Source organism: Scaptodrosophila lebanonensis, unplaced genomic scaffold, assembly GCF_003285725.1.
Source record: "Scaptodrosophila lebanonensis strain 11010-0011.00,11010-0021.00 unplaced genomic scaffold, SlebRS2 tig00000098-arrow-pilon, whole genome shotgun sequence".
NCBI classification, from domain to species: Eukaryota; Metazoa; Arthropoda; class Insecta; order Diptera; family Drosophilidae; genus Scaptodrosophila; species Scaptodrosophila lebanonensis.
Genome location: NW_022060568.1, coordinates 1,910,436 through 1,982,524, shown reverse-complemented (window position 1 = coordinate 1,982,524; position 72,089 = coordinate 1,910,436). Strand labels below are relative to the sequence as shown.

At 37.9% G+C, this 72,089-nt stretch overlaps 1 protein-coding gene across 1 annotated transcript; it reads right to left on the bottom strand.

The window, feature by feature from the left end:
* Positions 1–38,119: 38,119 nt before the first annotated feature.
* LOC115627814 (obg-like ATPase 1) lies at positions 38,120–41,743 on the bottom strand. Its single transcript, XM_030523645.1, has 6 exons — positions 41,661–41,743; positions 41,556–41,593; positions 41,206–41,415; positions 40,215–40,275; positions 39,014–39,395; positions 38,120–38,946 (listed from the first exon to the last, which is right to left on the bottom strand). Exons 3-6 carry the CDS (start codon positions 41,384–41,386, stop codon positions 38,377–38,379), a joined length of 1,194 nt encoding a protein of 397 aa, XP_030379505.1. The 5' UTR covers positions 41,387–41,415; positions 41,556–41,593; positions 41,661–41,743; the 3' UTR covers positions 38,120–38,376.
* Between the last annotated feature and the right edge of the window lie 30,346 nt (positions 41,744–72,089).

Here is a 72,089-nt window from a genome sequence, read left to right as displayed (position 1 = left end):
AAGACAGACAGACCATAAACAATGTAAGCATCTGGTATCGATTAGTGCGATATCATATGCAGGTCACAGATTGAAACTACCAATAGGAAATACAGTCCACATACACATAAGAGAAGGAATTATAAAACCAATGTAAATCAAAGGGAACTGCAGAAAGAGAGAGTAGATGTAGAATATAGAAAATAAGTGTAGATCTTAAGTAACAATTGTGTATAAAATAAGCAATATTTTCAATAATAAAACAGTTCAAATTTTGAATTCAAACAATGAAGGTGTTTCCTTTGGATTCCCATTCATTTTGGTCCTTCGAGCCTTTGTGGCAATCTGTTGTTTTCCCCCACCAGTGGTAAGAGACACAGAAATAAAACCAGCGCCCTAAAGCATGATTTTACAGCTAAGGGTTAGCTAAAAATAAAAAACTCTGTTCTCCCCCACCAGTGGTAAGAGACAAAGTATAAAAATAATACAAAAAATAAATAAATATATATATATATATATTGATATAAAAACAAGTGCGGCTCCAGAACATCGGGATAGTGAAAAATATATAAATTTTGTTTGAAAAATTGTTGTTTGAAAACAAAAAGAAAAAGGGCGTTTCCCGAGGCCCAAAAAACCGCTAGAAAAAAGTAAAGTGTGTGTGCTGATTAAAGCCAGGCGATCGACGACGCACGTGAAGGTGCATAAAAAAAGTAGCGGCGGAGCAGACAGAGAATCAAGTGATCGACGACGTGTACGTGTACGTGTAGCGTGCACAAAGAAGCAGCGACGGAGCAAGTAGCAAGGACCCAGGTGATCGACAACGTGTACGTGTAGCGTGCACAAAGAAGCAGCGACGGAGCAAGTAGCAAGGACCCAGGCGATCGGCGACGTGTACGTGCAGCGTGCATAAAGAGGAGGCGACGACACGGAATCGGCAGCGGAGGCAGATTTAAAGCTAAGTGCATATTCTTAAATATAAATATATATATATAAGTTAAGCATGTTGTCCGATAAAACCATCTCGCTCCTGGAAAGACAGGCCGAGTTAGTAGGCAAGGTCAGGGAGATAGAGCAGATTGAAGCTAGTAAATATACTAGCGAAGTAATCGTGCAATTAGACGAATTAAAGACAAACATAACGGCGAATCACGCGACATTGTTAAAAAAAGGTATAATAGACCACGCATATTTTAATGAGAAGATATATGACCAGATATTGGTGGCTATTGCCAAAATTAAAGAAAAATTTTTTGCCTTGAAAGGTAAAGAAGAAGAAGAGAAAATTCATAAGGATGCTGACAATAAAGACATAAATGTTCAGCAATTAAAAAAAGTAGTTAAAGAAAATATGGACCAAACCAAGCAAGACGCAAATTATCAGCAGCTAAAAAAAGATTTTAAAGAAAATGTCGATCAGCTAAGGAGATATTTGGACGAGGTTAAGAATGACCTCAGAGAAGGAAATACGGAAATATTAGACATTAGAAAAAACAAGGTGGAGTTTTTGTGGCAAAGGACTCACAAGAAAATATGTGAGCTTAGAAAATTCGACACTAATGCATACTTTGAAGAAGGAGTATGTGAATTAGAGTTTGATGTTAGGAATATTGTAAGCGCAGTAGAGAAAAAAATTAAAGTAAATTTGGTGGACCAAGGGAAGATTGAAGGAGCAGGTATCAAGGAGAAATTTGATGACCTCCCGATACTTCCAAAAATACAGGTACCTATCTTTTATGGTGACCCAAAAGAGTGGGACCTATTTTCGGAGTTATTTATAGAACTCATTTATGGAAGAGAGGACCTCAGTCGCTCTCTGAAGTTTAATTATTTAAAAACCGCATTAAAAGGAGAAGCAAGGAGCATGGTTGCTCATTTATTATCAGGTTCGGGTGAGAACTATGAAGCCGCTTGGGACCTACTAACCAAGCGGTATGAAAATAAAAGAAAAATATTTTCCGATCAGCTTAATCGTTTGATGGACCTTCCCATCCTAAACAACGATTCAGCTAAACACGTAAAAATTTTTATCGATACGTTAAATGAATCAATACATTTAATTAAAATTAAATCACAGTTATCAGAAGAAGTTGATGTGATCTTTGCCCACATGGTGTTGAGAAAATTTAATAGAGAGACACTGCAGTCCTACGAAAACCATGTAAAACGAACCAAAGAAATTCAGTTATTGGGCGATGTAATAGGATATTTAGAGCAACGATTTAATGCATTAAGCTCGGTGAACGACGAGGAGAAGAAAACAGTCAAAAAGACATTTATGAATGTAAAGGAGAATTGTCCGGTTTGCAAAATGCCGGGACATAGCATAGTACAGTGCTATAAATTTAAGGGAATGACTCCATTTGAAAGAGCTGAGATGGCTAAAAAAGAACAATTATGCTCAAGGTGCCTTAAGCACTCTAGTAGTATAAGGTGCAAAAACGATAGTGTATGTTCTCTGTGCAATAGAGCTCACCACACAATGCTTCATTTTAAATTAAATACATGTGTGACAAAAGAACACACACTGTTAGCCACAGCACTCATAAGAGTCAAATCAGTAAGTGGGGGGTATGAAACTCTAAGAGCCTTAATTGATACTGGCTCTCAGAGTACACTTATTTCAGAGGAAGCAGCCCAAATTTTAAAACTGCCCAGAATAAAAACTCAAACAGAAATAAGTGGAGTATCCTCCACGGAAACAATTGTATCTAAAAACAAAGTAGCGCTATGCATAAGAACTCGAGACTACTATAAGCAGCCTTTAAAAGTTGAAGCAATTGTCCTGCCAAAACTCATGAAGGCTCTTCCGTCTAAATCGATGAATGTCGATAAAACAAAGTGGCACAGTTATGTATTAGCTGATCCTAATTTTGATAAACCAAGTAGAGTAGATGTTATATTAGGTGCCGACTTGTATACTCATATTCTAAAGAATGGGGTTGTGAAAATGGATGAGCTTCTTGGGCAAAACACAGATTTTGGCTGGATTATATCCGGATGCACCAAATCAAAAGGCGAAAATACCATAATGTCAGCAACTATTGAGGTTAAGGACCTCGAAAGGTTTTGGGAATTAGAAAGTGAGGATAATGAGGAAACAGAAGCAGATCTTTGTGAGAATAATTTTATTGAAACCACAAAAAGAGATGTCAGCGGAAGGTATATTGTTACAATTCCGTTTAAAGAAGACAAGAACTTGGGAGATTCCAAAGCACAAGCGATGGCACGTTTTTTTAACCTCGAGAAGAAATTTCAAAAAACAACAATAAACTTAAAGAAGATTATTTAAAGTTCATGAAAGAATATATGGAATTAGGACACATGGTTGAATCGAATAGGGAAGGGGCTTATTATTTACCCCATCAGGCAGTGATCAGAGACTCAAGCCTTACAACTAAATTAAGAGTGGTTTTTGATGCATCAGCCAAAACCACAAACAATAAAAGTCTAAATGACATCATGTGGATCGGTCCAAGAATCCAAAGAGATATATTTGATATATTAACCAAATGGCGAAAATGGCAGTTTGTAGTATCTGCGGACATTGAGAAAATGTACCGTCAAGTAAATATACATAAAGACGACCAGCAATACCTACATATTTTGTGGAGAGATTCACCAAGTAAAAAATTAAAAAGTTTCAAATTAACAACGGTCACTTACGGTACAGCTTCGGCACCATATTTGGCCACCAGAGTCCTTAAGGATATTGCTGATAAATGCAAAAATAGGGAAATTGGAGAAATAATTTTAAATGATTTTTATATGGACGATCTTCTGACAGGAGCGAACTCAGTAGCAGATGCAAAATTCAAAGCTAAAAATGTCTTTGAAGAGTTGCAAAGGTTCGGACTCACCTTAAGAAAGTGGATAGCAAATGTACCAGATATTTTAGAAACCGTTGACAACACAAGGGAAAATCAAGTATTGAGTATTCAAGAAAATGAGTCTATAAAAACACTAGGACTTCAGTGGGAACCTATAAAAGATGAATTCAAGTTTCACGTCAATTGTAATAGCTCCAAAAAAGTAAATAAGAGGCTTGTCTTGTCTACACTAGCCAAAATTTACGATCCTTTAGGTTGGTTGTCTCCAGTGACAATTGTGGGAAAACTATTTATGCAAAAACTATGGATTGACGAACAAAGCTGGGATCAAGAGTTATCTAATGATGTTGCTAACGAATGGAAATTATACCAAGATAATTTAAAAATGCTGGAAAGAATTAGAATACCAAGATGGATTAAGACTCACGTCAATCTCAAGTTGGAGATACATGGGTTTGCGGATGCATCTGAAAAAGCATACGCTGCTGTAGTATACGCTAAAGTAGGTACCTCAGTTATGATAATAGCGAGCAAAACTAAAGTCAATCCAAAAAAGAATAGAAAAACCATCCCTAAGTTAGAATTATGTGCCGCCCATCTATTAGCGAAACTAATTGAAAGGATCAAAGAATCCATAACAGGGGCAGCAGAAACATATGCTTGGAGTGACTCGACTATAACGTTAGCTTGGATACAAAATGGAACTAACAAAGACAAATTTATTAGAAAACGAACAGATGAAATACGAAAGATACCAGAAATTAACTGGAGACATGTGGCATCTGAAGACAATCCTGCTGATATAGCCTCAAGAGGCATTTGTTCTGTTAAGTTAAAAAATTGCGAAAATTGGTGGACAGGTCCTAAATGGCTAAGCAAACCTAAAAAAGATTGGCCTCAGCAGAAAACATATGAAGACAAAGTTACAGTCAGTTTAATATTAAAAAATACAGAAAATGGTATTATAACGGAACTTTTAGAAAAATATTCTTGTATACAAAAATTACAAAAAGTAGTAGCTTACATATTGAGATTTATTGACATTGTAGTCAAAAAAATGACTTACCCTTCATATTTGACTTTGAAGGAGTTTAAGAAAGCCAGAGTCCAAATAATAAAACAACAGCAAGCACTTCAATTTGGCTCAGAAATAAACTCTTTAATTCAAAAAAGGGAAATTGAAACAAAAAATAAAATATTGAGCTTGAACCCTTTCTTGGACGAAAATGGGTTACTTCGAGTAGGTGGTAGGCTGCAGAACGCCAATGCAAGATTCGAGGTTAAACATCCACTTATTTTGAATAAGAGCCATTTATCGTTACTAATAATTAAAAATGCGCACACGGAAACGTTACATGGTGGAATTAACCTAATGAAGAATTATATCCAAAGGAAATATTGGATATTTGGGTTAAAAAATTCCTTGAAAAAGTATTTGAAAGGATGTGTTACTTGTTCAAGGTATCAGCAAAATACCGCAGAGCAAATAATGGGAAATCTTCCAAAGCATAGGGTTACAGTTGCATATCCATTTTTGAATACAGGAGTCGATTATGCAGGACCTTATTATATAAAATGTTCCAGAAATCGTGGACAAAAATCATTTAAAGGATATATAGCAGTGTTTGTATGTATGGCTACAAAAGCTATACACTTAGAAGTGGTCAGTGACCTGACTTCAGATGCTTTCTTAGCAGCATTGAGAAGATTTATAGCAAGAAGAGGGAAATGTGCCAATATATATTCGGATAATGGAACGAATTTTGTCGGAGCCTCACGAAAATTAGACCAAGAATATCTTAGAGCAATTCAAGACAATTCTAAGATCGTTCCAATATCTGGTCACATTTCTTTAATAATAGGAATAGCACTTGTATTAATAATAATTATATATATAATAAGAAAATCGAAGGTACAACGAAAACTACAGACCATAACCTTTGCCGGTCCCTTGCAGAATGTTTAAAATTAATTACACCCTATGCCAATGTATTGATAAGATAAATATAATTTGTAAGACTACAGGCCATAACCTTTGCCGGCCCTTTGCAGAATGTTTAAATATAAACATGCATAATACCAAGGTATTGTTTTTATGTGAAAATGTAAAATTTAAGTTGTTAAGAGAATGTAGTTTCCTTTTTGAAACCAGACACAAATCTATAAATATGTCACTTGCGCACATATAAGCAGGTCATAAAAGTCAGTACACGCACAAGTGAGTGCAAGGAAAAAGGGTCGCTGAAACCCAAGACAGACAGACCATAAACAATGTAAGCATCTGGTATCGATTAGTGCGATATCATATGCAGGTCACAGATTGAAACTACCAATAGGAAATACAGTCCACATACACATAAGAGAAGGAATTATAAAACCAATGTAAATCAAAGGGAACTGCAGAAAGAGAGAGTAGATGTAGAATATAGAAAATAAGTGTAGATCTTAAGTAACAATTGTGTATAAAATAAGCAATATTTTCAATAATAAAACAGTTCAAATTTTGAATTCAAACAATGAAGGTGTTTCCTTTGGATTCCCATTCAATCAGTGATAAACAAAACAACATGAGGAAGCTAAAGTAAAAGGAAAAAGAATTCTGACGCATTTTTCTGATATTTCCAAATACCTCACTCCCCCCATCCGAAAGGCAACAACGATTCCAGAGTGTAGGCAAACAATTTTTATATCAGACTAATATGCTTAAAATACCGTACTGCATAAATTATAATTTACGGGCAAATATTTTATTTGCCGAAAACCATAGCCATGCGAACTTACATACATTTTTAATTGTGCTTTGCAGCAATAATAATCATTTTCAAAATTGCTAAATTGCACAAATAATGGTTTAGAATGATGCCATTTATTGCGCTTAAGTATGAAAGTATATAGTATAACAAATATTTATTGACATAGGAACATACATATTTTGTAAATGTTGTTTAATTAACAAATGATTTGAACAATGACCTCACATCTATTGCCAATTGTTTTGAAAATGTTATGCATTTTAAAGCATTAGAAATGCTGTACGACGTGCACACTGCATGTTGGCTTTATATTTTCAATTATTTTCAAACCCATTGCTAGTGAATAGAGCTGGGTTTGAATACCAGGGAAAAAAGAAACAAATAAATAAAATCTGAATGCAAAATAATTGTGTGGCATATGCAAAAAGTTGACGTGACAAACCGATTTTAATCAAATTAAGGAGACAAACAACGTCTGACGACTGCGTCGTGACTTTAATCAGGAAGCCAAGTTGTCTGGAGCTGTTGTTGCTCCTTCAGATTTAGCTTCAGCTTCAGCTCCCGTTCAGCTCCAGCTCATCCGTCCTGTTGTCGATCAATGGCAGACCGCTTGGACACACTATCCAATCTTTGCCACTCCTAGAGTCCCCGACCCCCACTCTCCCACCCCGAAGTTGTGCAATTTAGTGGCCATTTTGCTAAATTAAATTTAGGATGCTTTGGCTGGTTGGTTGGCTGGTTGGCTGGCTGACTTGTTGGTTGGTTGGTTGGTTGGTTGGGGCACATGGCGTATGCGTCATGTGTTTGCATTGCACTTGTATGTATGATGCCATAGCGTTCACGATAGCCACTGCATGATGGGCATGGGAGTAGTGGCTTTGCATGCGGCTGCAATGATTTTGAAGGACATAACAGTTTCTGCTTTTGTGCCACGGTGTGAGTGTGGGCGAGTGTGTGAGTGTGAGTGTGTTTGTGACGCCATTCAACAATTTTAATTAAATTGTTGGCCTGGCTCTCGGCAAGTTTTTGTTGCTAACAAAGCGATGCATTAAATTTAAACAAATTAAAATAAAAACATAGTCAGTGAATGGAGCAGGTAGCACGCCAATATCTATTTCAGATGCGACTCATTTGCTGCAGCTCAAGTAATTTTAATTAATTTGCGCTTTGTTAAACACACACTGAGCCAAATAGAGGATAGGGTATGGGCAATGGGCAATGGGCAATGGGCAACGGACAGTGGGGGACGAGAGAAAGGCAAACCAAATTGAAAATGCAATCAAATCAAAACGAAACGAAACGCCAGTTAATGTGCCAAGCCACATACAGCTGCATACACGTACATATGTAAGTATGTGCTACGTATTCGTAACTCAAAATCAAACGTAACTAGCTTCCGTCGCACACACACACACACACACATGGGGAAGGAGGGGCCGGGACAGAGAGCAGCAGGTGTTGAACTTGGCTGAAAAGTCTCACATGCAGGTGTCAAACGCTAACAAGCAGTTACGGCTACAGTCGCCACACAGCCCGAGTGACATATACTTGTACAAGCAGACGTACACGCACTCATACGAGTATGTGTGTATATATATATATATATATGTGTGTGTGTGTGTGCATGTCTAGGTGTAGGTGCACAATGTGCACGCCTGATGCCACATGTCCAAAGTTCTTTATTACTTTCGTATCTGGATTATTAAAATTTCATCGAATTACGTGCGAATAATACCAAATTGCTTTTAGCCCGCTAACTACTAAAAGCCCAGACTATGCCTCCCTCTCTCTCTCTCTGTGTGTGTGTGTGTGTGTAAATATGTGTGCTACTATTGGCACATAGACCTCTGTGTCAGTGCGTGCGTCAAAAGTCAAAATTAAGTTCGGTTCCCCGTATTCTTCGCAAAAGTAAAAATCCATAACAATAGTTTCAATTTTTTTTTTTTGCCAACTTCACAAACGGAAAACGAGAAAAGTTCAATTCAGCTTTTCAAACTTTATGTACCCAACCGAATTGTAGCTTCTGGGCATATTGCTTAATTGTTTAGATGCTGCACAGTTTTGTTATTCGCGTATGCAATATTTCACGTTTTTCGTATCCCCTTTTCGGTCCCATTACACAGCATCAAAGAGGTAGGTTATATGGCTGATAATTTTGTTTAAGTCTTATTCATTTGTCAGAAGCGTTTAACAAGCGTTTAGAGGCTTTGTTGGATAGTGGAACGATATTTACCCTTAGAAAAACATCGCAAATATTTAACCTTAGAGTCTATTCACACGTATTTCGTATGTTTTCGGATCTTCCCATAACTTTTCTCATAGCCCGCATTGCATTACCAATTGTTATACTTACTAGGAGTTTCGTTTGCTGATCCTTTTACTTTTTATATTGGTGCCATCACAGGGCTCCACTCAAGCTATTTTCATTGCCACTGCGATGAAGGGCAACAGCTTTTAGCTACTCGTATGCACATTTATAGAGCTTCAAGACTGCTTTGACCACCCACGCCGAGGGCGAATGTGGACCGTGTGGACGGTGGTACATGGCCGGACGCCACTGATGACTTTTACCACAATAAAGCAAAACTTTTTTGATTACTTTATGTTAACTGCAGCTGTGCGCGGTCCAAGCAGCAGCAACAGCAGCAGCAACCAGTCAGTCATTCAGTCAGTCAGTCAGTCAGTCAGTCAGTCAGTCAGTCAGTCGGCCACGAGCCACATTTAGTTTTTAGAGACGCCTCAATGCCGGCCAGTTGCGCGTTTTGGCGTATCAACCGGACTATGTACGTACATTTGGGCCCGGCAAGCCGCAAAGTAATTGCAGCCGGCCAACACAGCCAAAAAAAAAATGAGCGAGTGGGCCAGCAATGTAATTAAACGAATACGTTAGTAGAAGACGTTTAAAATGCGCGAGTTGAACGCTAAAGCCAACGCCATCGTTGGCCAACGAGCCATAAAACTTTGACAGAGCAAGCACCACGTTTTACACCCTATGCCCAGACCAGTATATAAGGCTGGGCCAAAAGGATATAACTGGCATAGACATCAAATCATATGCACCTGCACTTCTCTAATGGGTCGTAATTGTTCGTACCGTAGACGGGTCGAGACGTTTCGGAACAAAACACTTTATTTTTAATTTTGTTTTTTTTGTAACATATACCTGTTTCCTATAAACTACTAATACAAGTATAAATCGAAATGGGTCCCAATAGCAAAAAACTGCAATATCTAATCGATTTCTTTAATTATGTTTAACAAGTATTTTTTTTTGGTATATGAGTTAGAAAGGTGCGATCCAAGAAAGGTGAAGTAATGAATATTTCTGCAAGTTTTTCGTTTTCCTACCACAAAGCTGTCCAAGTAATGGCAAGTCATTAGCCAACCAAGTGCTGGGTATTTCATGGTCTACGAGGCCCAAGTCTACTGTTCTTATTTGTTCTCTTCTATTTTTTATTTATTTTTATTTTTTTCTGGGACTTGCCTTATATGACAGCGCAAACATTTTGAATATGCTGCGGCCATGTACGTGTATATAGGGGGCGGGTATCACAAAGGGAACAATGCCTAAAATTGCATGCATTACTCATACGACATGTTGTCGCTGCAGACGAGTGAGCAAAAATTGTCTAGAAATTAAATTTTGTACTTAAACATGTTTTCTGCCAAATGGCAGCTAAAGTGCAGCCACAGCAGCGCCTCCACAGAGGGGGGGAGGTGGATGTGTAACGACCCCATCCTAGATTAATATTTCAGAACCAAGTTTGCTGGGAACCGTCAGTCCGCTCGTATGTCATCGCAACGGCAGCAACAACGACAACGACACCGACAACGAGACGACTAAGAGCCACACCAAGAACCTGCACACTTGATTGGTTAGCACTAAGCGAACAATTTTCGGCATACGAGTATAAATGTGCGATGGTTCGTTGCCCATCCGGACGGTCGACTGCAAATTTGCATGCTTTTAAATTTTCAGCTTCATTTTATATGTCCAAGAAATGGGGCTATAAATTATACATACACATATACTATAACTTTAGTAGATTCCAGATATAATTGGGGCAGCTTTGATCAGCAAAGAATGATTTGAAGAAATAGGCAAACAAAACTTAACATTACCGTTTCTGTTATGTTCCATTGATTAATCGTTACACTTATTACGCAACTCCCATTAAAAACTTAGCTAAAAACAGTACGAGGCATTGACAAGTTATTCCGTTGGTTTTGTACTCAGATAGGCAATTCAAATAAATGCTTTTTTGAACATGCTCGAACAGAACAATCAAACATACTTGTACAATCAGGGATGGAAAATATTTGGTTTACTTTTAAACAATGAAACAAGTATTAACAATACAAATATAATATAGGATATAGCTCAAAATATCTACAATATCAATTTGAAATTTATGTTTACAAAAGCAAAACGTAGAACTATCTTCCTTAAGCCATCAGAATTCAGAACAACATTTCAGCCCACAATCGGCACATTTCTTACTCAGGTAAGAACCGCTCAGAAACAGATTAAATGGGCCGTTCAATTATTGTCATAATTTTGAAAACTTTACTTTGTTATAAGTACAAAGCAATACAAATATAGTATCTTACAATGACAGTACAAGTATATTGACTATATTGGGAACGAGCCATGATTTAGCGCCTTTTATTAAAAACAGAGTTAATGTGTAAATTCTAAAACAGAAACATAAATAAATATACATGAAACAAATTAAAATTTTGATTAAATAATGCAAGATGCGTTTAAATAATAATGTATGCATATGATCAATAAAACAAACTCCAACAGTTACAGCCCTGCGTACGTCCTTGCATATATATATGATATGTACGATATGTATGATATATTTTTTATATTTATATATTATATTTAAGTCGTCAGGGCTTAAAACTATAATTGTAAGCTTGCTACACATTTCTGATTCCAAGCCAGTTTTCCATCCCTGCATATGTGAGACGTTAACTTGATGCCGGCCAAATTTGTTGCCCACTAAAGTTCGGCGCACACACACACACACACACACACACACACACACACACACACACACAAAAACTGATGCAAACATGCACAGAGATATGTCTATGTATACATATGTGCCGGTTAAGTGGTTTTTGCGGCTAAAAAGCAGAAAACTCATTAAAGTTTATTTCAAACGCCACCACCAACAACAACAGAAAACACCAACAACAACAGAAGTAGCAAGCACCAAAACAACAACAACAACAGCTACAACAAGAGCTACATTCTAGGCAACTGGCAACTGCGCGCTGCAAAGTTCGGTCAAAAATTAAGACATATGCACGCTGACTTTGGCCTACGTCTCTACTAGGGGTACACGCAAGTGGTCGCAGATGTGGATGTGGAAGTGGACGTGAGCGTGGGCAGGGGGAGTGGGCTGAGGCTGAGGCGGAGGCGGAGGCAATGGTATAAACTATATGCGTGCTCAATGCTCCAGCGTCAGCCTCGTCCTTGTCCATTGACATGCACTTCGATGCTGCGAACTGCCACTTTTGCTGCGGCCAGAGTTTCAAAGTTCTATGCGGCAAGGGGCCTGCGGTCTATCAAGTGGTAGACCATTTGTTAAAGTCGTACTGGAAGGTACTCGCACAGCATATCTACATACTTGTATATATACGAGTATAAAACAGTTTGTCCTGGCCAATTAGTAAGCGATCAACGCACAGCCCAAACGGCAAGAGCAACGATGCTGAGATTTTGGCACAAGTTTCCTTTCTAGGTGTAGGTGAGCATTTAGAAGAAGTTTTGCAGGCTTTGGAAAATTTGGAATATCCCAACTCCGATTGGGAGAAAACGGGACTTCAAGACTATTTAAAAAATACAAGTATGCATTTTAAATTCGATCAACTTCAATATTGGTTTGTATTAGGAATTTCGTCCTATCGACTTCAAACTGATGTTACTCTATCAACATCTACAACATACATTCATCATTTATAGGTGTGCAAATTACACAGCGTTAAATTCCAGAAATTACTTGCAAGAATATCATTGTAAGAATCTTATGAATAAGTATTTGAATTTAACCGTCTTATTATTTACCATTATTAATTTGTTGAATTGAAGTAAAAATATGACCGCCTAGAATTTAAGTTTGTCATTGTCTTTGTAATTGCTGAAACGAACAGACGCGAAAGAAATACAAAATTGAAACGAATTTATAATTGGAAATGAGAAGTATTTTTATTGCCGCCGCCGAAACCTTATCATTATCATGCATACATATTTGTACATAAGTATGTGCGTACGAACATATGTACAAGTACATAACAAAAATAAAAGAAACTTACATAACGTCGCTTATCATCGACAGTCTTATGTACACAAAATCAAACATATTCATATACATACTTCGTATATGCCAAGTATAAGTATTTAGTCTGTGTTTTTAGTAATTGAAATGATTTTTCGAAACAATAATTTAAATATTTCACTGTTCACCTATTTTGTGAATATAAGCACATTGATGAATTGTCATTAGTTTGTTGAAGCCGAAACAGTAATGTAACTACAAATTTAAATAAAATATATATATATGCATGCATATTATTTTTATATATGAGGTAGCTCTTAAAAAAAAAACATTAAACATATACAGAAGCTCGTCCCATCTATAAAATTAAATACAAGTATATTTTCCAAAAGTAATAATTTCTGAGCTTTTTTTCAGCCATCAAACTAACTAACTCAACTTTAAGTTTGTTCTTGCGGCCTATGGTCGAATGATATCCTTGCTCAAGCGACAATCACCATTTTATTTATGAATCTTAATAAGTAATCAAAGCTCTAATTGGCCCACTTATGCCTAATTCGTGTAGAGTTGCGTGCTGAAGCGGCAACGACAACGGCAAACACAAATACTTACTCGTATGTCGTAAGCAATGTGGTTGATGTGTAATTAAATTTATCAAATAACCATTTTAAACACCAAACGATTATATTAATTTCAAATAATTTAGCAACAAACACCACACATGGGCCGAAAAGGAGCGAAGAGGCGGCCAGAGTGGACAGGCGGCAGAAGATAGACAAGGCAGGGAATGTACAGGCGGCATTAAGAAAACAATTAGTGCACGAAAACGACAATGTAGCAACTGTACTTGCACACATACACACACACATATATATATATATTTAGTATATATATATATATATATAAATATGTATATAGACAGGCAGGCAGGCAGGACGCACAAGTGGCTTGTCGCAGCCAGTTGCTTTAGTTTGTCGGCCTATGGCAGAGTAAGCACGAACGGATGAGGACGACCATGCACAAATTCCTATGGCAGACAAAAAGGCAATTAACAAAGATTTTGTGGGCAATAGTTGTCAGCAGATTGTTTAATTTGTACAACGTATCGTCATTGTCGACGTCATCATCGTGTCATCATCGTCTTATTGGACGGCAACAGCAGCAGCAGCGACAGCAACAGAGCAACACAACAACACAATTGCCGGACTATTCCAAAAATGCTCACTAAACATGAGACCAGAGTTGTTACTTCCATTATCCGTGCACAAGTCCAGCCATAAAATGCCACGTCTACTTGTGCTTTGTCTATATAAGTACAAGTAACTACAACAGCAGAGAATGTTGAGCATACTACTCCTATACTATACTATATGTTGTGTGCCAGCCTCATTTGCACAATTACTGATAAACATATAGACACTGTTATTTAAATATATGTACATACAACGTTAACAAAGAAAACATAATTTTATATATTCATATTAGCATATGCTTAGAATGTATCTGAATACGGGACAAATGTGCAGCATCGATTCAATTTTCTTTTGTTTTTTTGCATATTCCGTTTCCAACCCCAAGGTATTGCAGTATTGCTATTGCAGTATTTCCAGTATTTGGAAGAATGCTTTAAAAAGTAAAATTCAAATAGAAAAAATCACTTACTGAAGACATTTAAATTTTTCAACTGATAGCTGCCTACTTATCCTATTCATCCTGCGTATAATTCAGTTTTAATTAAGTTCTCATTCCGCTTCATATCAAACCACAAATTTGTTTGGTACAAACTAGAGGACCTCTTTTTTTTTTACAAGTAAGTCCATTTAAAAGCTCCTTCAGTGATCACATTTCGTATTGAGGCAACTACTAATGACTATTTCCGGCCGATGTTTGCAGCCTCTTGAACTCTATTCAAGTGGCAAGCATTGGTATTAATTGAGCTTTAACACTGAAATGTATACTAAGTAATTGTGTAATTTGCTTAAATGTCTTGTTCGTCCAGTAAGAATTACCAAATTAAAGTTGTGGAAATAGTGTATTACTATTACTACTATTACTATTACTTGTTGTATAACAAGAAGATGTTCTATAATAAACAATTAAGTAATTTTAATGGTGCAAAACTTTATCTTTTTATTCTACTATGTACTTGCTGCCACCACTTCTACAGCTATTTATAGGGTATACATTCCATGTTGAAAGACTGATATTCTTGAAACACATAATTCGAGTTCAGATCAATTCCGCGCCATCGACATGACCTGATTCGGACTGAAGACGGCTTTCTCGCCAGAGGGTCCTTTCGAACTTCCTCGGGCAGCAATACCAGACCTAAATAGTCACAGCTCGAGCAGATAATCTTCCTCGGGGCTGTATTGAGCTAATAGGGCACTCAGTGCATACTATAGGGATGTAGATCTCTTCTTTTTAAAATATCGATGCGTCGAAAACCTAGTGAAATACCAAACACATTGGCCACCACAATGGTAATTAAATATTATATACTTTGTTTCCACATTATACATTTACTCGTTAATCGATAGGGACAACTATTCGAATTGCATTTTCAATAAAACTGATTTCCCTACCCAGTTAGAAGTTGAATGTCTGAAATGAGACCGTTTCTGGAAATACAAGTACCAGAGCGATCGAACGACCTCTAAAACGCTCCACCAGCCGATCTAATTTAAAGTTTAGCAGTTACAAGTAACGAGCGAGTCGAAGAGCGACAACAAATGCACAGAGGCAGAGGAAGCGACAAGCAACGTGCAATTTGTTATCTCTCAAGTATGCAAAATTATGAAAGTTTATTTAAAAGTTGTGCCTCGGCATTTTGTCTAGGCAGGCTAGCAGCTGGCGGCCGCGGCCACGGACGTTCTTGGATAATAATAGCGCGAGTCTCGCGGCAAATGCGAAAGCCTTTGCCCACACACACATACACACACACACACACAACTTACCGCTGGCAGTGACAATTTATTACTTTTGCAATAAAACTCGACAAATTGGTTTATGAAACATTCACTGGTGCACAATATTACAAACTATTTCCTCGTATTATGGTATTCAAATGCAAAGGCATTTCATAAACATTTCTCGCTCACATAATCGAACCGAAACCGACAATATTGAGACACATATCAAAACTTTAACTTTATTTATCTTAATTACCAAATATTCTTAGGATATCTTGACATAAAAGCTTTCCTACTCACACCGATTTTTGCACCGATCAGCCATATACTTACTCTTGCTCTGTGTATGGATAAGACAAATCTACACACCAAGTTTGGGGTCTCTAGCTATCATGGATGAAGAGTTCGGCTCCTGTACCACATCTGTATGGAAATACTTTTCCATCGAGGTCAACATGGAATCACTGTAGCTGACAAATAAAAATAAAATACTCTTTTACAGCATACTTGTATTTTTCACACTACTATATAACAAATTTATTAAGCTTTGACGATATAAAGTTCACCAAAATTTAAAGAAGTTACGGACTTTGCCGAATATATCCTGTTCCTTCATAGGTTGTTTTGGTGGGCTGTGGCACTTTAATAACATATTGTGTTGGCAGGTGTGTCCCAACAATCTGTCGGATACATCATGATTTCTTGCGGATTCTTCCGCCGTCTCAATGCAACCGTCACAAACGTTGACTTTTGCTACGTTTCTTTCCTCATTTTCCCTACAGCATTCCTCATAATAGTAGTCCCTCAGCTCGTACCAGTATGGGACCGCAAGTTTGCAATGTTCGTAGCTTATATTTTGTGCTACACACTTCTTCATGAAGTCCCGCAAATCCCACGCAGAATTGGCGCCAATGAACAGCAGCAACAAGCACCCGCAGATCAACTTTCTGTCCATCCCGTTCGACTCACAAGTCGCAGACTACTAGCACTAACCATACAACATATAGATGCGTCATTTCATACAACGAAAACGTCCCATCAAAATTGTTAGCGACAGCTCCCATAGCTGTTCGGGTATTTGCCGAATGGGAGCTGTCGCACTTCGGCTAACCCGACTGGGAGCTGTGGCATTCGTGCTCTCTGTGAGCGAATTTCATTTCATTCGCAGAGGCAGTCAACAGAGATGGTCGGTTCACGCTGCTTAAGCTCTTTGTATGTGTGCGTGCACTAGAGCTGGGAAACTATCGATAGTTGAGACATTCGATATTCTCGATGTTTTTCAACAAAAAATTCGATACTATCGATAGTATCGTTTTTTTAAACATTTGAAATTCTGTTTATTATTTAAACTAAGGAACGGTTCATTTCACAGTCATTAGTCGCATTATTACTAATGTAAAAAAATTAATTTGTTTCAAATAAAAATACTTCCAATACTTTCTTTCAGAAGACGAATCGTAATTGTTCGTCAGAAATGGAACAATCGTCCTGGGGCCTTCTGGTAATTCGTCCAATGAAAGGCCTGGGTGCACTCTCTTAATGTGGTCGAATAAATTTGACGTATTTCCACTTGTTTTATAAACATTCGAACAGTGGATACATCTGGCCGTCTTACCATCTTTCGACCTTTCGAAATGACCCCAAACCTTAGATTTGCCAATTCGGGGCTTCTTAATTGATTCAGAATCTCCCTCATTGTTCATGCTGGGATCTGCTTGCGAACAAAACTATAATGAATATTTGCACATAGCGTTAAATAAATAATTGCACCTACCCTTGAAACTTGCATTTTGCACAAATTTGTCCATATTTACAAAATTAGAAGCCGCCAACACCAATTAATTTAAACGCTTGTTCCCAATGCGCCAAAAACAGTGATGTGAAAATGTAGAAAATGCGGGCCACTATCGTTTACTATCGGAACCGAAACATCGATAGTATAACGCTCACACAAAAAGTCGATATATCGCTAGTATCGTGAGTAGTCGACCCAGCTCTAGCGTGCACATATATACATGTATATGTTTATATGTATTTGTGCATTTGGTCTTTTGCTGTTTGCGAGCAGCAGCTTCAATTTCGTTTTCAGATTTTACCTGCTACATGGGCATGAGAATTTCATACACTGTTGCCATATTTCTGTCGCATTGTATTTTGGGATGCGTATGCATGTGAAGTTTGTCAATAGTGTATGGGTTTCTCATAATGCCTATAAAATCACACATATGTACATACAATTACATACATATGTATGTGTGCAAATGTTGTGTTCATATGCAGACACTTCATATATGCACGCGTGACAGTAGCCTTGACATTGTCATGACCTGCCTCAACTTATATTTATGCACAAGCAATTTTGTTGATAGACTATTTCTTATTTTTGTTTGACTTGCATATTAATTACAAAATATTTGGTAAAAATGTCAGTTGGCATTTAAATCAAATTAATTCAAAAATATTAGTTTAAAAATATTTTATTTTATTTATGTTCTTGGTAAAAATGTCGGTTGGCAAATTAGCCGATATTTATTATGAAAATAAGTACATTTAAAGGACGCAAAATGTGGTAAAATTTGTAAAACAAGTGTAATTTAATAAATAAAAATACATATATGTTTCTATGTATGTAGGTACATCTTTTGATAATTTAATATACAAGTATATTATATTATAATTATAAGCGATAGGTTCACAGTAGAGGTGGAGAACCATCGATGATACTATCGATGCATCGATGTTTTTAATTTGTTTTAAAACATCGATTGTTTCTGGCGACTATCGATGTTTCTCTATGAAAGTGATCGATCGATCTTCTCAAGCAAACGCCATTATCATCTTGAGACAACATCTAGAAAATTTAAATGAACCGGAGGAATGTGATCCTCTCTTATATTGGAAGGTAATTTCGATATTTTAAATAATATAATTATAATTATAAATCATATTTTTAGATGAATACAGAAGGCATGATGGCGTCTAAAAGTACAGCACAGAAATATTTAAGCGTTCCGGCAAATTCATGTGATGAAGCAGAGAGAGCTTTCAGCAAAGCTGGACAAATAATATCTGATCGTCGTACTCCGAAGCCGAACGTTGTGGACAAGTTGGTTCTTGAACAAAAACCAGGACTTGTTTTTAGACAAATGATCTTAATACTTTTTATTATTTTTAAATTTTAATCTCAGAAATGGAATAAAACTGTGCATTTTTTTTAGGACTTGTTTTTAGACAAATGATCTTAATACTTTTTATTATTTTTAAATTTTAATCTCAGAAATGGAATAAAACTGTGCATTTTTTTTATAATTTTAATCAGACGTTGGTTTGTCTTATTAATTTTTTTATTTTGAACTTTCGATGTTACATCGATGTTTTGCTTTAAAAACATCGATGACCACGAACATCGATGTTTCTCCACCTCTAGTTCACAGGCCGGCTTCGGTAGCTGATATCACTGCATATACAAATGTACATTTGTTCCACAGTACATTATTGAGGAACCTGTATATAACTAAACATACCATACTGCTCGTGCTATTCTTATCTACAACCTATGTATGCTCGTACGAGTTGTATATAAAGAATACCTTCGTCAGCTCTGCAACTTTTGAGCGAATTAAATACTCGCACAACAAAAAATATTGTTGATAAGCAGATTTGAAAATGGGAACTCTTAGCATTCGATCTGCAAGGCTTTTGGCAAAAAAAAGATGCGAAACTGTTTGCTAACTTTGCAAGCATGTCAATTTCTTAATTATGAAAAATAAGTACATGTTTATAATGGAAATGAGAGGCCTGGGTATATATCTAGAGAGTTTATACTTATATATATACAAAAATAATTTGTGCCAAAGTGCCCGTCTACTTTTGCAACTTTCTGCGAAAAGCTAATATTTCCTAAATAAAGTTGAATATTTATATTAACTAATGTTAAATATGATTTTTGCGGCTTTTTGTGGTTTTTCGGGCACGTTTATTATTAGCTGGATATTTGAGCAACTAAAGAAATATAGATTAAGCCAAGATGAAATATGAAATTAATATAAAAAAAACGCTTTGATATTTATATTTAAAGGAACCTATCTATGGGGCGATCACAAACCAAAACGGCAATATTTGAAGATTGGCATGAGTGTTGCAATGATTGGTTTTCATCCAATTTGTTGTATTATTTGTAAGTTAAAGCACAAATAATCATAAATATAAGTTGTGTTTAGAAAAATACTAATACACGAACACACATTAGTTGAAAAACAAGTGACAACATCTGTGTCTTATATGGGCAGTAGGAGTGGGCGTGGTCGGATCGGTCCAAAACTTAACACAGTTCTTAAATGTACATGTCATTACAAGTATCAGTACCAAATTGTAAGTCTCTAACTTCATGTTTCGAATTTAGTTAAATCAAAACAACGCCCAACTCATAGTGGCACGGCTTATTGACTGATTCAATTCAGTTTGTATGAACAAACGCAAGACATTTATTTATTTACGTTCGTCCTAAGCTAGGATTCTCTGTACATGTATGTATGTATGTCGGTAGATTTTATTGAAATACTCGAGGAGATTTCTATTTTAAAAATGCGCGCAGTTTGTTCCACAAAGCTAAGTCTATATCAACGGGTAGCACTGGTGCTGCCAGATTTTTGTTTGACTGATATCTGACACCATTGGCTCCATCTAAAGATAGACTTCTGTCCATTATTAGATCAATATCGTTGCTCAATTCCAATGCGTTCTTCTCTGCTCCTGCAAGGCACTCCTCGCAGTCAGGCATTTCATCTCGACGTACCCTTTCCTCGCAGCACACAAGAAAATAATAATCGACCGATTCGAAATAATATCGCAAGCCGCTATTACATTCGTCGTACATAATGCCTCCCTTCTGGCATTTTTCCATATACTCGAACAGATCTACGGCGGAGTGTACGTGAAGGACCAGCAACAGCAAACCCAATCCGAAGAGTTTTGCTCTCATGTCTGGCGAACAGTGAAATGCGCACTATGATCCCGTCATATAAATAACTTATACATACTCGCATATATGTACATACATACATATTTTTGTACATATGTACATATGACTGTGAGTGTCAGAGAGCAGCTGATAAGCTGATACTTGTCAAAAAGAAACCAATGGGACCCAATTCTAAGCAGCTGCGAAAACAAAACTAGGGATGTAAGTCTGAGGGAAAACAACGATTACAGTCTGTCCATCGATGTTTCTTAAAAGAAATTAATGCATGGTCGATGCATCGATATTTTAAGAAGTTAACTTTTCATAGAAAAAGAGGCTCATATCAGGAAGGAAACCAACAGTGCTGTTTCAAATCAAAAATGTCCATAGAACAAAAGGGGGTGTCATAGTATTTGACTTAATATTATTAACTAATTAAGCAATCGCAATCCTGAGTTTTAATGATGATTATAGTTTATTTAAAAATAAACTTATATACAGTGTAAAGAAGTTTTGTTTCCAGCTGGTGTATGGATCCCTCTTCCAAGAAATTTGTAAAGTTGGTGGGACCTTGTGACAAAAGGGACAAGATGCCAACTGTAAAGTTACGCTCGCTGGCTAATGCCCAGTGGATGCAAGCAAAAAAAACTCAGAAAACATCGATGCATCGTGTTAAAAACATCGTCGATGCTCGATACATCGGTGTTTTTTTAAAGCCCTTCACAGAACAAGTGATTCTATTACATTATTATTATTATTATTATTATTATTATTATTATTATTAACAGACGTTACTAAAATGCTAAAAAAAAAATTATAGTCTTTGTAATATTATTCAATGGCAAGCGTATCGCCTCTAAATCGTGCAATAATTGTTCAAGTACATGATTTGAAAAGAAACATTCAGCCAAACAAGATACATATATTCAGAAACTATTTATTTGAAGCCAAAAAATGGCCAATATACTTGTATTGAGCAAATGAATAAATCGCAAATTAATGTGATGACAAATTATTATTAATGTTATTGTTATATTGTCTTCTGCATGGAATGTTTTTTTTTCCTTCAATTATTCATGATTTAAAGTATTATATTTGAATTTGTTATCAGTAGAAAAAACATGCATCCTGAAAATAATTTTATATCCCTATACAAGTATATCCACTTAGAGTTCAGTTAGGCCAGAAACAGACAATCATCAGAGCTTCAGTGATCATTATAAAGCCACTCGATGTTTAGAAGGCAAAGTCCGATAATAAATATAGAAAGCTTTTGCTCAATAAAACAAAAATTAATAATCTATTTATTATTTAGTATATGAGTTATATCCGAACAAAAAAGCACACAAGAAGGTTTTAAAACGGAAGTGCAAGGACTTAATCTGTGTTTGGATTTTACAAGAACGAACTGGAATGACTTGCTTGTGCAATTGATTTCCGAATTGAGCTCACTCGCAGTAATGTAGTTGAGCTATTTAATATATGCTATATTTTTCGAATTGAATAAGCGAACGAAATGCTCCAAGAAACACAATACCTTCCTTTGCTCCTCAAGTCTGGAGGTCCTTTGAGGTGATCGGTCTCTTTTTATGGCAAAGCAGTTTGTATGCTCAAAGTGTAGTCGCCTGTAAATTGAGTCACGCACGGCAAAACTCGGCGCTTGTGTGTGTTCATGTATGCGCGTGTGTGTGTATGTGAGTGGGTATGTGTATGTGTGTCTCTCTTCCGCTTCCTGTCGCTGCCACGCGCGCCCACAGGTGCAGAGACACACGCTTCTGTTGTCCAAGTTGGAGCGTACTGCTACTGTTGCTGCTACTGCTGCTGCTGCTGCTGTTCGTTCAACAACAGCAACAACAACAACAGCAACTACAACTACAATCACAAGAGTGTTGTAATTTCTTCTTCTTATTTTTTACAACGGCACCACCCTAATGTGAGCGACAGACGGCGGCGCGGCAGCAGCTTGCGCTTTATGATTTAATAACGTTGCCAGTACATGTGTGGGCGTCATGTCTACACTGACAAAAACGAATAACTATTTGGACACTATTTGGAATGTGCCTCTAGCTTAGTTCAAAAATGCCAGCAATTTTCAAAATCTGCTCCTCACGTTGCCATAATATTATTTCTAAATAGAAAAAACCCCAATCAAATTCCAAAACATTCAAAATTTCTCAGCTTCGAATCTCCTCAATGTTTTTCTAATTATTTTTTACATTAAGCAGATTAGGATAAGCAGAAAGTTATCCTATTTGTAGTATCATGGAGTGAACGATTGGTTGAGAAGTGCAGTTGATAGTTATGATTTCTTTATGGCACTTGCAGCACACTAGAAGAACCAAGCCTTTTAAAAGTTAGGTTTTATTCGCATACTTGTATAACAAAGAAATTACCATTCAACACTGAGGTATATCTATCAACTTTCTTTCTTGTATACAAATTAATTAATTCCCTCATTTATATAGATATGTGCATATTTACTAAATGTATATTTTGTATCCCTATTTATTAAATGGCATGCTTCAGGATGAGTCAGAAGGATGGTTCCTCTGAGAAAGAAAAATTGCCAGAAAACATCGAGCCGATTGCAGATTCCGTGTTAAATTTGTAATCAAACACAGAGAAATTCTTATTTATTTATTTTAGTTCATCTTCAATCTCAAAATTTGATAGATATTCATAAAAGTATATGTATGGCTATATGGCTATAGAGCAACGAAAGTTTTCAGGCTGGTTTTTTTTAATCTATTAATTATATGTTTATGTGTAGTTTAGAAATGAGCTTTATGAAGCTATTAATATTTACATTATTTGTCTCTGCGAGTAGTTGATTTGGCGTGGGAATTTTCAAGGAAGTGCATTGGCTGAGGATAAATTGGCAGTAGTTGGTGAAATGTTCTATAATAAGAGTGCTTGCGTTGCAGTAAGGACATAGGGGCCGTGGTTATTTGGTGAGCAGGTTTTGTGTACAGAGAAATGCTGATGAAGAGTGTTATATTAAAATCGTTAATTTATTCACAATTGGGATGTAATGACAACAGAGCTGAGAACTTTAATAGTTATTTGAACTTCGAAAGTGACACTTGCACCACACGTGTACCACAGATATCTTAGGTATAGGATGCAAATTTCTAAAAATCAAATCACTGTTAACGTGACGATGAGAAGCTGCTTAAAAATGGAAAGTGTTTTTACACTTAGGAAGAAAATGCATGGCCGTATTCTTAGTTTTTCACGAACTGACTAACTTTTATTGTTGGTGTATGCATATGTGCGTGTATGTAGAAGTATGTGCCCCAGTCTACATTATCAACTGTGCCGTCGTCCTCGTCCTCGTCCTCATGTTCGTCGTTTTCATCAGCCCAGGCGCGCGTTTATATTATCTGCCGCATGTCATCGCACAGACATCCCAGACAGACTCCAAACTTGTCGTTGTCGTTGTCATTCGTGTTGCCTTTGCGTTTGCCTTTGCCTTTGCCATCATCATCATCGTCGTCGTCGTCGTCGTCGTCGTACTCGTCGTCATCGTTATCGTCATCGCCGTCGGTGGGCAATATTAAATTGTGTTAAAACACTTGCGCCATGCATGCCAGGAAAGGGGTGTGAGTATGTGTGTGTGTGTGTGGGGATGCTCACACCCCTTGCCTGACCTGCTGAACACAGCAGAGCACTGCTCTGCACAGCCTAGACCCCAGTCCCCGTCCCCAGCCCTTTCCCTTCCCTTCCCAGCTCGCCGTGCATATTTGTGCAATCGCGCAAGTTTTTCCATATACCCACTCGTATAGCTTGTTTTTGGTCGCCATTTATTTTTTTATTTTTGGCGTTGGCTTTTTCGCGCGTTCGCTTCATTTCCGGCAAATTAAAACGCGTGCACTTAGCCACATTTTCTGGCGACCGCTGACGCATTTAACTAATTTATAACGGTAAAGCTGCCGTTTGCTAGGCAGACCACCATGCGGTCTTGCTACCTGAGTGTTGTAAAAAAAACTCCCACTCCAGCTCCCTCTGCATGTACCTGCCCGCCTCCCTCAGGAGTACCATAAATTTCGCATCAATTATTTGTTTGCTAGTCAACGCCGTCATTTTTAAAGTTGCACATTTTCCTTTTAACGCAAACATTGCCCCACAACTTGTTGGCTTTTCCGACGCTTTTCAACGCCTGCCTTTGCTGCCATCCGTGTCCATGCAATGTAACAACAACGACAACAACAACAACAACCCACGACAATAACAACAACAACAAGACGCGAGCCCAGTTGGCCGCCGCATTGCACCTCGCTCATAATTAAAAGTTGCACTACGAATTTTTCAATAACAGCAATAAATCAGGCATATGGATGCCAAGGGACTATGCTATAAATTACTTCACATACCTCCCATACACACACACACACACACATATATACAGCAGACAGAGGCGCACTCATGCACAACATTTGGCGACAACGTCGGGCAAGTTGACGGGCTCGCCAGTCGACCAAAAAGGACTACGGAACGATCCTGTCATGCATGAAAGCGCCCCCTTTAAACGCAAAACGATTTAAGTCTTATGACATTAAAAGTAGTTAAGCGTATGGAAATTACGCTCAGGAAATATTGCGGGTGCTGAACTCTCGTTTCGGCCACTTTAAGCATTTAACTGCGTGTCCGTATGGAAAATGGGTGGAATTCCCAAAAAGTGATCTGCTCCTGAACCTACTTTAGATCGGGGGATATTTAGAAAAGCAGTTAAATTATTTTATGTTTCGATGATGGGCTTGGCACATATCTAGATAAGCTCCAAAGCAGTAAGTCAGTTGTCAAATAAAGAGATCTATTTTGAATGCCTCGATACACTAGAATTAAATAGTTTTATTGGAATAGGTGGTGTTTGTTTTTTTTTTTTACCTGCAGATCGAATATTTCTGAGCACTTTTCATAAATATTAAATGTGGTCGTTGAATTTCTTGACCAAGTCCATAAAAACGTTATTGATCGATTCATTTGCCTAGATGCCCCTTGTTGGCTCTTTACATAAATGGTGCCTAACATAATTTGCAACATAAGTGCAACATCCTTGTCTCACTCTCCTATTCTTCGCATGTCCTGCTTTTATTCATCGAGGACAAACAGAACTGCATTAGTTTGTGCACTTCCGTCATTTGATTATTGCCGCTATCAACAGTTGAGTGTTCGCGGCCCACACGCAAGCACACACACGCACACACACACACACACACACACACACACACACACATGCACATACAAATGTATAAAGTCAACTTCATTTTGTGAGGCAACATCGTCAAACAGAGGACAAAAACAGCAGAGACAACAAAATAGTACGAGTAGTTTGTTGTCCTCCTGCTTTCGGTTTGTTGTGTTTTTTCTTGCTGCCCCCGTTTTTCATGTTTTCCTCACACAAACATACATGCATATGTAGCTGTGTACGTAGTATATGGATAACAGGAAATTAAAAATACATACTGCATTTTGTTTTTACTTTTCGCTGGCAAGCAAACGCAATTGACTTGCCTACTTTTTCGGGCGCATTGTTGTCCGACTCTATATCAGAGGTGCCACGCAAATCTCTAGACATTTTGCCATCGATTGGATTGAAATCGGTGGAAATTTCCGTTTTGCAGCTTATGCTGTGTTGGAAATGCTTGTCATCTCGAAACAAAAATGCAGTTCAATAATAACTTCCAAATTACTTTGTATTTATGAGAAGCTAACCAAGCAGATTTAAAGCACATTTGAATTGCAAATGACAAACAAGATATGCCTATTGCCCGTTGAACGGATATGGGTTTCCACTCTCCAAATTCCGCATTTTCTTTAGCCATCAAACTTTCGAAACTACTTACATTCAATACTTAATTCAGAACTGATATGTCATTTATTGTAATTAGTAAAGCTTTAATAGGGATGTCCTTGCTTTAATAAATTGAAACGTTAAATGTCATTAAATAATCGAAAAAACACATAATTTTCAGTTTTCTGCAACTTGTATTAAATAAAAGCATTAAAAGATATTGAAAAAGAAAACATTTTCGATTGAAATTCAAAATGCAGTTCATAAAATACTGTTGCTTGGAAAATTAATAAAAGTTTGCTAATTAAAGCCGAGAATTGTGAAAACAAGTGCCTTCATGCTGATTATTTACGGAAATATGGACTAGTCTAAAGCTGAAAAGTTTCGACAAAAAACTGAATGATTTATTTATCTCAATCAGTTTTCGTTGACTTTAAGTGAACAGAAACCATTTGCTTTGACACCAACGAATTGGAAGTAATTCGGAATTCGGTTAAGAGAGATTTCTTTGACACCTCTGAACACTCACATATATGTACATATAAGTACTATGTGTATACAGATATATCTGTGTGTGTGTGTGAGGGGGTGTGGGTGTGTGTGCTCGGTTTTTGTCTGTTTGCTTTGTTTTTCACATGACCATATGGGGCACATTATTATTATGTCTTGTTGTTGCTGCCACTTCGCCACACACGTATATAAAGTGCATGCCACATACGACCCGTGGCCACCGCTTCGCGATTTTTCATCAAAGTCACGATGCTGCTGCCAACCAGAGCCGAGAGCTGAGAGCTGAGGGGCGTGAAGCGGGAAGGGGGAAGGGGGAGCTGCGAGGTGCACGTCGTCCATTGTTGGTTCAATGGCGAGCACATAGCGATGACACTGACACCGGAAATGAACACATTTTCCGGTGTACGTGTGTTTGCCAGCACAAATACACACACACACACACACGCGCGCACACACACAAACATGCACACATGTCCTTGTGTTTGGGGACGGATTCGCTGGCCACAGCAGTTTCGAATAATGTATTGTTTTCCACGTTGACTTCTGCTTTTCATCTTTTCCGCACTGCCACACTCTATGAAAAATTGCTCTTTTGCCAGTTGCAACAAAAAATGCATGAAAGCCTTGGAAGCTGAACACTTTCCAGCGGTCCTGCAATTACAATTGCCGCGATTTGCCGCTCTACCTTTTATAGCCATAACGCCTCCACCCGCTATAATATAACTTAATGCATGCACTTTTAATTAAACGAATTTTGCGGCTATTGTCCATTTGGCCAACCTCCACCTTCTGTGCATTTGACATCCTTCTGCTTAAGAAAAGGCCTGGGGGAGGGGGCTAAGAATTAGAGCGAAATGTGACCTCGCCTCTTTGACATCCTTATGGGACTTTGTGCACGAATTTAATTACTCAAAACATAGGCATTGCAATGCCATCTGCGCATTAGGCCCAGTCTCTGGCCACACAGGTGTTAATGAGATTGCCGAGCGACAAAAAGCAATGGGATCTTTGGGAGCTGAAGCTAAATACTGAGTAGAATCGTAGAACAGGCACTCTACCCTGACTGCCTTCATTTCCCCACATCCACAACACCAATGAATAGTTAAAAATTAAATAATTCGTTTTGGACATACCGTAAGAAACTGATTTCATTTTGATGCCTTGGTCAGTGTTTGCCTCAAAAGCGACTGTGAATGTCAGAAGGCAGCCATCGACTAGATCTTCAACACAGTCCAACCCGCGCGTACGTTGTTGGTTAACACGGTCCGTAAAAATCATAATCTGAAAGAGTGATTTTATAGATTTCTAAGCACTTCAATGATAATAAAAAATACTTATGATCGCGCATCGTACAAGCAAATCTACTTGTATTTGCGTTGTTACCTGTCATCTGGAATCACTAATCACTGATCAATCCCTGGCGAACGCAATGATCACAGTTTCGTTTGTTTTAAATGCATTTTTGGACAATGTAGTCGATAAAGAAATTAAAAATACTGTGCTCAGAAGATTCAAGTACATGTCTAAAATATTGGCCACAAAAAAAGCAAATTGAACAGCGATCGCGTTCAACCAATTTTTACGAAGCGATATTTAAAAGCTATCGATTTAAAAGCAATCGATTGTTGCCAAGCCATTCTTAAGGCTTTCAGCTCGGTGCTCTTCGTTTTGATTTTTGACTTTATTCTAGAAATAGTGCTTGTTATTTCTCTACTAGGCACCAAGGAGCTGCAGGACGCCCCATCACCATCAAATCTTAGTTTACAGTTGCATGTCCTCATGTTGTTGAATGCCACAGTTGTTTTAATACCGACGGTAGAGTTAGCGCCAAGTTGTTTGCTAAACAATTAAAAGTAATTAAAAATGATGCTTTAACTAATAAAATAAACTTGCCTTCCAAATTTATGCTTTCGCTTGCAACAGATGTAAAAAAAACAACAATGTATCGAGCATCGACGATATTTTCCGATGTTTTTTGCCTGCGATGCATCGTCCATCCATCAATGTTTTCCCTCCGAGTTATATCCCTACTTCCTGCCAATTTGACTGAATGAGATTCAGTGACAAATTTTCGTGGTCATATGAAGCGACTGCTGGAAAATGAAGCATCAAAAAAGTAAAATAAAACTTAAACGTGTCAAAAATCGAGCTTACATGTACATACATAGTTAAAGACATTTATTATACTACTCTCCTACCCAGGAATGTGGCTTCCTCACGCCGACTCAGTCGCCGGCCGATAGATAAGTTGCGCGAAAACATACACAAGAAGCTAATTTCGAAGCGTTTAGCATTGAACTGCTAACAAAACATCCTCAGGAGTGAAGGGCATGGCTGGGAAAAAGGAAATGGCGTTGAAGACTGAGTTGGAGAGCAACGTAGAACCCGAGCATAATGAGGATGCCAGTCTTCGCCGCATACAAGTCGTTTTGGCATGTAATTAATTATGGGCCTCGGATTGGAATACTTTCTGTCAAAGTTCTATTGATATGTACCCATAAAATTCTACGCAACTACACCATATTATCTCAACCTGTATCCAATATTTACAAAATGCACACGCATCCATAAACACACAACAAAAACAGAAGAAGCCTTTTACATATTTCCAGAGACAATTACTAAGGTGCATCGCCAAATGTCACGTATTGCGTTCAACCAGCCATTACGACACAGTTCGACATGCCCTGCCTAAGCAGTGCCCTGCAGTCCTGGTTGGGCCTAGAGATGGGAACAAAATGGTAAGCGAAAAAATTAAAATATTGATTAAATAATGCCCGATGCATTTAAAAAATAATTTATGCATATGATCGATGAAAAAACTTCAACAAATCCAACGCAGATCCATCTTAAGGCGAAATAGTGCGTCATAATAATGAACGTGTGGTCGACTTTATATAGACAAATTTTTTCTAGGGGGGCAACGCCCCCCCCCCCCCCCTGCCCCCCCTGCGTATCACAGTTTAATAACGAGGTAGAATTCAGGTACGTATTTTCAAGGGCTTCAGGTACTGCTAGTTGTACAAATTTGTTGTTTAGTTCATTCACTTCGACATCAATACATAAAGAAGGTCTATTTTTTCCGATCCCTAACTTATTAACTTCGGCCCAAACTTGTCTGGACGAGGTGACCGATAAAAATTTCAAAAAGAAGTGAGCACGCTTCGCATTCATAACTTTCAGCCCAACTCTACCACAGTTATCTTGCATTGAGTCCATAAAACAATCATACGCTCACGCATTATACAGCGATCAAGAGCACTAACAGATGATCTGCACACTATTAATACATTAACATTTACAAGAAAACAAATATTACAAAAACAATATATCCAAAAACTAAACCTAAAACTTATATTAATATTAAAAGCTAACATATGCTTACACCACAGAGTTAAAGGCAGTGGGAGAGCGAAATCCACTCTCATTTGGGTATAGCGACAAGCAATGATAAATACATATATGAGTAGTAACCGTTAACTTCTCTTGTTGCAACTAGTTGTTTTTGGTTACTCAATGTGAATAGACCGGCAAGCTGTGCGCAATTAAGAAATAATTAAAAGAAGTTTTAATTGAACAATTTAAAACATAAAATAAAGTCTTTTATTTGTGCGATCCTCAGTGTGTATTTTTAACAATAATAAACAAAGACACATAAAAAGGTAATCTAGTGACAAGAACAAATAAATCATACGATTACGATAAGATCATGTAATTACTTACGACTACTTGATTTTCAATAAATATCATTTCCAGTAGTATTGCATCGAGTTTCATTCGCAATAATGCTAAATAATATTTATTTATGAACAAACAGGACGGAAAATGTAAAAGTGACTATAAACGTATATAGCTCAAGAAAAAAAACAGTAAGTGCATATGTATGCTACAACATAGTAGTAGTAGTAGTGTACATACATATATATTACATACACATATACAAGTAGTACACTGATTCATACATGACGTCAGTGTAACGGCAAGTGTCTCGGGCGATGTCCAATAGATTGATTGGAAAATTTTCTGTCTGTTTTCAACAATCATACAAGTAGAAGGTCTCCTAGAGAGGCTGCTACTAGTCTCCAGTTGTCTTTGCTGTCGATCATCTTTCTTATTATGTTCCCCCTTTGTGATGTCACCAAGTTCTTGGGTTAGACGGCAAATTATTCACAGTGAAATATTGTGTGCTCCGCGCTATCGACAAAGCAAGCTTCTGGGCCTTTTCCCATCCTGTGTAGCTAAGCCCGAGGAAACCTCTGCAGCCAGGTTGTGATGTCATTTAACAAGCTGGCCATCTCTCTCTCCATCCTCTCTCTCTGCCATCGCTCCAGTGTTTCCAGTGATTCCAGCACTGGTAATTGGTTTGTCTTATTGTGTATACGAGTAGATATGCTTCCATTGTCTACCCAATTGTTCGATTGGTATTACCCCTGCCATGGCACGAGCTGCTGCTCCTAAACTTTTAAGGTATCTGACCATGCCTCGCAGCCATATGCATAGTAGTACTTAGTAATACGACATTGTTGACCTCCATCAGGAGTTTCCGCCATGATTGTAGGGGTCCCCCAGTGTTTGCCATAAGACGGCTTAGGAATTGTGTCATCTCCGCTGCACGAGCTTGACTATATTAGTTGATATACTTGTATAATTACTATGCATCGAACCACGAGACAATCACGCATTGAGGCTCGCCATCACGCGTCCATCGCTAGCAAAGCCCTAAACCTGCAGGTCTGTAAAATGTTTTACGCTGCGGCATTAAGTTAAATGGTATGAGAAGCAGTCGGACGGCAGACAAAATCTGCTGATTTATATTATTGTCACGTTTGCGCTGAGATTCGTGATAATCGTGGCACGACGAGGACGACAACGCGAACGTGAACGTGAGCGAGGAGGACGATGAGGATGACGTTGATGAGGTCGGTGCATTGTTTTTGCTTACGCTGCAACGCACAACACTCTACACTCTACATTTGGGGCAATTAAAGTGTTGACCCAGGTCAGCTTTCTGCGCCGAAGGAACGCAAAAGGGGAGTGGGGGTGGGTGAGAAAGCGAAAACGCAGCTGTAAATGAGTAATGATGCAATTCAGCGAAATTCAATTCAATTTCACAGAATCTGTGTGCGTGAGTTAGAAGACTGCGTCGTGCCGAGCCGCGCCGCGCCGCGCTGCTCACTTGAACAGTGACGCTCATTAATTTATGACAGTCATTTTTAACGCTTTGCTAGGCACGCGAACTAGGCAGGCACCCCCAGCACCGTAACCGCCCTCCACCATCACCAAATCATTCAACCAAGCACTGCAAGTGACAGTTGATGGCCCCACTCCACACCCCGTCCGCCCGTCCGCCCGTCTGCCCGACTGCCCGTTAGCCCACTCATATTCTTTTGCTTGCAGCAGGAGCAAGTGCCATGCGTCAAATATTCAACGCCATTTTTCAATTGAATTGAATGAATTTTTGAATTGACTGCCTGAATGCTTGACAAACGGCATGACAAACAAACGCCGCACTTTTCCCAATGATTTGTGTGAGTGTGCGTGTCGGTTCTTTGTTGAGGTTGCCGGCCATTTCCACGGCCTCTCCCTTGTGTGTGTATCGTTTAAGAGCGTAGGCAGCTTTTACCAAAGGGGGAGCCAAAATATTGAAATTTTGATTAAATAATGCACGATGCATTTAAAAAATACCTTATGCATATGATTAATGAAAAAACTTTAACAAATCCAACTCAGATCCATTTTAAGGCGAAATAGTGCGTCATAATAATGAACGTGCCCCCTGCCTACGCCCTTGGTATCATTTGTGTGTGTGCCTGTGTGTGTGTGTGTGTGTGTGTGTGTGTGTGTGTGTGTGTGTGTGTGTGTGTGAGCTTAGTGGCCATATTTCATGCGCATTTGATGGTCTTGTCAACGTTTTTCTTTCTGACCAAATGCAAAGTTGGCAAATATGCACACACACACACACACACACACACACACACGCACATATATATGTACACACACACAATGAACTGAAAACACACACACATTAGACTTTAATTAACTGCAGCCTGCAACTCGTTTTTCCAATTCTTTGCACGCTTCTCCAACATCTCCCTCCCCCCGTGTGTGCCTAGCCAATAAAACATTCAAAATATTTCTGCTTGTTTGCCAGCCTTGGTGCCTGCCTGTGTGTGTGTGTGTTGTTTTACTTTGGTTTTCACGATTGGGGCCTTGAGTTTGGGGCGCCTACTTCTTGCTATGCTCGGGACTGGCTCGCCAGGGTGTCCTCACCTCGACTGCGCCAACACACTATTACTAATAAGTCTGACAGAGAATCCACAAAACATCGGACGGAGCTTTCAAGTCGCGCGAGCCCGACTCTTCTAAGCCCTGTACCCAACATTTTTCTCCACAACTCAAATAAACTTTGAAAAATGTAACAGGCAGACGCCAAAAAGTATATATATACTTGATCAGCATGACAAGATAAATCGATCTAGCCCCCTCTGCCGGTCTGCCCATCTGTATGAACAAATCAAATTTCCGAATACTTGCAGTGGATGTTATATATTCGAATGCCAAGTTTCATGATGATATGTCAATTTAAATAGAAGTTAAAACCAAAAATGGAATCGGTGTCCAATATCTGCCCCCAGTTGTTGTTGTTGCTGCTTTGACATAACTCTATACTGCAGACACGTTCACAGAGTATTTCAAAGTCGGCACAACCGATCTTAGGTTTTCCACTTCTTTTTATTTTCAAGTATAAAAGAAAGTTTTCGTTTGAAAAAAAAAAAATTTCAATAAACATCGCCCCAAAAATTGTATATATAGTACGAGTATATAGATTATTAGAATTCTATAATTACTGAATTCAGTTTATTGTTGATTTTATAATTTACAAACTATATTTTCGTGTTTTATTTTAATATTTGCAGACAATGAAGTTATTCTTTCAATACCTGTTGTTGATGGTGGTGTTCAGTAAAATACCCCATTTTTATGACCATCAGCATAGGCCCCTTACTGGAGCTTCAAAAGATTTGGCCACTACTGGCGACCATGATGAGAAAGAAAAAGATCCCAATGGCGACCATTATGAAAAAGGAAAAGAAAAAAATCTCAACATAGTGCCTCAGCATACCACAACCAAACCGCATGATGGAGCTTCAAAAGATTTGGCCACTACTGGCGACCATTATGAAAAAGGAAAAGATCCCAACATTCAGCCTACCACAACAAATCCGCCTAATGGGGGCTCAACAAATTTCTCAAGAGCTGTTGAACATGAGGAAAAAGCAAACGCCACGACCAACGTATCGAATTTAGAAACGGCTTTTATACCGTTAATAGTTATTTTAGCACTCGCTGTCCGTTTTATCTGCCTGCGAAAACATCCCTCCTGTTGTCCGTATGCACCTCTAGCCCAAAGACCACAACACGAAGAAATCGCACTAAATATCGTTTAAAATACTTACAAATAAAATAAATAAAATACATCATATTTCTGATTTTAAATTATTTAACTAAATATCTCATACACATGCAAAATGAAAAAAGAAGAAGCTTTTTGTGAGATTTTAAAGGTACCAATCGACCAGCTACTTATGAAAAAGAAAATGGCGCCTATTATTTCCTTACTTTTGTGCGTGACAGTCGAATTATTTAAAACCAATTAATAAAAGTTAATAATGGAAAATAAAAGCCCAAAGTATGTAGTTTCTACTGTATATAGTACTTTTATGTGTAGTCCAAGGCTTTGACTTATGTGTAATGTCCAATATATATGGTTGTTCGTAGAAAATTAACATACGTCCCCTGTGTTTTTTTTTTTTTTGGGTATAAAAAACGAACTGACACCTGCTGACAAAAAGTAAGTTCGACAGCTTGTACTTATGAATGTTGTTCTTCATCTCAAAAAATTTCGAAAAAATCGTATTTATTGCCGCAAAACTCGTGTTTTGGCATGCAGAAATTGTTGGCATTCGGGGCAGCAACAGATCCTCAGAAGACGCATTTAAGCAGTATACAAGTATATTGCAGAAAATTTAAGTAAAAATCGTAAATGAACATAATATTATGTTGATATCGGAAAAAGTATACGCCTACGCCAGTTATATTAAAAATCACATGCCAAGTTGTAATCGAACTCTAGAGAAATTTAATAAAAACACTCGAATTGGCATGCTTCTAACATGATGGAAATTTTGAGTCTTGATTGAAAACGGTACTGTCGAGCAAGCCCGACAGTGAAATACCCTATACCCAGACAAACTCCTGGCATTGAGTTATATGCGCGCAAAGCAGAAGCAAAAAAAAGAAGGCGAGCGTAGCTGAAGCTGCAGTTTGAGGGCGTAGTACTGGATTGAAATTGTTTCGCTAATAACTTTTCTTAGAATTAACCGATTTGGGTGAAATTAAAGTAAAGTAAATAATTGTATATTGATTGCCCCCAGAAGTAGGACCACAAGTTATAAGTTATCCAAGTCGTTGTCTGCCACCATTTAAAAGAAAGAGATTTCTGCATCTTCTGGTCGGGATCAAAATGTTTTGCGCCACCAACTGTACAAGAATATAATACATAAAATCTTACCCACATAAAATATAATACTATACTATAGTAGTTAGAGCAGAAAGACCACTTCGTGTGAGTCTGGACCACGGCTGGTTTCAAAAATTGTTGAACGCCCATGCGACAAAAATGTTTCCACTCTGGCAGAGCAGTGTCTGTGTGTGTCTTTATACCATATATATAATTTTGCCCATTTCGTATATAAAGTTCTTTCGCTTCGGTCCTGTTTGTTTGCTTGCAAAAGTTTTGCCCGGCAATTGCAAATTTGTAAGGCAATGCAAAGAATGCAGCTTGCACAGTGGTCAACAATGCGTTGGCAATGCCTCCACAATGAATGGGGCTTTATAATTGTATCAGCTCCATGATTAATTGGCTCTTTGCCTGCAAACTCATAGAATTTCAACCAGCACTTTTGCTATACTAACAAACTTTCAATAATGAAAACAGTTTTAAACGTATCAAACTGTTTTAATACGACCTAATCTAAGTCAATTTATTAATATTATAAAATACAAAAAAAAAATAAGTACATAGGTTTTTTTTTTTAAGTGCGTCAATTGCTTTTTATAGTATGTACATGAAATGTATAAGATTATATTAAAAACCCCATAAAGTAATACGTGTATATTCTTAATCAGCATGATAAGAAAAGTCGGTCTAGCTTTCTGTTTGTCAATCAACTATATCTTGAAGACTATAAGAGCTAGATACACGAAATTTGATTCCAAGATGCATTATATGCCTACGCAGAAAATGTGTATTTCAGAGTTTTTCTCCTTCCCCCACTGTCCCGTTATGTGATTTTCCATAACTCACTCTTGGAATTTTTCTATCAATTTGACAAATACTTCCAGTTAGTGATTCTGTATCAGTATGTCAAGTTTCATCTCGATAGGTCATTTTTAAAGGAAGTTATAGCCTTAAGTGTAATCTCTGTCCGCAGTTGTTGTTGTTGCTGCTTTGCCTCAACTCTGTACTGCGGACATACTTACACACAGACAGATAAAATCGATCAACAATTTTTAAATTTTATTATTACTACAGAGAATTTTAGAGTCAAGAAACCCGACATTAGCGTTTTCACTTATTTCTAGCCACTGTCACGGGCCAAGTTTCCTGCTGAAAGATTAGCAGAGCGCAACTTGCTTCCCAGCTATATATGTATGTACACAATATATGTATGTAAAGTACACGTACATATATATGTGTGTGTGTTTTCGTCTCCATTTCCTCGTCCATGTGAGTTTGTGTGTGTCTTGATGTTGATGCGCATGTTTGGGAACGCGGTAAACCAAATTATGTGCTTAGAAGTTGCCGCTGCGGTCGCCAAACGGCCACCTACAGCCCGAGCCAGAAACTGATTCCAACTACCTGCCCACTCCAACCCATCCACAAAAGTGTATTTGAGTTTCTGTTGCTGCCATTCCACAGATTCCGTGCCAAATAGAACTGTGCGTGTTCAGTTCTTAATCATACATATGTATGTATCTTTCCGCTCCAATCTGACTAAGTAGTTCAAATAATTTGTGATGATCTAAAAAATGCAAGTAACAATTATCTTAATAAAATCGTGTTTGTAAGATTGTAACAATATGACTTCGGGACAAATGCTATTCCGTAGCTGATCACCAGAAGCTGATTTTGTTTATTTTGCGATATAAGCATTATACTGGTTCCTCAGTTGAGGGTTGAATTTTTCATACCATCATCAATGAATCAGGCTAAAGGAAATTTTCCCATTAGGAATACATTGTATAAATAAAAAAAAACCATTGCTGCTTTAAACATAAAACTAATGAACTAGTTTAAGCCAAGCCGGCACAACTTCGACGTAAAGGAATAAAACTGCCCCAACCTCCGCCCCATCACAAGTAGCACTTTTGTAAGTTTGGTTGCTGCATTTGTTCTTGTTCTTTAGACAGGTGCTTATGTGGAAGTTTCTGTGGCAAGGTGATTAAAAACTTTGCATCTGAAATTCGACAACGATTGTTCTTTGAAGGAGCAGCAGCAGCTGATATTCCTTTCAGTCTCAATATTTACAATAATCATTCTACAGCAATGGGTTTCAGTGATACTTCAGGTACGAGAACAATTTTTAAAACACACTCTCGCAGCCGCTCTGTAGATATTAATGGAGACATCTATAACGACATTATCCGCGAGCTGGACGATGAATTGGAGTATCTGAGGCTGGAGGAAACTGAAGCGTGCGAGCGCAAGAGGGAGGATGCAGAACGCAAGCGGGAAAGAGAAATGCAAAACAGAGTTTTCCAATATCAGAAGGCTGCGGCCAAACGTAGGTTCGAGGCCGTATTGAGTGAACCACAACGAGTGCCCACCCCAGTGGATCCAATAAATGGACGACAGGAACTTATGGTAGCCTATCCGAAGCGCTCTACATCAGCTGTGGAGCGTCTCTACAAGGACTGGAAACCAGAGGGACCGTGGAATTTCCAAGATTTGGCTGTCTACCTATAAACGTTCGAGTAACTCGATCTATTAAGTAGAGCGGAGGCAGCATACACAGATGTACACAATTTTGTTACATTCATTCGTTTATTCCCGTCAACACTATGTCATCAACAACATAAAGCGAATAGTAAAATTATATCTTGTTGGACGTTAGCAAAAATAGCAAAAAAAAATTATATCAAATGCATTTTCCATTTTCATTCTCATTCATTCAGCGGTAAGGGCAGACGGGCTTTTCTGGGCCAAGGCGAAAGATCTGAGAGTACAAAATCAAGTTAATATACAACACGGTGCAGATGGTGATGTATATGGCCGAAAGATATCATTTCTTCTTGGCATCCTTCAGGCCGGCGCCGGCATTGAATTTAAAGAAAATAATGTCGCCATCTTCGACGGTATAGTTGCGTCCCTGTTGTCTATATTTGCCGGCAGCCTTAGCAGCTGCCTCGGAGCCCTCAGCCTTGAAGTCGTCAAAATGCATGACCTCGGCCATAATGAAACCCTTTTCGAAATCGGTGTGAATGCGACCAGCGGCCTGTGGAGCTTTGGTGCCCTTCTGCACGGTCCAGGCTTTGACTTCGTCGGGACCGGCAGTGAAGAAATATTCCAGTTGGAGCGCCTTGTAGCCAGTAATAATGATCTTATCGAGTTGGCTCTTGCATTTGGTCTCCTCCTCGTAAGCTTTGCGCTCCAAGGGATCCTTTTCGGCCAGCTCGTGCTCAAAGGCGCCAGAAAAGGGTATGAGTAGAGCGCCAGGATCGTTCTTATCGATCCACTCCTTAATTTTTGGCAACCACTTGTTCTTTTTGCGTATGAAGTCCTTGTCAGACAAATTTACGAGATAGATTACCGGTTTCGAGGTGAGGAACAAGTATTTGTTCAGAGCCTCGATCTGTGCAAAAGAGAAAGGCAGAGTTAAAGCGAAATGCATAGACATTTGCCTATCGCCCATCACTCACATCATGTGCGCTCCAGTCTGCGAAACGCAAATGCTTCTTCTGATCGACCAAAATATTTTTGATCTTTACCATAGCATCGTATTCTGGCTTCAGCTTTTTATCGCCGCCGCGCGCCACTACCTTTTCAAGTTTGTCTAAATTCTGATGTAACTTCTCCTCGTCTTTGAGGCGCAACTCCTCCGAAATGATCTCCAAATCACGCACTGGATCAACCTCACCCTCGACATGTGTTACGTCGGGATCCTCGAAGGCGCGACACAAATGGAATATCGCATCGCATGCATTGATGTGCGAGAGGAAGGCGTTGCCCAGGCCCTGACCTTCGGCGGCGCCCTTAACCAGACCAGCAATGTCGACCACATTAAGGTAGGCAGGCACTGAACTATAATGAACGAATAAACTATTTTAATATTTATGCTGGGAATACGGGATGTATAATGATAATTATGAAAAGCGCACAAATTGGATATAAGGTAAATTTTTAGATAAAGGCAAATTTTAATCACCTTAGTAGAATACCAATTAAATTTCAGTTAGATTGGCCCTCAGGAATAGCATATTCCTACTCCTAAATACCATTTCAATGTGTTTTGAAATAGCATCTACTTACAGATTCAATAAGCCTACTAATTAGCCTTTTTTGGCCACTCTTTCGCTAAGCTACTTGCTTAAGAACTTTTAAGCAGATCTTGTGTGTAATAAAATAAGTCTTAGCTGGGAATTTCCAGTTTTGAAGGACCTAACGAATGTAAGGATAGTTTCTAGAAAATACAACAGCATACTCTTGTTTTCGTGTGACTTTGAATTTAATATACAAAACATAAATATTCTTTTAAAGGACAAATTTATTTGGAATGTCTAGCTTCAATTATTAATACTTTAACTATTAATACCAAACTGCATTTGAATAATCTCAACAAAGCAACAAATAATCAAAATACATACAACTTGGTTGAGAATTTGAGCATATTTGAGGAGAATACTTTATATATTAATCATTATCTTAAACTACAAATACTAATTCTACCCAAAGTGCAGGATAGTCTTTAGTACATTTTAAAAGTGTTATTGACTTTGTTTTAGCTTTTATGTAGACGGACAGACATGCTGTTTATATGTGAAATACAACGCTTTCGTTATAATATACACGACTGCGGACAAAAGATGAAATAAACTTTTACAAAAAATGTTTTGCTCTTACCTGGCTGGCTTGTGGAAATCGACTAGGAAATCGAAACGCTCATCAGGCACGGGAACGCGACGTGTAGGTAGGGCAATAGGTTTGAAACGAGAAAGATATATGTAAAGCATGTTAGTTGATATTGCATTTTAGATACTCTTAACTATTACTACTACTACTGCTGGATGCTAACAAGCCCATTAAAAGGCGTGCACTGCCAGCTGCCTCTGCCACCACAGCTTGCGAAGCCTTGAGAAGCGAAGAGAGACGCTTCGGTATGCTCCGCTTGCGTCTGCGGCTCGGCTCAGAGCGACAATCATTGCAATTTTCTATAATTTTGTGCAATCATAAGACGAAATGCGCCGCAAGTCAGAACGTTCGCCATATGCTCCTTCAGTTCTTGTTGTTGTTGGAGCAGGAGCAGCAGCAGCAGCAGCCACCAACCAAAATGAAGTCGCTCAAATTAAGCGGCAATGCAATTTGCATATGAAATGGGCACAAAGGCGGAGGCTGCATTGAATGGCTGATCGGAACGGTCGATGAAGCTGATGGAGCTGTTGGAGCGACTCCAGCAGGCGGCAAATTGCGGACACGCCCTCTCCAAGGCAGCAGCCAACTCGCAGTTTATGTTGTTGTTGCTGCTGCTTTCCGTTTTTCAAAATAGTTTTAGAAGCGCTGAGAGGCAATGGAACGACGATTTTCCAGCAAGCAACAGCAAAAGCAACCACTGCAACAATAATAACTTTAAATAAAAAAAAAGAGAGTAATAATTTGAAATTAGAAGCGGCTGACGCTGAGGGCTACAGCACAAAATATTCAAATACAAAATTACAATGATTAAGAGTGCGCACAAAATTGCTGTCATGGCTCCGGCTGCAGCATAGTCTGCGGCACTGGTTGAGGCTCAAGCTCAGGAAGCTGCTGGAGGCGCGGCAATTACACACACACACACACATATATATATATATATATGTATATACACAAACGCTCACGATAATTGGTCAATACTTATTCTCATTGGGATCAATGGTGCAGAAGGGGAAGTTCTCAGCTGGGGCTGCACTCTTGGTCAACACATTGAAGAACGTTGACTTGCCCACATTGGGCACACCAACAATTCCGATGCGCAGATTTGTGCCAATGCGCCCGATTAGCGGTTTGCGCTCGGGCTCCTCATGCTTCTTAGGTGGCATCTTTGCTGGCTTTGCTTAAAGTTGGATGGCTGCAAATATACAATCATTACTAGATATATATCTAGATATAGAATGTCTTATTAGGCGGCGCTCTTGACTATTTTTGGTCATCAAAAATAGATGGTGCCCGACTGCACACATAACCTCAATGTTGGCACCTACAACTCACCTCACTGTGTGTTTGGCGTCTGTTGTCGCTGTCGTCGACTGCAAGGCAAGAGTTTGTTATATGGTTAAAATCAATAATGTTTATCAATTTGTGCAATATATTTACATCTGGAATTTGCCTTTATTTTGGTACGCGACGCCGGCGGCTGGCAAGGAAAACGCTGCTGATGTCGGCAGCTCGTTGAAAAGAGAGAGGGAAACAACAAACAGCTGGCTGTTTAGCACGCACACACACAGTGCTGCATTTTGGGCAAACAAGCGCCGCCTGCGGCTACAAAGCAAACCAGTCAGCTTTTTGTCAGCCATTCTATACTCTTGGTACGCATTGTAACGCATAGATGGCGCCAGTGTACCCTTGTAGACAGAAGGCGGCAGTGAAAGCGAGCATTTGAGGCACAGGCAGCAGCAGCAACAACAATAACAACAACAATAGGGTTCAATCAGGGAAGCCAGGATCATTATCATCCAACTGTCAAGGTCACGTTGCCGCCGCACGTACACGCAATTTGGCGGTTTAGTGAAAAGCCCGCAATAATCAATAATTTCACATAATTAGCACCGCCGCTTTCTGGCCAGTTTCGTTGGCCGGGCTCATTGGCTTTATTGCTGCTTGAAACGCAAGTCGAAGCCAACGTTAAGCTGCCCAGATTCCAGCCTCCATGTCCGTTCCTTCGATCGATTGATTGAACGATTGATTCCTGCCCGCTGCGTTTATGGCTCTAATTAAAAGCGCCGTTATGCGTGCGCGAAACGTGCGGTTATGCGGCTAAGACAAGGGCCAGCTAGAAAATTTGTTTATAATTTCACGCTCACTAGCCCACACAAACACATGCACACAGACACACACAGGCACACACACAGGCACGTATACTTTCATATGTATTTATCGTTTGTCTCTTTGCGGTCAGGCGCACGTTTAAAAGTCAATTTGTATTGCCTGTTTCGGAAACCGCAGAGCAATTTCAAGGACAAGCGACAACTGTTTAAATGCACTTGGGTCTTGCCACTTGACCTGAGAGCCTCGACCGGCTCTGCTGTTTCTTTTAAGCCATGAAAATATGTGCTCAAGACCGCAAAACGTTTTCTCACAAGTTTTTGTTTCGGGCCACTGAAAAAGATGGAAAAAAGGAAAAAGAAAAAAAGCTACAAAAAAATTACGAACACCTTCTGGGTTATCTCTTGTTATCCTAAAGCTGAACCTCGCATTTTTAAAATATCGTCAAAGAAGAATACAATTTTGGAGCATCGTTTATGGACAATCGATTGAAAACATAATCTTTGTTGTCTTCGAAGATTAACTCTAATTTCAGGCCGATGGTTTATTTGTTAAAGACTATTGATGTGTATACCTGATGAATAAAATTGCAATTTAAATCATGTGCTAGAATATGAATGAAGTGCAGGGCATTGCACTAAGAGTTCAAGCTTGCTGGTTGACTGAAGGACTTGGTTATAGACTAACACAAAATTGGTCCTACTATATGAGTGCTAGTCCTGGCATATCACAAACCAAATGGGGAATGTGCGAAATCTGCAAAGTAGAGTACAACCTTCCTCTTACTAAAATGATCTAAAAGTTTTGTTTTCAAATTTGTTGTATACTCAGACTTCTTACAAATTATTCAAAATCGTAGAGTCTACAGTATAGAGTCACATAATGCTCGCAAATGAAGTCTGAATACTGAGGTCCCACTTAGAGATTGTACGGAAATGTTTCACACTTGACTCTAGTTGGAGATTACAATTATGCGGGCTTGTAGAGCAATTATAGTTTTAGTTTGATATTTACACAAAAATTTTCAAATTCGGCCTTTGGTGATCTCCACAAGTGTCTGACTTCATTAAGACAGAGTGTATTTATCTGTAGGTCCTTAACAGTGAGGACAGCACGAAACTGTGCAGCTATTGAGGATCAACAATACAGCTAAGCTCGGCTGTCTTTCGCATGGTTTTAAATCACTTTTGAGTCAATCATTAATTAATATTAGGTTCAAGTACCAATTAATAATGTTACGGCAAAGTCATATAATTATCGCTCCTGATCTTGTTTACGTGAAGACTGTCACAAAGGTATTGTCAAAATACTTAAGCCGTAGCTGAATATTTCGGTGTCTAATCGCTAATTTCTTTATTGTAGAAAGGAGGTGTGAAGAGTGATAGACAAAATATTTCAAGTGCATATTACTTGTATTGTTGTTGTTGTTATTATGCAGCTGATAGCAATAAACGACGCTCCAATTTTCCATAATAACTGTGCAATATTAAAGGCGAGTAATTGTGGCAGCGCTTGTCAGGCAAATTACTTATAAATTATAAAAAGATAAACAAATTTGAAAAAGAACCAAATAACAAATAGCTCATAATACAAATAGTTCGAAATTTCAATTGATTTCGATGTCATTTCCAAAGACGAACACTTCTTTTTCTTTGAAGAACGCAGACTTAAAACGTACGCCTATGGCTCATCTACTCGTAGTATTTTATTTTGTTCCAACCCCACTTGATTTCTTTTTTCGAAAACTATAAAATATATAATACTTCGAAATTTCGCTCTGATCTGTGTGCTTCCTTTCCCGCACCTGCCCAGCAAATAGCTGCAAGTTCGTCGCCTAAGTCTTTTGTTTTTGGCAGCTGCACGAAAAACAAACACACACAAAATTTTCTTCAATTAGCCGACACGAATTGCTGCGCGGCAACAATTTAAATAATAATAACAACAACAACAAGGCATGCGCTCCAACATTATAATTAAAGGCAATAAAATATGAAAATTTGAATTGTTTGCCTCTTGTTATAATTTTGTTGCTGTTGTTTTATTTCTTTTAATTCGTGTTTTGCATTTCATAGCATTTTCATTAATTGGCGCAACAAGCTGGAAAAGCTGAAAGCCACAACCATATGTAAGCCAATTCAATGAAACTTCATGTTCATGCATTCACCTGCCCTCCATCCTCAGCCGCGCCCCCTCTTCCGCCCCCCGCTCCACTGCCACTCTTCCTCGCCGGCCACGCCCCACAAGCTAGCTGCGTAATACGCCCTGCACCACGCATGCATAAAATACACATAAATTTTCATAATTCAGATATGAAAATATGAAAATTTCGTATTTAATTAGAGGTTGGCTGCTCGCAAGTCCCAACAACAACAACAACAACAGCTGCACATTTTGTTAAAGATGGCGTGGGTGCGTGGCTGCCCATTGGAGGGCGCTCTCAGGCTCGTTGCTAATTTGGTGAATTAAAATGGAACCACAACAACAACAACAACAACAGCAGCAATGGCATTAACAATTGGAATGAAGAAAAACACAAATTTATGGCACCATTTTCCTCGGCCTGCCAACGACAACAATGCGGGCGGGCCAAAGGTGGAGCGCAACTGGAACTCGAAACTCAAGACCCAAGACTCGACACTCGCCAATGCCACAAAACTGACCCGCCATGGGGATAATTAAGTGTAATAAAAGGCAATTAAGTGCGATAATTAACAAACAATATGCACTCAGCAATGCACATACACAGGCATTAACGTATGCCCGTATGTATATATACATACAAATATATATGTATATAGTATACGTATGTATGGATATAGCACTTAGATATATGCACGAGGGGTTTTGCTAGAGTATGGCTAGTTGGCTCATTTGAATAAAAGCTTCTTGGAAACGCGATAAAAAAAAGAGCTACTAATCGAAGCCATGCACGTACTTATATTTATTCTGCATATGCTTCGTCTATAACAAATTCAAGCTACTACCAACGACACCAAAAATTATATTGCAGCATTATAATTACAAATGAAATTATAAATCTTTCGTTCTGTAAGAAATGTTTCAATCTGCAATCAATTAAAGCAACGAGCACAGTCAATTTATTGGGTTACTTAATCATTGAACAGATACAAGCATTTTATTCTGCGAATACTAAATACTCTATAACAAAACAAAGACGCAATAATATGCACACAAAAGCTAATGTTTCTGAAAGAGTTATACGATTATATGAACATACTTGTATAGCGTGACATCCAAGAGCCAATCAGCAAATAAGAATCCAATACTTAAGAGAACCAATCGGCTGTTATACATTCAAATTGCAATTAAGCCTTGAAGTTATTGAATTTTTAATTTCTTCAGAAAAGTGAAAGAAAAGTGTGCATTAAAAAAACTAATATACCCTTGTACCCTTTGGGTACAGGGTATAAAAATATAAGCAATGCCACCTATTAGCAACACTATCCTGTTTCCGAGCAATAAAGTTCAGTAAAACGAAACTATCGATCAGTTTCTGACCATATCGCAATACAATTGTTACAGTTGGTAAGAAAAAAGCTTCAAAACGATAGACGCACTTCACAGTAGCACAAAATACTGAATTCACTAATGCAGAATAACTTACAATTTTTGACAATACTGTAGTCAATAATTTTCTAAATTTCAACCAAAAAAGTTCAGGCTAATACGTAATGCCATTTTTGGTGAAAACTGTTTGAAAAAAAATGAAATCAATCGAAAGCAATGTTTAAAACATTGTTTAAACAAAAACAAATCGATTTATAAGTATAAGTAAGGAATTAAGTATTGGTAAATAATTCAAATATCAATATTTTCAGTAGTCCTTGAAATAAATTTGTAATATTATAAATATTATTATTAAAGTGTTATTAAATATTTCCGTTGCAATCCAATTACAAATACTTAAAATAACGTGCAAGAATATCAGAGAGTTTTAGTTTTAATTTAAAATGTTCATCGTATATCAATGGTCAATAGATAAAATATGCTATAAATAAAATGTAAAGCTTTTGAAATATATCATAATTGGGGACTATTAAGTCGTTTTTCTTTTTAACAATACTTCAATGTACAATTCACTTCAAGCCACTTTTTTTCACATGTATTTTGAATTCTTTAATTGAATCTTTGTTTGCAGTTAGTCCCTTAGGTTTTTAGATCCTTTTCCGCTACAAGCATATGGTGGTTCTTATCAATTTTCGTAGACTCATAATCTCCACCTTTCGTATTTCATATCCTTGAGATCATTTATGCATTTTCCTCCATTGAACGGACTGCCAAGTCAGAGTTGGCCCTAACAGCCTTGCTATCGATGTGAAAGACTTATACTTTTCTTTGTCCTTGCGTGGTTGTGGCTCAGAAGCCTGAAGGAGATTAGTGACGTACCCCTCTTGACCAGTTCGTCTGTTAGCTGCCCTGAATATTTTGGCATCCATTTGAAGCCTATGCTGACTTGCTGTATTGCCCCTTTAAGAGATGAAGAATCGACTGATCTTAGTGCCACTTGGCTATCAAAGAATATGTTATTCTGTCTGACACCTACAATGGCTGGAAATAGGCCTTCTTGTTCTCACAGCAATAATCCACAATATGGAAGGAACGTCCTATCCACAAGTCCGGTAAGTGGCTTCCTCCTTCAATTTCCGCCCAAAGCCTGAATCCACAGAATATTCGAACCCTTGATTGGATATTTTTGGTACTCGTTGAGTCGATAGTCCAGGCAGAGGACGGATTATGGATCCTTCCATTCAGAGGCCTCTCTAAGCTTTAGCATTCCGAACTATTACAAGTCCCCTCGAACATACATATGTGTGGGATTTCTGTGCATATGTAAATGAATATATGGCGGCCATATATACAAGTATATATATATATATATAGATAGTATTCACGAATGGCGCAGTCGATTGTGTCACGTTGTGATTCCCACATGACCGACTAATGAGTGGGTTTTGTCATTCGCGTGAAGCAACAAATTATATTCGCAATTCTATTTATATTTGTTGTATATAGAACTCCTACTTAAGCTTACGTCTCTGAATTGAGGCTTCGGAGCGTTTTACAAATTGGTGCGTTTTCCTATTTCGTAGTTCTAGGCAATCATTAAACATGATTTAATGGCTCGAATTTGCATTTTGATTATATCATAATGATTATCTAGAAATCGGAGCGATTAAAATTCATAATTTGTTCGGATTTTGGTTAAATTGGCAATTCTCAGTGTTCGCGTTCGCCTCTCTGGCTTGGATCATGCCACAAGTTGCACAACTGTCGTTTAGCTTTGGGTGCCCCCTGCGAGCGCCGCATGACAGCGATTATCGCCGCAGGACATTAATCAGAGGCATAATTGTGGAGCGTGCTGACTGCGGATGGATGCTGAGACCGATGATGTGCCGAGGGCATCTTGCGGCGCCTCACCCCGAGCACAAATAGCACCCAAGTGTTGTTTCTGATGTTGTTAGCGACTATAATGCCATGTCAGCGGCAATTCCATGCCCACCAGGCTGAGTTTGTGGCAAGGGCGAGCAGAGAAGCATTCAGCAAAATATTACAGCGGACTTGCCAGAATGCAAATCCTTTGGGCAGCTGCAAAGATTTGCGAGAATTTTGAAATCGAGTCAAGCAAAATAAATATAGCTGTCGAACTTGAAACTGATCTTGATCATTGCTCCGATTTCGTCTTCTGCAATATATCTGCAGTCTGCGAATGACTTACTCAAGTATTCCCTTTTCCAAAATAGATCAGTTTTTTTTCTTGATTTAGAAAAGTTTTAAATGTTACTTCAACAGAAGAATGGTTTTAGTTTAATTAATGAGTTTTAATGGATAAAACAGTTGAAAAACAATTGAAATGGTGGCTTTACTGATTTAAGCAGCCAAGAAAATAAAAGCAACATTTAAATTGAAAGAAAGGCTCAAGAAGTTGGACACATCTTCATTTAATAACCCAAGTATTATTTTCAATAAATAATAATTGGAGGCGACCTATTCTTCTTTGAAAGCACATTTTTCAATTAAGTGTTTTAAATACACGTGCCTGTTGAAGAAACTGAAGAAACCAACTACAATGATTTGCGCTGTATTCGGAAGAATCCACGTCTGAAGTACATTATCCTTTATCTAAGACTACGATCTTTCAACTTTGTTTCTTTCATTTACTCTTACAATCTTAAAGTAATCTACATTTTAGGAACTGCCTAACGATAGTGACAATAATGAATTCTCGTCTACATATCTTAAATAAATAGGGGAACTGAATCTTCATGACATGAATAATGATCTATATAACTTTGTAAGACCAGTCTTATTTTATAATTTGGTTACGATTAAGAAGAAGATCCCAAGCTCTCACTGTATTATATAGTTTCGAACAAATATTTTTCAGATACAATTTGTGTCTTCGCATGCAACGAAAGTGCTTTATAGACTCGAATTGAAATTCAAAGACTTTCTATAAATATATTACTTATAAGTAAGTATGTATATAGAAAAAGGCATACTTCGCACGAATAACCATTTATCTAAACATTATCTTTAAACAGAAGACGATGGCCAACGTTTCTAGTATAGGTACTTATGTAGCTAAACAATTTGAAAATATTACTGAAATGATAAAACAAAATATGTGAGAAAGTTAGATTCAGGATGTTCATTTCAAGAGTGTCCGTCTGCTGCCTGTCGATTGTTCGATTGTTTTATATACATATACTTGTATTATTTATAGTGCAGATAACACGAATGACCAGTATTCAAACAGCTATATACTGCCTTTTCTACTAATATATGCATCTGAATTTCTCAGCACGAATGGCCAGCGACAAACTGCAGTATGTATTTGCACCTGATAAGTATCTCAGATGCTATCCGCATACAGATTTAGTTGCAGTTGCAGTTGCAGTTTCGGTTTCTGTGTCTGTTTCGATCTGCATCCAACACACATGTGATGGATGGGGGCCTGAGAAAATGGCGGGACCGGAGATCGGAGATGGCAAGCACAATTGATGATGTGCTTCTGAGGTCTGTAGAGAGGTTTATGAACATTTTTACACTATTTATAATTCGTTTATTAACGGGAGCAGCGGAAACTGGCAACATGGAAGGCAAATCGAAGGGCAGGAAGCGGCAGGGGCAGGGACAGGGGAAGGGGCAACAGCAGCAGCCGCCGCCACCGCCGCAAGGGTAGTTTCTATTTCCACAGCTCGTTTTTTCGTTTGTCTCTCATATTTTTATTGTTGTTTTCCCATTTGAGTTTTTTTTTTCGTTTTATGATTATTATTGCGTTTATTACGATTTCCATTTCAACCGTGTGGCAAGGGGAGTTGAACCGGCAACGCCCCTTTTCAGGGATACGCTTCGTGTCGCCGTCGTCGTTACGCTGCCAGCTTTTCTATAACAATGCACGGACGGACGGACAGGCGGACAGCCAGGCAGACATAGTACATATTTTGTATAGGCATATATGTGCATATATATATGTGTGTTTGTGTGTGTGTGTGTCCGTCGCACCTTTTGCATTCAATTCAAAATTCTATTTGCCTGCCACACGCTCCGCAGTTGAAGAGTCTGTCTTTGAATGCAACCTTACGTTTTCCTGTTTCTGTGTCTGTTTTATTTTTTTTTCACATCTACCTTTTCTTGTTCTTGTAATAATTCATACATATTTGTTAGTTGCAACATATAATTTGGCAGCAGATGCGCCACAACTTTGAGCTGCGGTTGCAATTTGCATGACATTCTGGGACAGGACGCCCGTCCCTAGCCTTTTCTCCACTCACCTATCTACGAGTATATGTGTGTGTGTGTGTTGTCTTTCTCACTCCTTTCTTTACATATTATTTGCATATTTTTCAAGCCTCAAAGCAACTTTCACAAAAGACAACTTACTCATATTTCATTTATTTATCTGCAGCTTGAAAAACTAAAGGCGAGCTTAAAGAGCTTTCAAATGTTACAAACAATTCAGGAAAGAGACTGAACGAAGGCTCGATCTAGAGTAGAACATGTCTCCAAAATTTCATCACCAGATTTACTTTTATAGCCTTATGCGTACAATCCAGTCATTCGAAATTTTTATGGCTGTTTACAATCGTTATTTTACAAAGCACCAATATATTCTAAAAAGCCTTCGCTTGCTTACAATTAAACCAATTTGCATTTTAAATGTCCATCAATAAGTTCAACATTAGTTATTATTTTATTTGTAAATATTAAATTTGAACTAATTTTGCTTTTTATTGCAGACCCTGATATCAAGTTCTCCGAGATACTATTGCTTATCAATCTTTCACAATTATAATTATTAAAAGTGCATTTATATTCAATAACTTAATACCTTAGTTAGAAAGCTATTGGAAGTATTAAATTAAATAAAAAACAAGCAGACACATTTCAATATTGAGAAAAAAAAACCTTAAAATAGAGAAATCCACTCAGCTCTGAAGCATAATATTGACCTCAACAGCTATGAGTCGAAATAATAATAAAAAATAATACTAGTTTTGGAATGAACTCATTTCATATTGATTGAAGTAATAAAAGTTTGTTAAGCTGTTTTTTTTTACCTCTCAAGTGAAGACAGTCTACGCATTAATGGTTGTCATAAGGTTTCCTATTCTTTACGCTTTCACTAAAGCATAGGATTTTGCATTATTCGAAACAAACCGAAAATAGACCATCTTTGCTGGAACTGCAATTATTTGAATTTTTGTTAATGGAATCGAAAGCTCTAAGAATGATTGAATAAATGAATGAATGATGTAAACTAATATGTCACATCGATGAGTGTAGATGGGCGTAGACTGACCCTTTTAATTTACATTTTCAATTTGTTGGCAATATACTTATGTAGTAATATTTTTGTTTTTCTTTTCTTGCTTCTCTATAAACAAAACCATATGCAGTTACATATTTCTCAAAGTGCTGAGAGGTTAATAAGAAATGCGTATAAGCTAACTGCAGTTGAATGATTTGTTTGTTTATTGTAAGCTCCGCGAGCATTATCGTCCACGATCGGGCGGCACTATTGCACTTCTGCATAATTTCCATGGCGGCCATTTTGAGAAGTAATTATAGCAGCGGAGCCGCAGGCGCAGACATCGGGGCAACGACAACCTGACGAGTAGTCAAGAAAAAGCTGCCGCCACTCAAAAAAAAAAAAAAAAACAAGTAAAAAAGCTAAAGTCGGGTGTCCCGACTTTAAAATACTCTGTACATATGTTTACAATAATTATACAAAATAAAAAAAATTAAGAAAATAAAAAAAAAATTTGATCGATTTTACCTCTCTCGGTATTCGAACTCACGTAAAGGGTTTATAATTGCACATTTACATAGCAATTACGTCTGTGTGAGTGTATGTATGCCTATGCGCATCTATTCGTGTCTGTGTAAGCATTTTCGCAGTCAACCAAACAGCAACGTCAACAACAGCCGCGGGCAGCGCTTGAGCAGCGCTGCAGCTGCAAATATATTTATGGCTATAACTTCTTGTTAAATCGGTCTATCATAGTGACTTGGCATACGGACACATAATAACTAACTGGGGGTATTTGCAAAATTTTAGTTCGAAATTCCAAGAATTACGGGAGTTACGATTTGCGGGATAGAGGGGGGAGGGAGGGAAATTCCAAAATATACATTTTCTGCGTATTCACATAAGGCATCTGGGACTAAAATTTGGTGTTCCTAGGTCTTATAGTCTCCGAGATATAGGCGATTATACGAATGGAAAATCGGGAAAACCCCCATAGGGGGGAAGTGGGGGTGAAAATCAAAAAAATAAAACAAACTCGTATAGAATACACACATAACGCATCTTTGTGCAAAATTTGGTGTCTCTATCTCTTATAGTCTCTGAGATCCAGGTGTTCATACGGACGGACAGACGGACAGACAGACAGACAGGGCTAGATCGACTCGTCTCGTCATGCTGATCAAGAATATATATACTTTGTGGGGTCTGCCACGCCTCCTTCTGCCTGTTACATTTTTCAGCTCCCGCAAACCTAATATACTTCTGTACATTTCATGTACAGAGTATAAAAATAACCGATGCTGGTCGCAACAATTTTTAACGCATTTCTGTATAAAGAGGACGCAGCAGTCGAAGAAGAAGAAGAAGAGAAAAAACTACAACGGCAAAAAGAAAAAATTGTGGCAATAAAAATTAAGTCGAATTTGAAATTCAGATGCCAGTGCGAACGACAGCAAATGACGACGATGACGACGATGGAGACGACGACGACTTGCCCAATTATTAATAATAACAACAAAAACAAGAGCAACATAAACAACAACAACAACAACAACAACAAGAAATGAAACGAGTCCAAGTTGAAGAAAAACCAGCAGCGGTAGCAAGCAAAAAAGTTAATAGGACCGCATTCATTAAATCCATTTAATGCACAGAGAGGCAAATTATTGCGCTAAAAAAGGCAACCCACCATAATTGCAGTTCGCTGAACACCCCAAACGACGGAGTGGACGACGGCCATGATGACGTTGATGATGACGTTGACGATGGCGATGATGACGATGATGGGCGGCCATTAAAATGGCCAACGAATTTTAGCCCTGACTGCTCGCCAGGCAGACGAACTAAAAAAAAACCGGTAGCTCCGCTCTTTAATGAGCGCCAACCGAGCGAGTGCGGGCAGAGCAAGGAGTTGGCTGGCTGGCTGGCATTCTGGCTGGATGGGAGTTGGCCATGTTGCTCCTCCTTGCTGCCTCTTGCCACTTCTTTTTAGCGCTCTCGCATTAATTACTTTCTTAGAAAACATGCGCGCCATTTTGTTTTCTCTCTTTTCTTTTTATCGTCCCCCGCTTTTTCATTTTCCGTTTCCAACCACGCAGTACGGTCGACTTTCCCTATAGCAAAACAAAAATTGGCCCCAAGGCCTATGAAATGGCAGCACTTTATTAAAAAACACAACGAGTTGTATTCGTTTTTCCCTATAACCTAAAAAAATGCGATCCGACACACGGTTGCATTCGGAGTACACATCGAGCTATCGATTTGTGCAATTGAAAAAAAGTCTGTATTCAAAAAATTTGAAATAATATATATGAATAGAGAGAGAGAGAGAAAGAGACAGAGAGAGAGAGAGAGAGAGTGTTCAGGTATTATTAACCCAGCCTAGAATCTCCAACAGAACGGAATAACAAACGTTTGGGAATTTGTTGTGTCTACATTGATTTAAGTTTGATTCTACACTCAACTTGAATTAATTGGGAAAAACTATATAATTGTTGAAAATATATTGAAAAATGTCTAAAATATCAAAACTATTGAATTAAATATTTATTCAACGATAAAGAAATAAATCAGTTATGGTCGGAAACTGTAATAAATATAGGTGTTATTATAAAAATTAAAATATAATGATTATTTATTTATAAAATGTAACCTATAAAATAATGATTGTTCTTTAAGTATTTTTGATCAAATATAATACTCAAGTTGTAATTTTGCTTCTGAAATGATTGAAATTTAATTCTATGTATATCTTTTCTAAATTGAGAAAATATAAAATTCTTCCACATAGTTTAATAAAATAAGCAAAATAATTTAACAGGAAAGTTTTGAATGACGAATAAATGTTGGCTATAATATAATTGATGTTACACAAGATACATGCATTTTTAAATTTTTGATCGTGCTAATTGCTAATCTTTCGAATAAAGGGGACAACTAAAATTAAACTTAGGTTAATTTCTCTCCTAAAACAGCAAAAATATTTCTTAAAAATAAATATCCACCAAAATTACTAATCTAATCTCAGCATTGTTTTATTAGGCTTTAATAGAATAAAGAGCCATAAAACAAACCAGACATCGTCCACAAAGATTATCGTTAAAGAAAAGTTCATCTGTCTTTTTTAAATTCTTGTAGAAATCGTTTTCAAGTTTCCTTCTCTTTCTTAATCGTCAAACAATTTGCAAATCGCATGCAATTTCTCGACTTTGTTCTTTCAGCTCATTTTTGTTGTAGTCGTTGCTGTGGTTGTTGTTTTTGTTGTTGTTGCATTTCCTGTCGCTTTCCTTGTGTACATGCTTGGAACACGTTCATTAATGAAATGTTCCAATTATAGAGAAAAATACCTATGTACCACATCCACACTTCCGCTCGTCCCTCCCCCTAGCACACAACACTATCCGGCAGCTTGTCCCCCCAAGCCCCACCCTCCCCCCTCTACTCGTACAGCCATCTAGGAAGCAAACGTACCGCTCCTTCGCCCCACTTTGCTGGCGTCGTTTGCCATTTAAATTGTTGTTTTGCATGTGAACTCCACATTTTCCACACCTTTTAATTGACGGTCTCAGCCATTGGCCAACAACACAGTCCGGTAGCAGCCACACGGCCTTCCGCTGTTCGACAGTGGCTCTGACTGTTGCAGTTGCATGTTGGGAATTGGAAAATGGAAAATGGCAAATGGGAGCTCGGGTGTTTGGGAGTTGGGGGCTTCGAAACGGCGTCGGCATGCAGAAGCAATTCAATTGAAGTGAGAAGATCTGGCTACGAATATGCAAAATAATTCTTCAGGAATCGCAAAAGTCTAATATTCTATAGCGAGAAAAATTCATTGAGTTTTCCATTTTGTTGCCCAAAATTTTAATCGCTTTATACTCTGTTCGGCTGAAATACCACTAATAAAATCCATTAAATGTTAACTTCATATTCTAATAAGATCGACGAACAACCTTATTATCACATGCATCTTACATTTCAGGCATACTAAATTCAATTTCTCAAAAGATAAAGCGTGCTTTTAATTTTAAGCAAAAGAGATATCGGTTGTCGGACGGAAATTTTACTTTTTAAAAACCAAGAAATGGCTTTTGAAAATTGAGTAAGAAAGTTTGTTTTATTTTCAAAACAAAATTTGTATTACAAAAAAGTTTATTTTTCGTAAGAGATTTATTGTTAAATGGACGATTCAAATGAAACGATTCACTCTATTTTGAAGAACACCAGACCACGAAATAAACCCCAAAAAGTACAACATTTTTACATTATTGAAATATTAATTAATTAAAAGAACCCTTCTTTTCTACCATTGCTTTACGCCATGCTAACTTTACGTAAAATATTTATAAGTATTTCATTTTTAAAACCATTTTTTACAAATTCTTGTGTGCGGTATAAATTTCTAGGATCTCAAAAAATGTAAAAGCCAGCAAAAATAAATTATAGATTCCTAAGACTTAACTCTAATAGTGGGAGTTCATAACAGATTATTATAAATCCTTGATAAAATTTAACTAAAATATATTATAGACAAGAAAAGCTAGCATAGTAAGAGAGATGTTTGCTCCAAACGGTGCTTTGGCAGCTATATAAAATAATAAGGATATAAATATCATGTAGTGAACTAGCTCTGTGTATGGCTAAGACAAGTCTGCATACCGAGTTTGATGTCTCTAACTAATATAGATCAAAAGTACTCGTCGGTCATACAGACGGACAGACGATTCGTTTCGTAATGCTGCTTATATATGTACCTGTAATATAGTGACTGCCAAGTATGCATTTAGACTTTATAGACTTTATCCCTTCAAGCCTTCGGGTAGGTGGTATTTAAATTGATTCTGTAAGCCAGAGCTGCAGAATCTATTCAAGTGGCGTGCAGTGTGCAGTCAAATATCTCAAGATCTGTCGATCGAATCATTATAACAACAAGCACATGGCCAGCACCAATCCATTTCTAGTGTATTCGACAATTACAAAACCATTAACATTGATTCTAAGCATTAATTAATGGCACAATTGAATGAAATATTTCGATCTACGTTTGCAATCTGAAATCATAATGCTCCACATCTGTATCCGATGATAAGTATAAATGGGCCAATTTAATTTTGGCAATTCATTTCGCACAACAGTCGAGGGTCCACTTATGTGGCAAGTGTTTCGGCCTAAATATTTAGTAATGGCTGCCAAATACAAGGCTAACTAACGGTTGCTACTTGACTCGCCCATTAACGGGCCAAGGAGAGAATTTCGAATGAAATTGCTGAGCAGCAACAACGAATGCCAAATCGCACATCTTACTTATAATTGAGCTTATTATTTTTTTATTCGCTATTGTTGTTGTTGTTGTGTATTTCCAGCTTGCTTTCTTTCTTTTAGAAATGACGCATTTTTTATTGTTGAAGCGCTCGCGTCAAAATGGCAACAATCCGTCGCATGCAGGTGAGCCAGGTGAGCCAGGTGAGCCAGTGAGAGGGAGCGAGAAAGAGTCAGAGGGAGCTGAAAAGAGTGAGACAAAATACGAAGCTATGCAAACTAAATGAGTGAATAAAACAACAACAATAACAGCTCGAAACGCAACAACGAGCAACGTTTTGCGATTGGAAGAAGTTGAAACCAAACCAAACCAAACCGGCCCGACAACGCCTTCAACCTGACTGATTGCCCCTTGGCACGCAACAACAGCAACAACAACAGCAACAACAACAGCAACAATAACAGCGGCATCAACAGCAACAACAACGACTGCGGCAATGGCGCTGGCAATGCAGTCGGCTCGAAAGCCAAATTGAGCCGCGACCAAGTCAAGTTGCGCCATTGCCATTGCGCAGCCGCCCAAGTCAGTTGTTTGCCACAATGGCCGCCAAAAGCTGCATAAATTCTTGTTGCTGATGTTGCTGATGTTGCTGTTGCTTCTGCAACTTAGCTGTTGTTGTTGCTTACCATTTTGTGCGTATGTATTTGCGTTTTTATTTGCTGCAGGCATGCAAACGTGCGGACCAGGCTTTCTTTCTTTTAATAACAAACTGGCGCTGAGCAAGAGCAGAAAAATGACTGCTTGCACACTCGTTGGCATATGTAGATGGACTGTTGCTTTAAAAAAAAAAAAAACCAAAGCTTGGTTACATCTGCAAATAGTTTGCGCACAAATTTCTGTTGTTTTACAAATGCACCTTGATAAGTAATTCCCAAACTACAATATAATTTATGAAGCTTGATTGCTTAGTGTGCAAATTATTTGCCTGTCTGGCCATAGCATAAAACCTAGCAGTACAGCAATTTTGCATGCAAATAATTTAAATCAATGAATTACATAGCTCATTTATTTAAGTCCCACAGGCGAAGGGAGAGACTTAATACTTGTAAGTTAAGTAGTCAATGGTTACAATTTTAAAATATTGAACTGAAGTAGTTCACATATGGCTGTGAATTACCCAAATTTTTATTCTCATATCGGTAGTTTGTTCTTCTCTGCTAAGAGAGAGACCTAATAAGTTAAGTAGTCAATGGTTACAATTTTAAAATATTGAACTGAAGTAGTTCACATATGGCTGTGAATTACCCAAATTTTTATTCTCATATCGGTAGTTTGTTCTTCTCTGCTAACACCGCCTCTGTCTTTATTCAGTTTGCAACTCATTATTGAATAAAATTTTGCATCTCAGTTTATGGAGTTGATATTTACAGTATTTTATCGTGATTTTCATAGATCTATAAAAAACAGGAAACATAGTTGGTACTTATAGCATTTCTTGAGTACTTTTAATAAATGTCTCATAATAAACAGTTGTGAAAAATATGACTTTTCTTTTAATTCTACAAAATGTTCAATTTGTTTTTTTTTTTACGACACATCCCTAAATATTAGAACAAACTTCTATAGAAAGCAATTGATAAATAATTACTTGAATAAAATCCTCAAAATTGCTTTATTTTTATGTTGATTATTTAATTTGATTGATTGGGTTTCTGCGGAAATTTATAAATATTTCTATTATATCAAGAAACTTAAAATTGAATTTTCCTACCTTAAACAGAACTATAAGAAAGGACTATTATTTAATTCTAGCTATAACGAATGAAATGCTTCAGAGTGTTAGTTCCTTTATTTAAAAGACAGATGATGGAGGACTCTTCCCTGTTCCTAGGTGCTGCATTATAGATGGAAAGCCATTTATGTGCACAAGAGTGGCTCCATCTGCCTCATGAAGGAGAGCAGCTCTCTCGTGGAGAAATGCCTAACTTGGGCAGAAGTTAATGTCCTTGAAGGCCGGACAGTCTCTCAAGAGATGGGCTGCGGCTTCAACGTCCTTCTCTATATTGATGGAGAGCTTTGAATAACTGTATGATGGCCTTGAAGGTTGGCTACCAAGAGAAGCAAGATCATCCTGGAAGGATTCGTGCGCGCCCTAAGTATTTGTCAAGCAGTCAACGGAGCTCCTGGCATATACTAGTGGCTGGAACTTGAATACACTTTCTCCATTGGCTGTGTCCACATACATATGCCGGCCACTGTATGGGGCGCATGTGCTGAGTAGCTGAAGTATCTGTTAGATGGCTGGCGAACGACTTCTGTTGTTACACTTTAAGCAGAAACAGTCGTGGCTGCTGCTGCAGTTCTTCATCTTGTTCTTGCCGTTGCTGTTGTTGTTGTTGCTGTTGCTGCTGTTATTGTAATTTTATGATAATTTACTCAATTGTTGCTGCTGCTGCTGCTGCTGGTGGTGCTGGTGCCGTGTCGCTCAACTGTGATTATTACATTGGAATATGCAAGGCCCAGGCAGTCATTCAGGCAGTTAGGCAGTCGGGCAGTCAGGCAGACATCGAACAGCGAGTCCAAGTTGAAGTTGAAGTTAAAGCCAAAGTCGAACGTTGAACGATGAACGTTGAATGTTGGACGTTGGACGAGAAATGAACGCATGGGGAACATTATTATTAGGCGCATCTTATCGACAGGAAGCGATCATCGCACATTTGTATTGGCCACGGCTGCTTGCAACTTGCGATCAGTTGTTGTCGTTGTTGTTGCAGTTGTTGTTGCAGTTGTTGTCGTAGTTGTTGTTGTAGTTGTCGTGGTTGCCTGTTTTGCCAATTCGCAGTCGCTTATTAAATTAATTTGTTGTATTATTAACGTATTTACTGAAACTGCAACTGCGGTCGGCATTCGTGGAAATTATTAGCTGCCTGTGCTTGGCATTTTTATTTTCTGTTGTTGTTGTTGCTTTTGTTTTTGTTTTTTTTTTTTTTCGCTTGTGCATTTTCGTATTTATCTATTCGGATTTTTTGTATGCCCTGTTATGGCTACTGCATTGCAGTGATATCTCACAAAGTGCTACGATTTTCATGCCATTGTTGCTGTGTTGTTGCCGTGTGGCTGCGAATGCCTGTGAATGTGAATTTGTGGTTAGTGTGGCGGTCGGCATCTATAAATGTATGTATGTATGTGCAACATGGTAGTACGAGTCGATGGGGGCGCCTTCAAAAGTGTGAATAAATGCATATTCATTTGTAGGGGCTTTGTTTTAATTTCGTATCATTATTTTTAAATGTGATTGCATTGTTTCACGTCAGCACAAGCGAGCACACACAAACCCATCTACATATATACATATATACGAGTATGTACACATATAGGTCGAAAAGTATGGGCAGCGAGTTCATAGAATGTGGCATAGACAGACAAAGTTTTCCTATGACACATCGAGTTGTTGTGGTTGCTATAATTTACAATTTAACTGTACATGCAAATATCTATCTTTTACTCATTTCTGCTTCTAAACAAATATGGCATTCATTGCATTCATTTTCAATAATTTGGGACTATGATTAATTATATTTCAGTTAAAGTAGTTCTTTCAACTATAAAAATATTCACTAGCTTCGTTAAATATTTTTCAATTCAAGGACATTTTAATCATTCATTTTCTAATCCAAAAACATTTTCTTTTATATTTTCGTCCAACAGCAAAACTGTGCTTCCACTTGAGAGTATAATACTCTCAAAACTTAGGCATTTCCATCTCGCATTTTTGAAAAGCAAAATGTTTTAATCTATCAATTTCATAAATGAAAATGAATCCAAGGAAATGATAGATAGATAGATAGATAGATAGATAGATAGATAGATAGATAGATAGATAGATAGATAGATAGATAGATAGATAGATAGATAGATAGATAGATAGACAGATAGATAGATAGATAAATAGATGGATAGATAGATATGTACATATGTAGATAGATAGATAGATAGATAGATAGATAGATAGATAGATAGATAGATAGATAGATAGGTAGATAGATAGATAAATAGATGGATAGATAGATAGATAGATAGATAGATAGATAGATAGATAGATAGATAGATAGATAGATAGATAGATAGATAGATAGATAGATAGATAGATAGATAGATAGATAGATAGACAGATTGATAGAAATATACACATATATATATATAGATAGATAAATAACGAAAGAGATAGATATATAGCTAACCTTGTAATGGATTTTCTAACTTGATCATAGTAGAAGAAACTTACATCTCCGATATTACAATTGAACTAAATTTATCTAGAAACGCTGTAAAGATAACTATTTTTTAGATGAACCTGAGGTGTATGAAGATTATAAAAGTATTAAGAGTCGAAAGTGCGTGAAATTCAATTCCACGGATTCAAGTAAATAAAAGCTTTATTAAAGTTAAAGTAAACGTATATAATTAGCTAAAAATAGTCTTCTATTCCATCTCCAGTTCTAGTTCTAATGCTACAACTAGCTCGGTAAATAGATGCTACTTCGGCTCCAAAATTTGCTAAAAAGAAAAAGAAGGAAAATTTGGCGAAAGCAAGTATTTTGTAAAAAATGGAAGAAGAGCAAAATAGTTAGGACTGCTAATTTCTTGTCACGAATAGTTTGGCTGTCGTGTTAAGTAGGTGCGCCTTATTTATTTATTTATTTATTAAATGCTCAAAGTTAAAAACTTACTGTTAAAAGGGTTTGAATAGCTATGACTACCAGGATCTCAAGCTATTACAATCAATGAGGTGCGCCTTACAGCTACCGGGTGGCTATCCAGCCTACCGTCAAATATTTGCCAATACTTCTGAAAATGCACTTTCGACCGCCCCTCAATCACCCTCCTCAACATGAATGGGTTTCCTTCGAGTGCCCAGCGGGCATTTGAATTGAACAACTTTTCAGCACACGTGCTACTGGCTCGACTGGCTGGTTGGTTGGCTGACTGGCTGGCTGGCTGGCTGGCTGGCTGGCTGGCTGGCTAATCAATCTTGCGCAGACGGCGTGCATTTTTCAATAATTTTCAAATCGAATCAAATCAAATTATATATCATTGGCAACTGTTGTGAAACCCGACAGTGACGACGTCGACGACGACGATGACGATGACGGCATGCGCCAACAATCAAAACTACAAAAATCTTGCCAAATGGGCCAGCTGTGCGATTGCGATGGCGTTGGTGACCTCGACAGGATGCAGGAGACGGCGGTGCTCGAACGTTGAGTGAAAAACGATACTTGTCCATTGTTTCGATAATTATATGTTGCTGTCGTTTGGGTGCGCGAATTTGCAATTGCGCATGCGCGGCAGCTAGCCGGCCATCCTTTCATCCTTCCAGCCATCCATCATGCGCATATCAGGCACAGTCAGCACTTCCGCTCGCCAGGATCCAGCAGAGCACCAGTGCTAGGAGCAAGGAACACGCGCACAAAGCTTTACCTTCGTCCGTTAGTTTTTTTTTTTGCTTTCCTCTCCTTTTTTTCTGCGCTAATGGAATTCATGGCACCCTGCGCAGGATGCTCGCTCTCCCTCTCTCCTTCTCTATAGCGCTTGGGTGCTGCAAAGGCTGCTTCCGGTGCTGGCACTGTAATTAAATAAGTGCGTTGCCAAAATAGAAAAGGACGACAGAAAAAAATGAAATTTGAAAAAGGGTGCGCTGCCATATTCATAAATGTATGTAATTGCCCGGCTTTGAGTTCATTTTTCCAATAATTACAACAAATCACAAATGAATGACGAGCCGTTAGAAAAACCAGGCTATACACTGTGCAAAATAATCACTAGAACAAACATTATGCTTGAGTGTGGAAATAAGTTGACACAAATCAACACAAGCTGTATTGCCTGCTGAATTGTTCTCGCATTCGAATATTGCCTTCAATTTTAATTCTCGGTTTAGTCTCAGATGGTCCTTGAAACATCGAAGGTCACAAAGAGAAACAACCAAAAAATAATTAAAACCACTCTGTTTAAAAGCTCATCCATGTAATTTATAGTAGGACTGTCAAATAGCAAACCATTTTGATTTAACTCTCGACTGCAAAGTCTTTTTTAAATCCCCACACACCTCGATGTGAAAGCATACTTGTATATATACAATTTATTCCATAAAGGAGCAAAGGGCCGGAACTGGTATATATTTAGTTTGCTTGCTAATTGAGGCATGATTGTACGCTTCCTGGTGTTGCTTTGTAGAGACCATTGATGCGAAAAGCAACTTAGCTCGCATCTTTGTGGGTGTATCTTCAATCTGTTGTACTTAGTCAGAAATATGCAGACTTTCCGAATAAAGAAATCGTTGTACTTTCGCTAAACTTATAAGTAATTAGGAATCTGTCATTAATTTATTGATCGTGTTCGTCCCTAAATTCAAGTATTGGTACAGCTACGGGTATTTCAATATTAGTCATTAAGTTCAGTCATAAAAGTAATTACGTGGTCGATCTACAAATAGAAAAGCATGTGAGTCTGAGCTTCATATCTGTCATAATTGAAATAAATTAATTGTCAATTTAACGATTGTCCACGATGGACAGTCTTAAATAAATACACTCTGCCAATACAAAAAAAAAAAAAGAAGGATATGAAGCGTTAAATTGAGAAAAGAAAGGTTATAGTTAGAAATTCTTTGTTCCTGACTTTGGACAATTGAAATAAATATAGTAAAGCAGCACTTAATTAACTATTTATATTTTCTCACAGTGTAAATATCTGCACACACGCCCAGCTCTACACGCATGTTACAGTTATTGTTGTAGTTGTTGTCTTGTTGTTGTTGCTATGCTGCTTGCGTTGGCGTCCATGGGTTAATATGTTTCCGTACTTCCGCTCTGACATGTGACAAGAAAACGGACTCAGAGCCGTGGGCGTGAATTGCACGCCCGTCCTTGCGTCCCTCAAATGAAATCGCTGCAAAAAATGTGTATGTGTGTGTGTGTGTGTGAGTGAGAGTGTGTGAGTGTGGACGCGCCAGAAATGGGCCGGCTGGCTGGCTGGCTGGCTGGCTGACTGGCAGTAGCTGTTGGGCGTTCACCAGCCGGCCTGGAGTTTTGCACCTCATGCCCGACCTTGTTGTTGTTGGTTGTTGTTGTTGCTTGTGTTGCCGTTGTTTGCCAGAGCAGCTTGCAAACGCACGCGCGCCAGCCGCTCGACTCGCTGCCACGCCCCGTACTGCCTGCCCGCCTCTTGGCCAGCCTCCGCCGCCGCCTACTTCGACGCAGTTGCTGCCACAAATGTCCTTTGTTGCTTTAAATACGATTTCACATATTTTTGTTCCTCTTGCTGTTGCTGTTGCTATTGTTGTTGTTGTTGCTGCTGCTGCTGCTGCAGCTCATCTTATGGACGCATTCAGCCCAATGCTCAGCTCACAATTATGCACAGCATTTAATTTCCACTCGTTCCATGGAACGTGTCAACTAATCAGTGTCCGGAGGCTCGTGTGTAATCCTTTTTGTATTCGATATATAATACAATATTCAATGCTTTTGTGTGCCTGTGTGTGTGTGTGTGTTAAAGTGTGTGCTCGTGCCCAGAATGGGGCGTGACAGGACCGCTCGTAATTGTGTGGGCGCATATTTTTATCCGCTCTCGACTCCTGTGTTGAGGCAGGCTGAGATTTTAACCGTAAACGGATTTCCATGGCCGTGTAATGCGCGCATAATGCCACAGATCAGGCCATCATACGCCTCTAAATTGTGACAATCGGATGACAATTTTGTTCCTCGTTTGTCACGACTCTTTATTTTGATTTGTGTACTCATGGACTTATGCTATTTAATAGTTAAGTCGGTAATGGAATTGGAAATGTGGTGAGGGAATTTCAATGGAAGAGATGCACTTCACTAATGTGAATTGAATTCGTCTGAAAACACCATTAGCTTATGTGCTAAGTTGGAATTGCCAGTAGCCTTCACAGACTATTTATAACTTTTTTAAACATAAGAATGTTATTATTGGTTTTGAATCTAGAATGTGAATATCTGCACTTACAATGAGGAATCTGATTGAATTATAATACTATATAGTTGAAGGAAGTGCCCTTACTTTGAATTAATTAAAATTAATTTGAAATAAAATCTATTTGAAATAAAATCTATTTTTTACGAATAATTTAATTTTCTGGTCATCTGAAGCCTCTTAAAGTAATCCATTGAATCCCCTATCCACATCTACCCGTATGTTTTGAATTGCAATTTTGAGAATACATTATAATCCAAGTCAAAGATTCAAATAAAATAACTAAAAGCAACTAAGCAACTGCAAAGGATACTTATACTTATTTGGCCAGCGGGTAAGTTTCATTAAAATTAAAACAATTATTAATTTGTCAACTTTTTATAAATACTTGTACAATTTCAGACGTTTAACTTAGACATTCAGTACTATATACGATTTCACTCAGTTAGATGTACTTTTGAATTGTAAAAGGTCAGCCAATATGTTTAAACTTAGGATTCAGTTGCAAAGGAAAGTATTTTAAATTTCAAGTCCGAATTATAAAAAAACAATTTGAATGAAAGTTCAAAAGGATGTTTAATTGAATCAATTTATTTAGAGCACCACCAATGCGGATAAATTTTAATTAACATTGTTTAACATTTCCAAGCACCTAAGTTTACATTTAGGAAAGAAAAGGAACCACTAGTTTTTCTTCACAAAACAGACCGAAACAAGGAGGTGACAAGAATGCCATAAATGTGGACTGTATCTCTCAAGTGGAATATTTAGTTTGTATGTGTTTCTTAAGCAGTTATGTTCGCAGCTTATCTGAAGATAGATGAACATATGGAGAAAGAAGGACAAAAAATGACTTTGTTCCTTGAACTGTACGTGCAATGCAATTTGTAGTCGGGCCTTGACATGCGGCATTGTGCGTGCCCTGAGAAAAGGTAGAAGAAGAAAATATAAATAAGCAAAAATGTTTATTAAAAATTATACACACATGTGCATCAAAGCAACGCAAAGGGTTGCAGTTGCATGTGCGTGACTGCGACTGCGACTCGGACTCCGACTCCGACTGGGCCAACGCCCCAAAAAGACGCCTAGAAATGTCCAAACCGAACTGAACAGAACAGAACAGAACAGAACTGAATCGACCCGACCCAGGTTCAAGCCTTCTGCCCATCTATGACAATTGTCCAATGTCAGTTGATGTTTTGGCGCAATTATCGACAACAAAAGGCAGGCGCAGGGCCAGCCCCGAAGACAACTGGCACGCATAGGCAATACAATACAATACAATACAATGCTATGCGATGCGATCCTATGCGATGCCATATTTATTACTCGCTTTTCAATTTGCAGCTAAATGGCAGTTAGATACGAGTCCGCACGCAAACTATGAGATACTTTTGCTGCCGCTCTCCCGACCGCAAAGTGCCGTGACAAATTTGAAGAGGCTACGCTGCCAGCACAAAAAACAATACCAACAACAACAGCAACAACAGCAACAACAACAACCCAACAAACAATGTGAAACAGTATTTTTTGAACAAAAAACACATACGCTAAATGTTATTTTGCGTGAATGTCGTTCGGACAAATTAATGGCGTCTATGAAGCATGGCCCGAGTCGCAGATGGCCAAGAGATTTAATGACATGTGTTTTGTGCGTTCAACAGCGCCAGCAACAACAACCCAACTCTTGCTCTTGGCCATTTGTCAAAAATTGTGCGTACAGTGGGAATTGCGATTGGTGAGAATGCTTTGAATTGCAAAACATAAGTAAGCAAGTATGTGCCCAAATATTTCAAATTGATCAGAAATATTATATATATCCCCTCATTTTAAGCTATTTTTTGTTTATGCTCAGAACCTAATGTGATATCAAACTTTTTTCGCCATAAAATGCAAAACAATCTGATTTTCTAAAAAGAAACTCAAAAGTACAATTTTTAGATTATTATATTGCAAAACATAAGTAAGCAAGTATGTGCCCAAATATTTCAAATTGATCAGAAATATTATATATTTCCCATCATTTTATGCTATTTTATATTTATCCTCAAAGCCTTACGTGATATCGAACGTTTTTTCACCATTAAATGCAAATCGAAACAATCTGATTTTCAAAAAGAAACTAAAAAGTATAATTTTTAGATTATTATGTAGTCAGGCAGGAAAATCAATCAATAAAACTCAACATTATATGCCTATGATATCATTTGATAAATATATTGAACCTTGGATATAAATATGTATTTTGGAATCAATATAAATGCAGAAAAGGGAGGGAATCACAGGAAAGCTGGTAATTGAGTTCAGTTGCATTAAAAATGTATATTTAGGAAATATTTTAAATGGAGAATAGATAGAGAATGAAACTGAAACTAAATGAATTCAATTACATTTATAAATATATATGTTGCTAGAGAATGAATGAAGTTAGAGAATAAATTAAGAGTTTGAAACTAAGAAATAACTAAGAAGGAGTACTTAGAGAGTAATTTAATAATAAGCAACATTTGTTTATAAAACCATTATTAGTTATTATTATAAATCTATTTGTTGCCTTAATCAGTAAAATTTGTTGTGAATAATAAAAATCTATATTTTCTTGTTTACATTATTTCGTCAAAGCGTTGGGAGGGGAAAACGACTTACAGTACAGCTTTTCTAATATTTAATTGCTTAACTAAAAATGAGCCAAGAAAATAGAAATCAGCCAATCAGAATGTTATATAATAAACACACAGTTTAGTCCTTTCCAAATGAAATGTTTATATCAATACTAGGATTTAGAAAAAAAAATTGCAAATGAAGCAAATAATAAATGTTATGTATTTTTACATTTATTATTTGCTTCATTTGCAATTTTTTTTTCTAAATCCTAGTATTGATATAAACATTTCATTTATCGCATTTTCATTTCTAACTACATGGCAGAAGGTGATTTAAATAATATTTATTATTTATGTCAGTGTTGAACAGAAACCCTAGCTTTAATCTAAGCACTTTTGAAATTACAGATAACGCCAGCTTCGAAAAAAACAGGACCTTATAGTAGTTGCGAATCGAATACATAAATCCTTGAGCAACGAGGACCATAACGCGCCATGTACAAATAATAAATAAGGCTTTTAGTATTCTCAGCTTTAAACTATTAATAATAAATAAATAAAGTAAAATTGAAAAAACAAATTTTAAAATATTCAAAATAAGAAGAAGTAGTACATAATAATTAAAATTGGTAAATAAAAATATACAACAAATAAAAAAAGCACATTTTAAAAAAAAACTTAAAACGAAAAATTAATAATAAAAATGTATAGAAATCAAAAGTTATAATAAAAATAGTACAGAATAATAAAAAATGAAATAAAATTAATAGTAATGAATAAATAAATAATAATAACACATGCTACAAAATAATGATAAAACAAGAAGGAAGAGTAAATAGTAATAAGAATTAATATCTTGCCCTGCCCGACATATGCGATTGATTCGTTGGTAAAGCTTTTCCAAGGCGCAGTTGTTGCTAAGCAATGTTCACGGTATAGGCACATTTTTTCACTCCCCAGCTATGTTTGTATGTGTGTGTGCGCCAAAGAGCCATGAAATGAGGCCCAGTGGGCCGTCAGACCAATCGCAAGGCTCGATGGCCATAACAAACAACCGTTGGCTGAGCGGTAGAGAGTTGATTGACGCTGGCGAGCGGGATGGGGTGGGGTGGGTGGGGCAGCCGGTTGCATGCCGCTATGGACGCGTGGGCGTTGCAAGGCGCTCAGTGGCAACAACGCGTATCATCATCCTATATAGCAACAACAACAACAACAACGAAAACAACAGCAGCAGCGGCAGTGGCAGCGGCAAAAAAAAAAACGACAACGTCAACAAAAAGTTGGAAAAAATGTATTATTAACTTAACCGCGTAATTATAGCGACGAAAGCCAGTAGCCGCCAATAGACGTATGAATGACAGTCGAGCCTTTATTTTCTATCATTGTTGGTGTGGTTGTTGCTGCTGTTGCTGCTGTTGTTGTTGTTGTCATTGTCAACCATATGAAATGCATATGAATATTATATGGCATCATGCACTTAAAACGTGCTCATTGTCTCATTCGCATTTGTTTGCCATAATAATATATGCCAGCATGTTTATTTTAATTTATGTTGTTGTTGTTGTTGCGATATTTGCCAGTTTTTTATTCTTCTTCTTCTGTTGCTGTTGCTGTTGTTGCTGCTTTTTTGTGTGCTCATTGTTGCAAAAAATGAATAGGAAAAAATATAATAATAATCAAGTGTGCATACGCCCATCTGGCAGCGTTTTGTTTAACATTTTGCAAACCGTTTAATTTATTAGAAAATTACAAGTTGTAAATACACATAATTCCTTCTTTATTATAGATATGCGTGCCTGCGTACAGATTATTATACGAGTGAGCTTTTGAGGCATATGGTTGGCCTTTTTTTTAAAGAACCATTAAACGATTTTATTCGGCAAAAGGCATTTAGCGAATATGTAAAGCCTTTTTGAATTTAATTGATTGTTTCAGATAATTGGACACTTTATGTGTTTTTGGACTTTAAATATTGTTACACTTAAGCTAAATATATATTAGAAAACACCTTTTGGGCACTGTCTGTGAGACTCAAACTGTCCGAGCCTGTTGAATGAAAATCTTTGGAAATTAACAAAGCACTGATCGATTTAATGGAATATTACCATTTTAGTTGTTATTTTATTGTTTATAAGCCTATATATTGAATTGTTTCCCTCATAGCTAGTTAATAGCTAGGATTTTTGTCGAAAGATGGGAGTGTACAAGTACTTAAAAGTTGTTCATATTTTGACGTTAGAAGTAAGAAATTATCTAGAGTATATTGAACATTCTGTACAATCCCCTATTCACAACTACAGTTATTTAACTAAAATCAAATTTGTTGTACAAATCATTCTTATGGCAGCTACACCGATTTTGGTGAAACCTCAGAAAATCATGAAGCACTACAAAGATCTCCTAATTTCAAAATTTGGTTACGATATCTAAATAAATAAATCTAAATAAATTGTAATAAATCACAAGTGTAATGACCGATTTTGAAGAAACTTCAGAATCTCATAAGGCACTATATAAAACATGGAAAAAACAAATCTCTTTAAACAAAAAAGTGAACATACTAAGCGTGATTTTTGCACCGATCTGTCTTATGACAGCTCAATAAAATAGTGAAGCTATATATAATTTATGAACAACTGACTGTGCATTTGGATAAGATGAGTCTATTGTACATACACAGATTAGTTTAGCTGATATGGTCCAAAAGTTAACCGTGATGTTTATTTGTACATTATGCTGATCATAACGTTCTCGTATGTATCTGTAATATGGGGTCGGCCACGTGCAAATTGCTTTTTAGGTGTTCTAGTATTGGCCATACAAATGAACGAAAAACTATGTTTAATGAAAGTTATTGCAAAAGACCCGTGTCGTCCTTCGTTTCAAGGAAAGTTTGTTATAAATAAAATAATTCTTCCTTGAACTTCTCCATTTCCAATTGCATTGTGAGCTTAAGGAATCGAAATTAAAAACTCAGCCTAGCTGACCTTTTCAAATTACATAATACAATGAATTACAGAACCGACTTGATCTCGATAGCTGGCAGTCCTTTATTGTCCCTCTCCCAACACAGCTACGGCCAATCGAGCAAAAACAACAGCTCAAAGGTGCCGTCCAGTTTATCATTGTAATAAAGACTTCCAGGAAGTTGCTAAAAAAAAAATAGATGAATATAGGAAGAAATGTCCAGAAAAATGCAACAAACAACGCAACCCAAGCCAGATCCTGCAAAGTCCATACAAAACGTGCCATAAATTGGCAAATGTTGGCAACAATGGACAAACAGAAGAAAAAACGCAAGACAAAACAAAGTCAACAGTGGCTCGCCACTGGCCACTGGCTGCTGGCCGCTGGTCCAGGTTGAGCGAAAGGACGACAGGGATTGACGAACAATTGCGGCCAGAAAAAGAGAGAGAGAAGGAAAAAATCATTTATGAAATGTTGAACAAAAAAATATATGTCGATGCCATTGAATGTTGCATAAAAGTTATTGTTTGTCGGAGTAATTGATATGCTCAATAGGGGGACTGAGACTAGGACGGGGAAGGGGACGAGGACGAGGACGAGTACTGGGACTGCAATGGAATGCCGAAATGTGGCAACAATAACAACAATGAAGCAACGCCAATGCCAGAGTCAATGCGCATAAATGTCAACTTCATGTAACTGACAACTGTCCGGCGCGGCTCGGCGCGAAGCGGCGGTACGTTGAAATGTTGCTGGAGTTGGGAAAAGGAGCTGTGCGGTTGCCGTTCTGGCCTGAGCCTTTTTTTCTGTTTTTGTCCAACTTCAGGGGTATGGGGTGCGGGTCGAGGGAAGGCGCAGCATGCGACACAATTTGTCAATTAGACAATTTCGCCCCGAGCTCTTCGACTGCTAATTACACCCAAGTACTGAATGACTGACTCATTGACTGACTGGCTGACTGGCTGAATGGATCTGAGCTGCGCTGAGCTGAGCTGAGCTGAGGAACTGAGTGACAAATTTTGTTTCGCTTTTGTGTGAAATGTTTGCCCAGCACTTTCAGGGCTATGGACATTTGGGACTTTGGGGTGCCTGGTGCCCCGATGTTCCGACAATTGCGGAATCGGCTCGTAAATCTTTACAAAACGATAATGACAATAATAATAATAATAATAGTAGTTGTCAATTTTTTGTGCTAGTTGTCGCTGCCATTTGTCTGATCGATCGATCGATCGATCGATCCTTCTTCCTTTGGCTGATGCCTCGAAAGCGTGTGTGTGGTGTGTGGAGTGTGTGTTAACTGCCAACTGCATGTTTGCCTTGTATGTCATACTATATATGTACACTTATACATATACATTTATATATATAGGCGATTGTTCCAATTGTTTGTCTGGGCTAACCGCAAAATGTGGTGGCTGCTATTTCAATCAGCCACAACAGCAGCAGCAGCAGCAGCAGCAACAACAATGCCATGGCCACAGCATGTGGTCGAAAAAGGATCCTGGGCACATGGCATCCTGCCGGCTCATGTGTTTGCATATTCCATGCAGCTTCAGCTTTTAGGCAATTTTTTTACTAAATTAAAAATCGCGCCTGATGTGTTTGTGCGTTAATTTCAACGCGCCTGTTATCCTTTCTTGCCCGGCCACTGCCCTGCCCTGCCCTGCCCTGCCCCTCCCCACCCAAATTTCGAATGCTATGGGCTGTTTCAAAACTTTTTAATTGCTTGACAATTTTCGCATTTATCGCTCAAATTAACAGCAGCAGCACAATTGGCATTTATTTATTTGTTATTCGTTGTTTGTTGTTCCTGGTGTTGTGTTGTTTTTTCACCTTTGAGAGCAAACTCATTTGAATGCCGCTGCTTTTGTAGCTTTTGTGGAGCACATTAGACACACACGACTGGCCACAATCGGCGGGGACTTTCGGGTCGGTTCATGTGCACGTAATTCGATTTAAAACTGCACAGGTAAGTCAATTGTGTTGTGCAGAGTTGGTGCGGATCTGAGAAATGCTCTGCCCCTGCCTTCTTCCATTAGTCTAGAGTGGCTGAAATGTTCCACAAAATCGACTAGGAGTCACATAAAGGGACAACAACAACCTAATCGTAAATAATTTATTATCATTATCATTTTTATTTGAAATCTAATATGTAATACATATTT

Excerpts from the sequence above, each read along its gene's own strand:
- LOC115627814 (XM_030523645.1), bottom strand. The coding sequence starts at position 41,386 with ATGCCACCTAAGAAGCATGAGGAGCCCGAGCGCAAACCGCTAATCGGG. Across the intron at positions 39,396-40,214 it reads GATTTCCACAAGCCAGCCAG|TTCAGTGCCTGCCTACCTTA; the intron begins GTAAGAGCAAAA and ends CGTTCATTATAG. Across the intron at positions 38,947-39,013 it reads CAGACTGGAGCGCACATGAT|ATCGAGGCTCTGAACAAATA; the intron begins GTGAGTGATGGG and ends TCTTTTGCACAG.